The sequence below is a fragment of the Schistocerca serialis genome, unplaced genomic scaffold (assembly GCF_023864345.2).
Source record: "Schistocerca serialis cubense isolate TAMUIC-IGC-003099 unplaced genomic scaffold, iqSchSeri2.2 HiC_scaffold_1417, whole genome shotgun sequence".
NCBI classification, from domain to species: Eukaryota; Metazoa; Arthropoda; class Insecta; order Orthoptera; family Acrididae; genus Schistocerca; species Schistocerca serialis.
In genome coordinates this window covers 31,292,101-31,364,189 of record NW_026047644.1, presented here as the reverse complement: position 1 = coordinate 31,364,189, position 72,089 = coordinate 31,292,101, and positions in this window count along the sequence as shown.

Below are 72,089 nucleotides of genomic sequence, written 5' to 3'. Positions count from 1 at the left end.
TGAACCTGAAGTGAAGAATCGGATTCTAAAACTGGCCTCACAGGAGTGGTTTAAATCATAGAAAGTTAGAGTGTCAGTCCTCTTGTACTTAAGTCGGCATTGTGCATTTTGTATTAAATTCGAATGCAATTTCTGTGTTTCATCGTGAATAAGAAGTTCCAAGGGATACAGTAAACCTGAAGTGAAGCATCGGAATCTAGAACTGGACTCACAGGAGAGGTTCAAATCATAGAAAGTTAGAGTGTCAGTCCTCTCGTACTTAAGTCGGTATTGTGCATTTTGTATTAAATTCGGATGCAATTTCTGTGTTTCATCGTCAATAAGAAGGTCCAAGGGATACAGTAAACCTGAAGTGAAGCATCGGAATCTAAAACTGGAATCACAGGAGAGGTTCAAATCATAGAAAGTTTGAGTGTCAGTCCTCTTGTACTTAAGTCGGCATTGTGGCTTTTGTATTAAATTCAGATGCAAATTTTGTGTTTCATCGTCAATAAGGAGGTCCAAGGGATACAGTTAACCTGAATTGAAGCATCGGAATCTAAAACTGGACTCACAGGAGTGGTTCAAATCATAGAAAGCTAGAGTGTCAGTCCTCTTGTACTTAAGTCGGCATTGTGCCTGTTGTATTAAATTCCGATGCAATTTCTGTGTTTCATCGTCAATAAGATGGTCCAAGGGATACAGAAAACCTGAAGTGAAGCATCGGAATCTAAAACTGGAATCACAGGAGAGGTTCAAATCATAGAAAGTTAGAGTGTCAGTCCTCTTGTACTTAAGTCGGCACTGTGCCTTTTGTATTAAATTCCGATGCAATTTCTGTGTTTCATCGTCAATAAGAAGGTCCAAGGGATACAGTGAACCTGAAGTGAAGCCTCGGAATCTAACACTGGAATCACAGGAGAGGTTCAAATCATAGAAAGTTAGAGTGTCAGTCCTCTTGTACTTAAGCCGGCATTGTGCCTTTTGTATTAAATTCGGATGCAATTTCTGTGTTTCATCGTCAAAAAGAAGGTCCAAGGGATACAGTAAACCTGAAGTGAAGCATCGGAATTTAAAACTGGACTCACAGGAGAGGTTCAAATCATAGCAAGTTAGAGTTTCAGTCCTCTTGTACTTAAGTCGGCATTGTGCCTTTTGTATTAAATTCGGATGCAATTTCTGTGTTTCATCGTCAATAAGAAGGTCCAAGGGATACAGTAAACCTGAAGTGAAGCATCGGAATCTAAAACTGGACTCACAGGAGTGGTTCAAATCATAGAAAGTTAGAGTGTCAGTCCTCTTGTACTTAAGTCGGCATTGTGCCTTTTGTATTAAATTCGTATGCAATTTCTGTGTGTCATTGTCAATGAGAAGGTCCAAGGGATACAGTAAACCTAAAGTGAAGCATCGGAATCTACAACTGGACCCACAGGAGATGTTCAAATCATAGAAAGTTAGAGTGTCAGTCCTCTTGTACTTAAGTCGACATTGTGCCTTTTGTATTAAGTTCGGATGTAATTTCTGTGTTTCATCGTTTATAAGAAGGTCCAAGGGATACAGTAAACCTGAAGTGAAGCATCGGAATCTAAATCTGGCCTCAGAGGAGTGGTTCAAATCATAGAAAATTAGAGTGTCAGTCCTCTTGTACATAAGTCGGCATTGTGCATTTTGTATTAAATTCGTATGCAATTTCTAAGTTTCATCGTCAATAAGAAGGTCCAAGGGATACAGTAAACCTGAAGTGAAGCATCGGAATCTAAAACTGGTCTCACAGGAGAGGTTCAAATCATAGAACTTAGAGTGTCAGTCCTCTTGTACTTAAGTCGGCATTGTGCCTTTTGTATTAAATTCGGATGCAATTTCTGTGTTTCATCGTCAAAAAGAAGGCCCAAGAGATACAGTAAACCTGAAGTGAAGCATCGGAATTTAAAACTGGACTCACAGGAGAGGTTCAAATCATAGAAGGTTAGAGTGTCAGTCCTCTTGTACTTAAGTCGGCATTGTGCCTTTTGTATTAAATTCGGATGCAATTTCTGTGTTTCGTCGTCAATAAGAAGGTCCAAGGGATACAGTAAATCTGAAGTGAAGCATCGGAATCTAAAACTGGACTCACAGGAGTGGTTCAAATCATAGAATGTTAGAGTGTCAGTCCTCTTGTACTGAAGTCGCCATTGTGCCTTTTGTATTAAATTCGTATGCAATTTCTGTGTGTCATTGTCAATGAGAAGGTCCAAAGGATACAGTAAACCTAAAGTGAAGCATCGGAATCTATAACTGGACCCACAGGAGAGGTTCAAATCATAGAAAGTTAGAGTGCCAGTCCTCTTGTACTTAAGTCGCCGTTGTGCTATTTGTATTAAGTTCGGATGTAATTTCTGTGTATCATCGTTTATAAGAAGGTCCAAGGGATACAGTAAACCTGAAGTGAAGCATCGTAATCTAAATCTGGCCTCAGAGGAGTGGTTCAAATCATAGGAAATTAGAATGTCTGTCCTCTTGTACTTAAGTCGGCATTGTGCATTTTGTATTAAATTCGTATGCAATTTCTAAGTTTCATCGTCAATAAGAAGGTCCAAGAGATACAGTAAACCTGAAGTGAAGCATCGGAATCTGAAACTGGTCTCACAGGAGAGGTTCAAATCATTGCATCTTAGAGTGTCAGTCCTCTTGTACTTAAGTCGGCATTGTGCCTTTTGTATTAAATTCGGATTAAATTTCTGTGTTTCATCGTCAATAACAAGGTCCAAGGGATACAGTAAACCTGAAGTGAAGCATCGAAATCTAAATCTGGCTTCAGAGGAGTGGTTCAAATCATAGAAAATTAGAGTGTCAGTCCTCTTGTACTTATGTCGGCATTGTGCCTTTTGTATTAAATTCGGTTGCAATTTCTGTGTTTCATCGTCAATAAGAAAGTCCAAGGGATACAGTAAACCTGAAGTGAAGCATAGGAATCTAAAACTATACTCACAGGAGAGGTTCAAATCATAGCAACTTAGAGTGTCAGTCCTCTTGCACTTAAGTCGGCATTGTGTCTTTTGTATTAAATTCGGATTAAATATCTGTGTTTCATCGTCAATAAGAAGGTCCAAGGGATACAGTAAACCTGTAGTGAAGCATCGGCATCTAAGAATGGACTCACTGGAGAGGTTCAAATCATAGAAAGTTGGAGTGTCAGTCCTCTTGTACTTAAGTCGTCATTGTGCCTTTTGTATTAAATTCGGATGCAATTTCTGTGTTTCATCGTCAATAAGAAGGTCCAAGGGATACAGTGAACCTGAAGTGAAGAATCGGATTCTAAAACTGGCCTCACAGGAGTGGTTTAAATCATAGAAAGTTAGAGTGTCAGTCCTCTTGTACTTAAGTCGGCATTGTGCATTTTGTATTAAATTCGAATGCAATTTCTGTGTTTCATCGTGAATAAGAAGTTCCAAGGGATACAGTAAACCTGAAGTGAAGCATCGGAATCTAAAACTGGACTCACAGGAGAGGTTCAAATCATAGAAAGTTAGAGTGTCAGTCCTCTTGTACTTAAGTCGGTATTGTGCATTTTGTATTAAATTCGGATGCAATTTCTGTGTTTCATCGTCAATAAGAAGGTCCAAGGGATACAGTAAACCTGAAGTGAAGCATCGGAATCTAAAACTGGAATCACAGGAGAGGTTCAAATCATAGAAAGTTTGAGTGTCAGTCCTCTTGTACTTAAGTCGGCATTGTGGCTTTTGTATTAAATTCAGATGCAAATTTTGTGTTTCATCGTCAATAAGGAGGTCCAAGGGATACAGTTAACCTGAATTGAAGCATCGGAATCTAAAACTGGACTCACAGGAGTGGTTCAAATCATAGAAAGCTAGAGTGTCAGTCCTCTTGTACTTAAGTCGGCATTGTGCCTGTTGTATTAAATTCCGATGCAATTTCTGTGTTTCATCGTCAATAAGATGGTCCAAGGGATACAGAAAACCTGAAGTGAAGCATCGGAATCTAAAACTGGAATCACAGGAGAGGTTCAAATCATAGAAAGTTAGAGTGTCAGTCCTCTTGTACTTAAGTCGGCACTGTGCCTTTTGTATTAAATTCCGATGCAATTTCTGTGTTTCATCGTCAATAAGAAGGTCCAAGGGATACAGTGAACCTGAAGTGAAGCCTCGGAATCTAACACTGGAATCACAGGAGAGGTTCAAATCATAGAAAGTTAGAGTGTCAGTCCTCTTGTACTTAAGCTGGCATTGTGCCTTTTGTATTAAATTCGGATGCAATTTCTGTGTTTCATCGTCAAAAAGAAGGTCCAAGGGATACAGTAAACCTGAAGTGAAGCATCGGAATTTAAAACTGGACTCACAGGAGAGGTTCAAATCATAGCAAGTTAGAGTTTCAGTCCTCTTGTACTTAAGTCGGCATTGTGCCTTTTGTATTAAATTCGGATGCAATTTCTGTGTGTCATTGTCAATGAGAAGGTCCAAGGGATACAGTAAACCTAAAGTGAAGCATCGGAATCTACAACTGGACCCACAGGAGATGTTCAAATCATAGAAAGTTAGGGTGTCAGTCCTCTTGTACTTAAGTCGGCATTGTGCCTTTTGTATTAAGTTCGGATGTAATTTCCGTGTTTCATCGTTTATAAGAAGGTCCAAGGGATACAGTAAACCTGAAGTGAAGCATCGGAATCTAAATCTGGCCTCAGAGGAGTGGTTCAAATCATAGAAAATTAGAGTGTCAGTCCTCTTGTACATAAGTCGGCATTGTGCATTTTGTATTAAATTCGTATGCAATTTCTAAGTTTCATCGTCAATAAGAAGGTCCAAGGGATACAGTAAACCTGAAGTGAAGCATCGGAATCTAAAACTGGTCTCACAGGAGAGGTTCAAATCATAGAACTTAGAGTGTCATTCCTCTTGTACTTAAGTCGGCATTGTGCCTTTTGTATTAAATTCGGATGCAATTTCTGTGTTTCATCGTCAAAAAGAAGGCCCAAGAGATACAGTAAACCTGAAGTGAAGCATCGGAATTTAAAACTGGACTCACAGGAGAGGTTCAAATCATAGAAGGTTAGAGTGTCAGTCCTCTTGTACTTAAGTCGGCATTGTGCCTTTTGTATTAAATTCGGATGCAATTTCTGTGTCTCGTCGTCAATAAGAATGTCCAAGGGATACAGTAAACCTGAAGTGAAGCATCGGAATCTAAAACTGGACTCACAGGAGTGGTTCAAATCATAGAATGTTAGAGTGTCAGTCCTCTTGTACTGAAGTCGCCATTGTGCCTTTTGTATTAAATTCGTATGCAATTTCTGTGTGTCATTGTCAATGAGAAGGTCCAAAGGATACAGTAAACCTAAAGTGAAGCATCGGAATCTACAACTGGACCCACAGGAGAGGTTCAAATCATAGAAAGTTAGAGTGCCAGTCCTCTTGTACTTAAGTCGGTGTTGTGCTATTTGTATTAAGTTCGGATGTAATTTCTGTGTATCATCGTTTATAAGAAGATCCAAGGGATACAGTAAACCTGAAGTGAAGCATCGTAATCTAAATCTGGCCTCAGAGGAGTGGTTCAAATCATAGAAAATTAGAATGTCTGTCCTCTTGTACTTAAGTCGGCATTGTGCATTTTGTATTAAAATCGTATGCAATTTCTAAGTTTCATCGTCAATAAGAAGGTCCAAGAGATACAGTAAACCTGAAGTGAAGCATCGGAATCTAAAACTGGTCTCACAGGAGAGGTTCAAATCATAGAACTTAGAGTATCAGTCCTCTTGTACTTAAGTCGGCATTGTGCCTTTTGTATTAAATTCGGATGAAATTTCTGTGTTTCATCGTCAATAACAAGGTCCAAGGGATACAGTAAACCTGAAGTGAAGCATCGAAATCTAAATCTGGCCTCAGAGGAGTGGTTCAAATCATAGAAAGTTAGAGTGTCAGTCCTCTTGTACTTATGTCGGCATTGTGCATTTTGTATTAAATTCGGATGCAATTTCTGTGCTTCATCGTCAATAAGAAGGTCCAAGGGATACACTAAACCTGAAGTGAAGCATAGGAATCTAAAACTGGACTCACAGGAGAGGTTCAAATCATAGAAAATTAGAGTGTCAGACCTCTTGTACTTATGTCGGCATTGTGCCTTTTGCACTAAATTCGGATGAAATTTCTGTGTTTCATCGTCAATAACAAGGTCCAAGGGATACAGTAAACCTGAAGTGAAGCATCGGAATCTAAATCTGGACTCAGAGGAGTGGTTCCAATCATAGAAAGTTAGAGTGTCAGTCCTCTTGTACTTAAGTCGGCATTGTGCATTTTGTATTAAATTCGTATGCAATTTCTGTGTTTCATCGACAATAAGACGGTCCAAGGGATACAGTAAACCTGAAGTGAAGCTTCGGAAACTGAAACTGGACTCACAGGAGAGGTTCAAATCATAGCAACTTAGAGTGTCAGTCCTCTTGTACTTAAGTCGGCATTGTGCCTTTTGTATTAAATTCGGATGCCATATGTGTGTTTCATCGTCAATAAGAAGGTCCAAGGGATACAGTAAACCTGTAGTGAAGCATCGGCATCTAAGAATGGACTCACTGGAGAGGTTCAAATCATAGAAAGTAGGAGTGTCAGTCCTCTTGTACTTAAGTCGTCATTGTGCCTTTTGTATTAAATTCGGATGCAATTTCTGTGTTTCATCGTCAATAAGAAGGTCCAAGGGATACAGTGAACCTGAAGTGAAGAATCGGATTCTAAAACTGGCCTCACAGGAGTGGTTCAAATCATAGAAAGTTAGAGTGTCAGTCCTCTTGTACTTAAGTCATCATTGTGCATTTTGTATTTAATTCGAATGCAATTTCTGTGTTTCATCGTGAATAAGAAGGTCCAAGGGATACAGTAAACCTGAAGTGAAGCATAGGAATCTAAAACTAGACTCACAGGAGAGGTTCAAATCATAGAAAGTTAGAGTATCACTCCTCTTGTATTTATGTCGGCATTGTGCCTTTTGCCCTAAGTTCGGATGAAATTTCTGTGTTTCATCGTCAATAAGAAGGTCCTAGGGATACAGTAAACCTGAAGTGAAGCATCGGAATTTAAATCTGGCCTCAGAGGAGTGGTTCAAATTATAGAAAGTTAGAGTGTCAGTCCTCTTGTACTTAGGTCGGCATTGTGCATTTTGTATTAAATTCGTTTGCAATTTCTGTGTTTCATCGTCAATAAACGGTCCAAGGGATACAGTAAACCTGAAGTGAAGCTTCGGAAACTGAAACTGGACTCACAGGTGAGGTTCAAATCAAAGCAACTTAGAGTGTCAGTCCTCTTGTACTTAAGTCGGCATTGTGCCTTTTGTATTAAATTCGGATGCAATATCTGTGTTTCATCGTCAATAAGAACGTCCAAGGGATACAGTAAACCTGTAGTGAAGCATCGGCATGTAAGAATGGACTCACTGGAGAGGTTCAAATCATAGAAAGTTGGAGTGTCAGTCCTCTTGTACTTAAGTCGTCATTGTGCCTTTTGTATTAAATTCGGATGCAATTTCTGTGTTTCATCGTCAATAAGAAGGTCCAAGGGATACAGTGAACCTGAAGTGAAGAATCGGATTCTAAAACTGGCCTCACAGGAGTGGTTCAAATCATAGAAAGTTAGAGTGTCAGTTCTCGTGTACTTAAGTCGGCATTGTGACTTTTGTACTAAATTCGAATGAAATTTCTGTGTTTTATCGTCAATAAGAAGGTCCAAGCGATACAGTAAACCTGAAGTAAAGCATCGGAATCTAAATCTGGCCTCAGAGGAGTGGTTCAAATCATAGAAAGTTAGAGTGTCAGTCCTCTTGTACATAAGTCGGCATTGTGCATTTTGTATTAAATTCGTATGCAATCTCTAAGTTTCATCGTCAATAAGAAGGTCCAAGGGATACAGTAAACCTGAAGTGAAGCATCGGAATCTGAAACTGGTCTCACAGGAGAGGTTCAAATCATTGCCTCTTAGAGTGTCAGTCCTCTTGTACTTAAGTCGGCATTGTGCCTTTTGTATTAAATTCGGATTAAATTTCTGTGTTTCATCGTCAATAACAAGGTCCAAGTTATACAGTAAACCTGAAGTGAAGCATCGAAATCTAAATCTGGCTTCAGAGGAGTGGTTCAAATCATAGAAAATTAGAGTGTCAGTCCTCTTGTACTTATGTCGGCAATGTGCCTTTTGTATTAAATTCGGTTGCAATTTCTGTGTTTCATCGTCAATAAGAAAGTCCAAGGGATACAGTAAACCTGAAGTGAAGCATAGGAATCTAAAACTATACTCACAGGAGAGGTTCAAATCATAGCAACTTAGAGTGTCAGTCCTCTTGCACTTAAGTCGGCATTGTGTCTTTTGTATTAAATTCGGATTAAATTTCTGTGTTTCATCGTCAATAAGAAGGTCCGAGGGATACAGTAAACCTGTAGTGAAGCATCGGCATCTAAGAATGGACTCACTGGAGAGGTTCAAATCATAGAAAGTTGGAGTGTCAGTCCTCTTGTACTTAAGTCGTCATTGTGCCTTTTGTATTAAATTCGGATGCAATTTCTGTGTTTCATCGTCAATAAGAAGGTCCAAGGGATACAGTGAACCTGAAGTGAAGAATCGGATTCTAAAACTGGCCTCACAGGAGTGGTTTAAATCATAGAAAGTTAGAGTGTCAGTCCTCTTGTACTTAAGTCGGCATTGTGCATTTTGTATTAAATTCGAATGCAATTTCTGTGTTTCATCGTGAATAAGAAGGTCCAAGGGATACAGTAAACCTGAAGTGAAGCATCGGAATCTAAAACTGGACTCACAGGAGAGGTTCAAATCATAGAAAGTTAGAGTGTCAGTCCTCTTGTACTTAAGTCGGTATTGTGCATTTTGTATTAAATTCGGATGCAATTTCTGTGTTTCATCGTCAATAAGAAGGTCCAAGGGATACAGTAAACCTGAAGTGAAGCATCGGAATCTAAAACTGGAATCACAGGAGAGGTTCAAATCATAGAAAGTTTGAGTGTCAGTCCTCTTGTACTTAAGTCGGCATTGTGGCTTTTGTATTAAATTCAGATGCAAATTTTGTGTTTCATCGTCAATAAGGAGGTCCAAGGGATACAGTTAACTTGAATTGAAGCATCGGAATCTAAAACTGGACTCACAGGAGTGGTTCAAATCATAGAAAGCTAGAGTGTCAGTCCTCTTGTACTTAAGTCGGCATTGTGCCTGTTGTATTAAATTCCGATGCAACTTCTGTGTTTCATCGTCAATAAGATGGTCCAAGGGATACAGAAAACCTGAAGTGAAGCATCGGAATCTAAAACTGGAATCACAGGAGAGGTTCAATTCATAGAAAGTTAGAGTGTCAGTCCTCTTGTACTTAAGTCGGCACTGTGCCTTTTGTATTAAATTCCGATGCAATTTCTGTGTTTCATCGTCAATAAGAAGGTCCAAGGGATACAGTGAACCTGAAGTGAAGCCTCGGAATCTAACACTGGAATCACAGGAGAGGTTCAAATCATAGAAAGTTAGAGTGTCAGTCCTCTTGTACTTAAGCCGGCATTGTGCCTTTTGTATTAAATTCGGATGCAATTTCTGTGTTTCATCGTCAAAAAGAAGGTCCAAGGGATACAGTAAACCTGAAGTGAAGCATCGGAATTTAAAACTGGACTTACAGGAGAGGTTCAAATCATAGCAAGTTAGAGTTTCAGTCCTCTTGTACTTAAGTCGGCATTGTGCCTTTTGTATTAAATTCGGATGCAATTTCTGTGTTTCATCGTCAATAAGAAGGTCCAAGGGATACAGTAAACCTGAAGTGAAGCATCGGAATCTAAAACTGGACTCACAGGAGTGGTTCAAATCATAGAAAGTTAGAGTGTCAGTCCTCTTGTACTTAGGTCGGCATTGTGCCTTTTGTATTAAATTCGTATGCAATTTCTGTGTGTCATTGTCAATGAGAAGGTCCAAGGGATACAGTAAACCTAAAGTGAAGCATCGGAATCTACAACTGGACCCACAGGAGATGTTCAAATCATAGAAAGTTAGAGTGTCAGTTCTCTTGTACTTAAGTCGGCATTGTGCCTTTTGTATTAAGTTCGGATGTAATTTCTGTGTTTCATCGTTTATAAGAAGGTCCAAGGGATACAGTAAACCTGAAGTGAAGCATCGGAATCTAAATCTGGCCTCAGAGGAGTGGTTCAAATCATAGAAAATTAGAGTGTCAGTCCTCTTGTACATAAGACGGCATTGTGCATTTTGTATTAAATTCGTATGCAATTTCTAAGTTTCATCGTCAATAAGAAGGTCCAAGGGATACAGTAAACCTGAAGTGAAGCATCGGAATCTAAAACTGGTCTCACAGGAGAGGTTCGAATCATAGAACTTAGAGTGTCAGTCCTCTTGTACTTAAGTCGGCATTGTGCCTTTTGTATTAAATTCGGATGCAATTTCTGTGTTTCATCGTCAAAAAGAAGGCCCAAGAGATACAGTAAACCTGAAGTGAAGCATCGGAATTTAAAACTGGACTCACAGGAGAGGTTCAAATCATAGAAGGTTAGAGTGTCAGTCCTCTTGTACTTAAGTCGGCATTGTGCCTTTTGTATTAAATTCGGATGCAATTTCTGTGTTTCGTCGTCAATAAGAAGGTCCAAGGGATACAGTAAACCTGAAGTGAAGCATCGGAATCTAAAACTGGACTCACAGGAGTGGTTCAAATCATAGAATGTTAGAGTGTCAGTCCTCTTGTACTGAAGTCGCCATTGTGCCTTTTGTGTTAAATTCGTATGCAATTTCTGTGTGTCATTGTCAATGAGAAGGTCCAAAGGATACAGTAAACCTAAAGTGAAGCATCGGAATCTACAACTGGACCCACAGGAGAGGTTCAAATCATATAAAGTTAGAGTGCCAGTCCTCTTGTACTTAAGTCGGCGTTGTGCTATTTGTATTAAGTTCGGATGTAATTTCTGTGTATCATCGTTTATAAGAAGGTCCAAGGGATACAGTAAACCTGAAGTGAAGCATCGTAATCTAAATCTGGCCTCAGAGGAGTGGTTCAAATCATAGAAAATTAGAATGTCTGTCCTCTTGTACTTAAGTCGGCATTGTGCATTTTGTATTAAATTCGTATGCAATTTCTAAGTTTCATCGTCAATAAGAAGGTCCAAGAGATACAGTAAACCTGAAGTGAAGCATCGGAATCTGAAACTGGTCTCACAGGAGAGGTTCAAATCATTGCATCTTAGAGTGTCAGTCCTCTTGTACTTAAGTCGGCATTGTGCCTTTTGTATTAAATTCGGATTAAATTTCTGTGTTTCATCGTCAATAACAAGGTCCAAGGGATACAGTAAACCTGAAGTGAAGCATCGAAATCTAAATCTGGCTTCAGAGGAGTGGTTCAAATCATAGAAAATTAGAGTGTCAGTCCTCTTGTACTTATGTCGGCATTGTGCCTTTTGTATTAAATTCGGTTGCAATTTCTGTGTTTCATCGTCAATAAGAAAGTCCAAGGGATACAGTAAACCTGAAGTGAAGCATAGGAATCTAAAACTATACTCACAGGAGAGGTTCAAATCATAGCAACTTAGAGTGTCAGTCCTCTTGCACTTAAGTCGGCATTGTGTCTTTTGTATTAAATTCGGATTAAATTTCTGTGTTTCATCGTCAATAAGAAGGTCCGAGGGATACAGTAAACCTGTAGTGAAGCATCGGCATCTAAGAATGGACTCACTGGAGAGGTTCAAATCATAGAAAGTTGGAGTGTCAGTCCTCTTGTACTTAAGTCGTCATTGTGCCTTTTGTATTAAATTCGGATGCAATTTCTGTGTTTCATCGTCAATAAGAAGGTCCAAGGGATACAGTGAACCTGAAGTGAAGAATCGGATTCTAAAACTGGCCTCACAGGAGTGGTTTAAATCATAGAAAGTTAGAGTGTCAGTCCTCTTGTACTTAAGTCGGTATTGTGCATTTTGTATTAAATTCGGATGCAATTTCTGTGTTTCATCGTCAATAAGAAGGTCCAAGGGATACAGTAAACCTGAAGTGAAGCATCGGAATCTAAAACTGGAATCACAGGAGAGGTTCAAATCATAGAAAGTTTGAGTGTCAGTCCTCTTGTACTTAAGTCGGCATTGTGGCTTTTGTATTAAATTCCGATGCAATTTCTGTGTCTCATCGTCAATAAGATGGTCCAAGGGATACAGAAAACCTGAAGTGAGGCATCGGAATCTAAAACTGGAATCACAGGAGAGGTTCAAATCATAGAAAGTTAGAGTGTCAGTCCTCTTGTACTTAAGTCGGCACTGTGCCTTTTGTATTAAATTCCGATGCAATTTCTGTGTTTCATCGTCAATAAGAAGGTCCAAGGGATACAGTGAACCTGAAGTGAAGCCTCGGAATCTAACACTGGAATCACAGGAGAGGTTCAAATCATAGAAAGTTAGAGTGTCAGTCCTCTTGTACTTAAGCCGGCATTGTGCCTTTTGAATTAAATTCGGATGCAATTTCTGTGTTTCATCGTCAAAAAGAAGGTCCAAGGGATACAGTAAACCTGAAGTGAAGCATCGGAATTTAAAACTGGACTCACAGGAGAGGTTCAAATCATAGCAAGTTAGAGTTTCAGTCCTCTTGTACTTAAGTCGGCATTGTGCCTTTTGTATTAAATTCGGATGCAATTTCTGTGTTTCATCGTCAATAAGAAGGTCCAAGGGATACAGTAAACCTGAAGTGAAGCATCGGAATCTAAAACTGGACTCACAGGAGTGGTTCAAATCATAGAAAGTTAGAGTGTCAGTCCTCTTGTACTTAAGTCGGCATTGTGCCTTTTGTATTAAATTCGTATGCAATTTCTGTGTGTCATTGTCAATGAGAAGGTCCAAGGGATACAGTAAACCTAAAGTGAAGCATCGGAATCTACAACTGGACCCACAGGAGATGTTCAAATCATAGAAAGTTAGAGTGTCAGTCCTCTTGTACTTAAGTCGGCATTGTGCCTTTTGTATTAAGTTCGGATGTAATTTCTGTGTTTCATCGTTTATAAGAAGGTCCAAGGGATACAGTAAACCTGAAGTGAAGCATCGGAATCTAAATCTGGCCTCAGAGGAGTGGTTCAAATCATAGAAAATTAGAGTGTCAGTCCTCTTGTACATAAGTCGGCATTGTGCATTTTGTATTAAATTCGTATGCAATTTCTAAGTTTCATCGTCAATAAGAAGGTCCAAGGGATACAGTAAACCTGAAGTGAAGCATCGGAATCTAAAACTGGTCTCACAGGAGAGGTTCAAATCATAGAACTTAGAGTGTCAGTCCTCTTGTACTTAAGTCGGCATTGTGCCTTTTGTATTAAATTCGGATGCAATTTCTGTGTTTCATCGTCAAAAAGAAGGCCCAAGAGATACAGTAAACCTGAAGTGAAGCATCGGAATCTGAAACTGGTCTCACAGGAGAGGTTCAAATCATTGCATCTTAGAGTGTCAGTCCTCTTGTACTTAAGTCGGCATTGTGCCTTTTGTATTAAATTCGGATTAAATTTCTGTGTTTCATCGTCAATAACAAGGTCCAAGGGATACAGTAAACCTGAAGTGAAGCATCGAAATCTAAATCTGGCTTCAGAGGAGTGGTTCAAATCATAGTAAATTAGAGTGTCAGTCCTCTTGTACTTATGTCGGCATTGTGCCTTTTGTATTAAATTCGGTTGCAATTTCTGTGTTTCATCGTCAATAAGAAAGTCCAAGGGATACAGTAAACCTGAAGTGAAGCATAGGAATCTAAAACTATACTCACAGGAGAGGTTCAAATCATAGCAACTTAGAGTGTCAGTCCTCTTGCACTTAAGTCGGCATTGTGTCTTTTGTATTAAATTCGGATTAAATTTCTGTGTTTCATCGTCAATAAGAAGGTCCGAGGGATACAGTAAACCTGTAGTGAAGCATCGGCATCTAAGAATGGACTCACTGGAGAGGTTCAAATCATAGAAAGTTGGAGTGTCAGTCCTCTTGTACTTAAGTCGTCATTGTGCCTTTTGTATTAAATTCGGATGCAATTTCTGTGTTTCATCGTCAATAAGAAGGTCCAAGGGATACAGTGAACCTGAAGTGAAGAATCGGATTCTAAAACTGGACTCACAGGAGTGGTTCAAATCATAGAAAGCTAGAGTGTCAGTCCTCCTGTACTTAAGTCGGCATTGTGCCTGTTGTATTAAATTCCGATGCAATTTCTGTGTCTCATCGTCAATAAGATGGTCCAAGGGATACAGAAAACCTGAAGTGAGGCATCGGAATCTAAAACTGGAATCACAGGAGAGGTTCAAATCATAGAAAGTTAGAGTGTCAGTCCTCTTGTACTTAAGTCGGCACTGTGCCTTTTGTATTAAATTCCGATGCAATTTCTGTGTTTCATCGTCAATAAGAAGGTCCAAGGGATACAGTGAACCTGAAAACACTGGAATCACAGGAGAGGTTCAAATCATAGAAAGTTAGAGTGTCAGTCCTCTTGTACTTAAGCCGGCATTGTGCCTTTTGAATTAAATTCGGATGCAATTTCTGTGTTTCATCGTCAAAAAGAAGGTCCAAGGGATACAGTAAACCTGAAGTGAAGCATCGGAATTTAAAACTGGACTCACAGGAGAGGTTCAAATCATAGCAAGTTAGAGTTTCAGTCCTCTTGTACTTAAGTCGGCATTGTGCCTTTTGTATTAAATTCGGATGCAATTTCTGTGTTTCATCGTCAATAAGAAGGTCCAAGGGATACAGTAAACCTGAAGTGAAGCATCGGAATCTAAAACTGGACTCACAGGAGTGGTTCAAATCATAGAAAGTTAGAGTGTCAGTCCTCTTGTACTTAAGTCGGCATTGTGCCTTTTGTATTAAATTCGTATGCAATTTCTGTGTGTCATTGTCAATGAGAAGGTCCAAGGGATACAGTAAACCTAAAGTGAAGCATCGGAATCTACAACTGGACCCACAGGAGATGTTCAAATCATAGAAAGTTAGAGTGTCAGTCCTCTTGTACTTAAGTCGGCATTGTGCCTTTTGTATTAAGTTCGGATGTAATTTCTGTGTTTCATCGTTTATAAGAAGGTCCAAGGGATACAGTAAACCTGAAGTGAAGCATCGGAATCTAAATCTGGCCTCAGAGGAGTGGTTCAAATCATAGAAAATTAGAGTGTCAGTCCTCTTGTACATAAGTCGGCATTGTGCATTTTGTATTAAATTCGTATGCAATTTCTAAGTTTCATCGTCAATAAGAAGGTCCAAGGGATACAGTAAACCTGAAGTGAAGCATCGGAATCTAAAACTGGTCTCACAGGAGAGGTTCAAATCATAGAACTTAGAGTGTCAGTCCTCTTGTACTTAAGTCGGCATTGTGTCTTTTGTATTAAATTCGGATGCAATTTCTGTGTTTCATCGTCAAAAAGAAGGCCCAAGAGATACAGTAAACCTGAAGTGAAGCATCGGAATTTAAAACTGGACTCACAGGAGAGGTTCAAATCATAGAAGGTTAGAGTGTCAGTCCTCTTGTACTTAAGTCGGCATTGTGCCTTTTGTATTAAATTCGGATGCAATTTCTGTGTTTCGTCGTCAATAAGAAGGTCCAAGGGATACAGTAAACCTGAAGTGAAGCATCGGAATCTAAAACTGGACTCAGAGGAGTGGTTCAAATCATAGAAAGTTAGAGTGTCAGTCCTCTTGTACTTATGTCGGCATTGTGCATTTTGTATTAAATTCGGATGCAATTTCTGTGCTTCATCGTCAATAAGAAGGTCCAAGGGATACAGTAAACCTGAAGTGAAGCATAGGAATCTAAAACTGGACTCACAGGAGAGGTTCAAATCATAGAAAATTAGAGTGTCAGACCTCTTGTACTTATGTCGGCATTGTGCCTTTTGCACTAAATTCGGATGAAATTTCTGTGTTTCATCGTCAATAACAAGGTCCAAGGGATACAGTAAACCTGAAGTGAAGCATCGGAATCTAAATCTGGACTCAGAGGAGTGGTTCCAATCATAGAAAGTTAGAGTGTCAGTCCTCTTGTACTTAAGTCGGCATTGTGCATTTTGTATTAAATTCGTATGCAATTTCTGTGTTTCATCGACAATAAGACGGTCCAAGGGATACAGTAAACCTGAAGTGAAGCTTCGGAAACTGAAACTGGACTCACAGGAGAGGTTCAAATCATAGCAACTTAGAGTGTCAGTCCTCTTGTACTTAAGTCGGCATTGTGCCTTTTGTATTAAATTCGGATGCCATATGTGTGTTTCATCGTCAATAAGAAGGTCCAAGGGATACAGTAAACCTGTAGTGAAGCATCGGCATCTAAGAATGGACTCACTGGAGAGGTTCAAATCATAGAAAGTAGGAGTGTCAGTCCTCTTGTACTTAAGTCGTCATTGTGCCTTTTGTATTAAATTCGGATGCAATTTCTGTGTTTCATCGTCAATAAGAAGGTCCAAGGGATACAGTGAACCTGAAGTGAAGAATCGGATTCTAAAACTGGCCTCACAGGAGTGGTTCAAATCATAGAAAGTTAGAGTGTCAGTCCTCTTGTACTTAAGTCATCATTGTGCATTTTGTATTTAATTCGAATGCAATTTCTGTGTTTCATCGTGAATAAGAAGGTCCAAGGGATACAGTAAACCTGAAGTGAAGCATAGGAATCTAAAACAAGAACTCACAGGAGAGGTTCAAATCATAGAAAGTTAGAGTGTCAGTCCTCTTGTACTTAAGTCGGCATTGTGCATTTTGTATTAAATTCGAATGCAATTTCTGTGTTTCATCGTGAATAAGAAGTTCCAAGGGATACAGTAAACCTGAAGTGAAGCATCGGAATCTAAAACTGGACTCACAGGAGAGGTTCAAATCATAGAAAGTTAGAGTGTCAGTCCTCTTGTACTTAAGTCGGTATTGTGCATTTTGTATTAAATTCGGATGCAATTTCTGTGTTTCATCGTCAATAAGAAGGTCCAAGGGATACACTAAACCTGAAGTGAAGCATCGGAATCTAAAACTGGAATCACAGGAGAGGTTCAAATCATAGAAAGTTTGAGTGTCAGTCCTCTTGTACTTAAGTCGGCATTGTGGCTTTTGTATTAAATTCAGATGCAAATTTTGTGTTTCATCGTCAATAAGGAGGTCCAAGGGATACAGTTAACCTGAATTGAAGCATCGGAATCTAAAACTGGACTCACAGGAGTTGTTCAAATCATAGAAAGCTAGAGTGTCAGTCCTCTTGTACTTAAGTCGGCATTGTGCCTGTTGTATTAAATTCCGATGCAATTTCTGTGTTTCATCGTCAATAAGATGGTCCAAGGGATACAGAAAACCTGAAGTGAAGCATCGGAATCTAAAACTGGAATCACAGGAGAGGTTCAAATCATAGAAAGTTAGAGTGTCAGTCCTCTTGTACTTAAGTCGGCACTGTGCCTTTTGTATTAAATTCCGATGCAATTTCTGTGTTTCATCGTCAATAAGAAGGTCCAAGGGATACAGTGAACCTGAAGTGAAGCCTCGGAATCTAACACTGGACTCACAGGAGAGGTTCAAATCAAAGAAAGTTAGAGTGTCAGTCCTCTTGTACTTAAGCCGGCATTGTGCCTTTTGTATTAAATTCGGATGCAATTTCTGTGTTTCATCGTCAAAAAGAAGGTCCAAGGGATACAGTAAACCTGAAGTGAAGCATCGGAATTTAAAACTGGACTCACAGGAGAGGTTCATATCATAGAAAGTTAGAGTTTCAGTCCTCTTGTACTTAAGTCGGCATTGTGCCTTTTGTATTAAATTCGGATGCAATTTCTGTGTTTCATCGTCAACAAGAAGGTCCAAGGGATACAGTAAACCTGAAGTGAAGCATCGGAATCTAAAACTGGACTCACAGGAGTGGTTCAAATCATAGAAAGTTAGAGTGTCAGTCCTCTTGTACTTAAGTCGGCATTGTGCCTTTTGTATTACATTCGTATGCAATTTCTGTGTGTCATTGTCAATGAGAAGGTCCAAGGGATACAGTAAACCTAAAGTGAAGCATCGGAATCTACAACTGGACCCACAGGAGATGTTCAAATCATAGAAAGTTAGAGTGTCAGTCCTCTTGTACTTAAGTCGGCATTGTGCCTTTTGTATTAAGTTCGGATGTAATTTCTGTGTTTCATCGTTTATAAGAAGGTCCAAGGGATACAGTAAACCTGAAGTGAAGCATCGGAATCTAAATCTGGCCTCAGAGGAGTGGTTCAAATCATAGAAAATTAGAGTGTCAGTCCTCTTGTACATAAGTCGGCATTGTGCATTTTGTATTAAATTCGTATGCAATTTCTAAGTTTCATCGTCAATAAGAAGGTCCAAGGGATACAGTAGACCTGAAGTGAAGCATCGGAATCTAAAACTGGACTCACAGGAGAGGTTCAAATCATAGAACTTAGAGTGTCAGTCCTCTTGTACTTAAGTCGGCATTGTGCCTTTTGTATTAAATTCGGATGCAATTTCTGTGTTTCATCGTCAAAAAGAAGGCCCAAGAGATACAGTAAACCTGAAGTGAAGCATCGGAATTTAAAACTGGACTCACAGGAGAGGTTCAAATCATAGAAGGTTAGAGTGTCAGTCCTCTTGTACTTAAGTCGGCATTGTGCCTTTTGTATTAAATTCGGATGCAATTTCTGTGTTTCGTCGTCAATAAGAAGGTCCAAGGGATACAGTAAACCTGAAGTGAAGCATCGGAATCTAAAACTGGTCTCACAGGAGTGGTTCAAATCATAGAATGTTAGAGTGTCAGTCCTCTTGTACTGAAGTCGCCATTGTGCCTTTTGTATTAAATTCGTATGCAATTTCTGTGTGTCATTGTCAATGAGAAGGTCCAAGGATACAGTAAACCTAAAGTGAAGCATCGGAATCTACAACTGGACCCACAGGAGAGGTTCAAATCATAGAAAGTTAGAGTGCCAGTCCTCTTGTACTTAAGTCGGCGTTGTGCTATTTGTATTAAGTTCGGATGTAATTTCTGTGTATCATCGTTTATAAGAAGGTCCAAGGGATACAGTAAACCTGAAGTGAAGCATCGTAATCTAAATCTGGCCTCAGAGGAGTGGTTCAAATCATAGAAAATTAGAATGTCTGTCCTCTTGTACTTAAGTCGGCATTGTGCATTTTGTATTAAATTCGTATGCAATTTCTAAGTTTCATCGTCAATAAGAAGGTCCAAGAGATACAGTAAACCTGAAGTGAAGCATCGGAATCTAAAACTTGTCTCACAGGAGAGGTTCAAATCATAGAACTTAGAGTATCAGTCCTCTTGTACTTAAGTCGGCATTGTGCCTTTTGTATTAAATTCGGATGAAATTTCTGTGTTTCATCGTCAATAACAAGGTCCAAGGGTTACAGTAAACCTGAAGTGAAGCATCGAAATCTAAATCTGGCCTCAGAGGAGTGGTTCAAATCATAGAAAGTTAGAGTGTCAGTCCTCTTGTACTTACGTCGGCATTGTGCATTTTGTATTAAATTCGGATGCAATTTCTGTGCTTCATCGTCAATAAGAAGGTCCAAGGGATACAGTAAACCTGAAGTGAAGCATAGGAATCTAAAACTGGACTCACAGGAGAGGTTCAAATCATAGAAAATTAGAGTGTCAGACCTCTTGTACTTATGTCGGCATTGTGCCTTTTGCACTAAATTCGGATGAAATTTCTGTGTTTCATCGTCAATAACAAGGTCCAAGGGATACAGTAAACCTGAAGTGAAGCATCGGAATCTAAATCTGGACTCAGAGGAGTGGTTCAAATCATAGAAAGTTAGAGTGTCAGTCCTCTTGTACTTAAGTCGGCATTGTGCATTTTGTATTAAATTCGTATGCAATTTCTGTGTTTCATCGTCAATAAGACGGTCCAAGGGATACAGTAAACCTGAAGTGAAGCTTCGGAAACTGAAACTGGACTCACAGGAGAGGTTCAAATCATAGCAACTTAGAGTGTCAGTCCTCTTGTACTTAAGTCGGCATTGTGCCTTTTGTATTAAATTCGGATGCCATATGTGTGTTTCATCGTCAATAAGAAGGTCCAAGGGATACAGTAAACCTGTAGTGAAGCATCGGCATCTAAGAATGGACTCACTGGAGAGGTTCAAATCATAGAAAGTAGGAGTGTCAGTCCTCTTGTACTTAAGTCGTCATTGTGCCTTTTGTATTAAATTCGGATGCAATTTCTGTGTTTCATCGTCAATAAGAAGGTCCAAGGGATACGGTGAACCTGAAGTGAAGAATCGGATTCTAAAACTGGCCTCACAGGAGTGGTTCAAATCATAGAAAGTTAGAGTGTCAGTCCTCTTGTACTTAAGTCATCATTGTGCATTTTGTATTTAATTCGAATGCAATTTCTGTGTTTCATCGTGAATAAGAAGGTCCAAGGGATACAGTAAACCTGAAGTGAAGCATAGGAATCTAAAACTAGACTCACAGGAGAGGTTCAAATCATAGAAAGTTAGAGTGTCACTCCTCTTGTATTTATGTCGGCATTGTGCCTTTTGCCCTAAGTTCGGATGAAATTTCTGTGTTTCATCGTCAATAAGAAGGTCCTAGGGATACAGTAAACCTGAAGTGAAGCATCGGAATTTAAATCTGGCCTCAGAGGAGTGGTTCAAATTATAGAAAGTTAGAGTGTCAGTCCTCTTGTACTTAGGTCGGCATTGTGCATTTTGTATTAAATTCGTTTGCAATTTCTGTGTTTCATCGTCAATAAACGGTCCAAGGGATACAGTAAACCTGAAGTGAAGCTTCGGAAACTGAAACTGGACTCACAGGTGAGGTTCAAATCAAAGCAACTTAGAGTGTCAGTCCTCTTGTACTTAAGTCGGCATTGTGCCTTTTGTATTGAATTCTGATGCAATATCTGCGTTTCATCGTCAATAAGAAGGTCCAAGGGATACAGTAAACCTGTAGTGAAGCATCGGCATGTAAGAATGGACTCACTGGAGAGGTTCAAATCATAGAATGTTGGAGTGTCAGTCCTCTTGTACTTAAGTCGGCATTGTGCATTTTGTATTAAATTCGAATGCAATTTCTGTGTTTCATCGTGAATAAGGAGGTCCAAGGGATACAGTAAACCTGAAGTGAAGCATCGGAATCTAAAACTGGACTCACAGGAGTGGTTCAAATCATAGAAAGCTAGAGTGTCAGTCCTCTTGTACTTAAGTCGGCATTGTGCCTGTTGTATTAAATTCCGATGCAATTTCTGTGTTTCATCGTCAATAAGATGGTCCAAGGGATACAGAAAACCTGAAGTGAAGCATCGGAATCTAAAACTGGAATCACAGGAGAGGTTCAAATCATAGAAAGTTAGAGTGTCAGTCCTCTTGTACTTAAGTCGGCACTGTGCCTTTTGTATTAAATTCGGATGCAATTTCTGTGTTTCATCGTCAATAAGAAGGTCCAAGGGATACAGTGAACCTGAAGTGAAGCCTCGGAATCTAACACTGGACTCACAGGAGAGATTCAAATCATAGAAAGTTAGAGTGTCAGTCCTCTTGTACTTAAGCCGGCATTGTGCCTTTTGTATTAAATTCGGATGCAATTTCTGTGTTTCATCGTCAATAAGAAGGTCCAAGGGATACAGTAAACCTAAAGTGAAGCATCGGAATCTAAAACTGGACTCACAGGAAAGGTTCAAATCAGAGAAAGTTAGAGTGTCAGTCCTCTTGTACTTAAGTCGGCATTGTGCCTTTTGTATTAAATTCGAATGCAATTTCTGTGTTTCATCGTCAATAAGAAGGTCCAAGGGATACAGTAAACGTGAAGTGAAGCATCGGAATCTAAAACCGGACTCACAGGAGAGGTTCAAATCATAGAAAGTTAGAGTGTCAGTCCTCTTGTACTTAAGTCGGCATTGTGCCTTTTGTATTAAATTCGGATGCAATTTCTGTGTTTCATCGTCAAAAAGAAGGTCCAAGGGATACAGTAATCCTGAAGTAAAGCATCGGAATTTAAAACTGGACTCACAGGAGAGGTTCAAATCATAGAAAGTTAGAGTTTCAGTCCTCTTGTACTTAAGTCGGCATTGTGCCTTTTGTATTAAATTCGGATGCAATTTCTGTGTTTCATCGTCAATAAGAAGGTCCAAGGGATACAGAAAACCTGAAGTGAAGCATCGGAATCTAAAACTGGACTCACAGGAGTGGTTCAAATCATAGAAAGTTAGAGTGCCAGTCCTCTTGTACTTAAGTCGGCATTGTGCCTTTTGTATTAAATTCGTATGCAATTTCTGTGTGTCATTGTCAATAAGAATGTCCAAGGGATACAGTAAACCTGAAGTGAAGCATCGAAATCTAAATCTGGCTTCAGAGGAGTGGTTCAAATCATAGTAAATTTGAGTTTCAGTCCTCTTGTACTTATGTCGGCATTGTGCCTTTTGAATTAAACTCGGTTGCAATTTCTGTGTTTCATCGTCAATACGAAGGTCCAAGGGATACAGTAAACCTGAAGAGAAGCATAGGAATCTAAAACTAGACTCACAGGAGAGGTTTAAATCATAGAAAGTTAGAGTGTCAGTCCTCTTGTATTTATGTCGGCATTGTGCCTTTTGCCCTAAGTTCGGATGAAATTTCTGTGTTTCATCGTCAATAAGAAGGTCCAAGGGATACAGTAAACCTGAAGTGAAGCATCGGAATTTAAATCTGGCCTCAGAGGAGTGGTTCAAATCATAGAAAGTTAGAGTGTCAGTCCTCTTGTACTTAGGTCGGCATTGTGCATTTTGTATTAAATTCGTTTGCAATTTCTGTGTTTCATCGTCAATAAGACGGTCCAAGGGATACAGTAAACCTGAAGTGAAGCTTCGGAAACTGAAACTGGACTCACAGGTGAGGTTCAAATCATAGCAACTTAGAGTGTCAGTCCTCTTGTACTTAAGTCGGCATTGTGCCTTTTGTATTAAATTCGGATGCAATATCTGTGTTTCATCGTCAATAAGAAGGTCCAAGGGATACAGTAAACCTGTAGTGAAGCATCGGCATCTAAGAATGGACTCACTGGAGAGATTCAAATCATAGGAAGTTGGAGTGTCAGTCCTCTTGTACTTAAGTCGTCATTGTGCCTTTTGTATTAAATTCGGATGCAATTTCTGTGTTTCATCGTCAATAAGAGGGTCCAAGGGATACAGTGAACCTGAAGTGAAGAATCGGATTCTAAAACTGGCCTCACAGGAGTGGTTTAAATCATAGAAAGTTAGAGTGTCAGTCCTCTTGTACTTAAGTCGGCATTGTGCATTTTGTATTAAATTCGAATGCAATTTCTGTGTTTCATCGTGAATAAGAAGTTCCAAGGGATACAGTAAACCTGAAGTGAAGCATCGGAATCTAAAACTGGACTCACAGGAGAGGTTCAAATCATAGAAAGTTAGAGTGTCAGTCCTCTTGTACTTAAGTCGGTATTGTGCATTTTGTATTAAATTCGGATGCAATTTCTGTGTTTCATCGTCAACAAGAAGGTCCAAGGGATACAGTAAACCTGAAGTGAAGCATCGGAATCTAAAACTGGAATCACAGGAGAGGTTCAAATCATAGAAAGTTAGAGTGTCAGTCCTCTTGTACTTAAGTCGGCATTGTGCCTTTTGTATTAAATTCAGATGCAAATTTTGTGTTTCATCGTCAATAAGGAGGTCCAAGGGATACAGTAAACCTGAAGTGAAGCATCGGAATCTAAAACTGGACTCACAGGAGTGGTTCAAATCATAGAAAGCTAGAGTGTCAGTCCTCTTGTACTTAAGTCGGCATTGTGCCTGTTGTATTAAATTCCGATGCAATTTCTGTGTTTCATCGTCAATAAGATGGTCCAAGGGATACAGAAAACCTGAAGTGAAGCATCGGAATCTAAAACTGGAATCACAGGAGAGGTTCAAATCATAGAAAGTTAGAGTGTCAGTCCTCTTGTACTTAAGTCGGCACTGTGCCTTTTGTATTAAATTCGGATGCAATTTCTGTGTTTCATCGTCAATAAGAAGGTCCAAGGGATACAGTGAACCTGAAGTGAAGCCTCGGAATCTAACACTGGACCCACAGGAGAGGTTCAAATCATAGAAAGTTAGAGTGTCAGTCCTCTTGTACTTAAGCCGGCATTGTGCCTTTTGTATTAAATTCGGATGCAATTTCTGTGTTTCATCGTCAATAAGAAGGTCCAAGGGATACAGTAAACCTAAAGTGAAGCATCGGAATCTAAAACTGGACTCACAGGAAAGGTTCAAATCAGAGAAAGTTAGAGTGTCAGTCCTCTTGTACTTAAGTCGGCATTGTGCCTTTTGTATTAAATTCGGATGCAATTTCTGTGTTTCATCGTCAATAAGAAGGTCCAAGGGATGCAGTAAACGTGAAGTGAAGCATCGGAATCTAAAACCGGACTCACAGGAGAGGTTCAAATCATAGAAAGTTAGAGTGTCAGTCCTATTGTACTTAAGTCGGCATTGTGCCTTTTGTATTAAATTCGGATGCAATTTCTGTGTTTCATCGTCAAAAAGAAGGTCCAAGGGATACAGTAAACCTGAAGTGAAGCATCGGAATTTAAAACTGGACTCACAGGAGAGGTTCAAATCATAGAAAGTTAGAGTTTCAGTCCTCTTGTACTTAAGTCGGCATTGTGCCTTTTGTATTAAATTCGTATGCAATTTCTGTGTGTCATTGTCAATGAGAAGGTCCAAGGGATACAGTAAACCTAAAGTGAAGCATCGGAATCTACAACTGGACCCACAGGAGATGTTCAAATCATAGAAAGTTAGAGTGTCAGTCCTCTTGTACTTAAGTCGGCATTGTGCCTTTTGTATTAAGTTCGGATGTAATTTCTGTGTTTCATCGTTTATAAGAAGGTCCAAGGGATACAGTAAACGTGAAGTGAAGCATCGGATACTAAAACTGGTCTCACAGGAGAGGTTCAAATCATAGAACTTAGAGTGTCAGTCCTCTTGTACTTAAGTCGGCATTGTGCCTTTTGTATTAAATTCGGATGCAACTTCTGTGTTTCATCGTCAAAAAGAAGGCCCAAGAGATACAGTAAACCTGAAGTGAAGCATCGGAATTTAAAACTGGACTCACAGGAGAGGTTAAAATCATAGAAGGTTAGAGTGTCAGTCCTCTTGTACTTAAGTCGGCATTGTGCCTTTTGTATTAAATTCGGATGCCATATGTGTGTTTCATCGTCAATAAGAAGGTCCAAGGGATACAGTAAACCTGTAGTGAAGCATCGGCATCTAAGAATGGACTCACTGGAGAGGTTCAAATCATAGAAAGTTGGAGTGTCAGTCCTCTTGTACTTAAGTCGGCATTGTGCCTTTTGTATTAAATTCGGATGCAATTTCTGTGTTTCATCGTCAATAAGAAGGTCCAAGGGATACAGTAAACCTGAAGTGAAGCATCGGAATCTAAAACTGGACTCACAGGAGTGGTTCAAATCATAGAATGTTAGAGTGTCAGTCCTCTTGTACTGAAGTCGCCATTGTGCCTTTTGTATTAAATTCGTATGCAATTTCTGTGTGTCATTGTCAATGAGAAGGTCCAAGGGATACAGTAAACCTAAAGTGAAGCATCGGAATCTGCAACTGGACCCACAGGGGAGGTTCAAATCATAGAAAGTTAGAGTGCCAGTCCTCTTGTACTTAAGTCGGCGTTGTGCCATTTGTATTAAGTTCGGATGTAATTTCTGTGTATCATCGTTTATAAGAAGGTCCAAGGGATACAGTAAACCTGAAGTGAGGCATCGTAATCTAAATCTGGCCTCAGAGGAGTGGTTCAAATCATAGAATATTAGAATGTCAGTCCTCTTGTACTTAAGTCGGCATTGTGCATTTTGTATTAAATTCGTATGCAATTTCTAAGTTTCATCGTCAATAAGAAGGTCCAAGAGATACAGTAAACCTGAAGTGAAGCATCGGAATCTAAAACTGGTCTCACAGGAGAGGTTCAAATCATAAAACTTAGAGTGTCAGTCCTCTTGTACTTAAGTCGTCATTGTGCCTTTTGTATTAAATTCGGATGAAATTTCTGTGTTTCATCGTCAATAACAAGGTCCAAGGGATACAGTAAACCTGAAGTGAAGCATCGAAATCTAAAACTGGCCTCAGAGGAGTGGTTCAAATCATAGAAAGTTAGAGTGTCAGTCCTCTTGTACTTATGTCGGCATTGTGCCTTTTGTATTAAATTCTAATGCAATTTCTGTGCTTCATCGTCAATAAGAAGGTCCAAGGGATACAGTAAACCTGAAGTGAAGCATAGGAATCTAAAACTGGACTCAAAGGAGAGGTTCAAATCATAGAAAATTAGAGTGTCAGACCTCTTGTACTTATGTCGGCATTGTGCCTTCTGCACTAAATTCGGATGAAATTTCTGTGTTTCATCGTCAATAAGAAGGTCCAAGGGATACAGTAAACCTGAAGTGAAGCATCGGAATCTAAATCTGGACTCAGAGGAGTGGTTCAAATCATAGAAAGTTAGAGTGTCAGTCCTCTTGTACTTAAGTCGGCATTGTGCATTTTGTATTAAATTCGTATGCAATTTCTGTGTTTCATCGTCAATAAGACGGTCCAAGGGATACAGTAAACCTGAAGTGAAGCTTCGGAAACTGAAACTGGACTCACAGGAGAGGTTTAAATCATAGCAACTTAGAGTGTCAGTCCTCTTGTACTTAAGTCGGCATTGTGCCTTTTGTATTAAATTCGGATGCCATATGTGTGTTTCATCGTCAATAAGAAGGTCCAAGGGATACAGTAAACCTGTAGTGAAGCATCGGCATCTAAGAATGGACTCACTGGAGAGGTTCAAATCATAGAAAGTTGGAGTGTCAGTCCTCTTGTACTTAAGTCGTCATTGTGCCTTTTGTATTAAATTCGGATGCAATTTCTGTGTTTCATCGTCAATAAGAAGGTCCAAGGGATACAGTGAACCTGAAGTGAAGAATCGGATTCTAAAACTGGCCTCACAGGAGTGGTTCAAATCATAGAAAGTTAGAGTGTCAGTCCTCTTGTACTTAAGTCATCATTGTGCATTTTGTATTTAATTCGAATGCAATTTCTGTGTTTCATCATGAATAAGAAGTTCCAAGGGATACAGTAAACCTGAAGTGAAGCATCGGAATCTAAAACTGGACTCACTGGAGAGGTTCAAATCATAGAAAGTTAGAGTGTCAGTCCTCTTGTACTTAAGTCGGCATAGTGCATTTTGTATTAAATTCGGATGCAATTTCTGTGTTTCGTGGTCAATAAGAGGGTCCAAGGGATACAGTAAACCTGAAGTGAAGCATCGGATTCTAAAACTGGAATCACAGGAGAGGTTCAAATCACAGAAAGTTAGAGTGTCAGTCCTCTTGTACTTAAGCCGGCATTGTGCCTTTTGTATTAAATTCGGATGCAATTTCTGTGTTTCATCGTCAATAAGAAGGTCCAAGGGATACAGTAATCCTGAAGTGAAGCATCGGAGTCCAAAACTGGACTCACAGGAGAGGTTCAAATCGTAGAAAGTTAGAGTGTCAGTCCTCTTGTACTTAAGTCGGCATTGTGCCTTTTGTATTAAATTCCGATGCAATTTCTGTGTTTCATCGTCAATAAGATGGTCCAAGGGATACAGAAAACCTGAAGTGAGGCATCGGAATCTAAAACTGGAATCACAGGAGAGGTTCAAATCATAGAAAGTTAGAGTGTCAGTCCTCTTGTACTTATGTCGGCATTGTGCCTTTTGTATTAAATTCGGATGCAATTTCTGTGTTTCATCGTCAATAAGAAGGTCCAAGGGATACAGTAAACATGAATTGAAGCATCGGAATCCAAAACTGGACTCACAGGAGTGGTTCAAATCATAGAAAGTTAGAGTGTCAGTCCTCTTGTACTTAAGTCGGCATTGTGCCTTTTGTATTAAATTCGTATGCAATTTCTGTGTGTCATTGTCAATGAGAAGGTCCAAGGGATACAGTAAACCTAAAGTGAAGCATCGGAATCTACAACTGGATCCACAGGAGAGTTTCAAATCATAGAAAGTTAGAGTGTCAGTCCTCTTGTACTTAAGTCGGCACTGTGCCTTTTGTATTAAGTTCGGATCTAATTTCTGTGTTTCATCGTTTATAAGAAGGTCCAAGGGATACAGTAAACCTGAAGTGAAGCATCGGAATCTAAAAGGGGACTCACAGGAGTGGTTCAAATCATAGAAAATTAGAGTGTCAGTCCTCTTGTACTTAAGTCGGCATTGTGCCTTTTGTATTAAATTCGGATGCAATTTCAGTGTTTCATCGTCAATAAGAAGGTCCAAGGGATGCAGCAAACCTGAAGTGAAGCCTCCGAATCTCACACTGGACTCAAAGGAGAGGTTCAAATCATAGAAAGTTAGAGTGTCAGTCCTCTTGTACTTAAGCCGGCATTGTGCCTTTTGTATTAAATTCGGATGCAATTTCTGTGTTTCATCGTCAATAAGAAGGTCCAAGGGATACAGTAATCCTGAAGTGAAGCATCGGAATCCAAAACTGGACGAACAGGAGAGGTTCAAATCGTAGAAAGTTAGAGTGACAGTCCTGTTGTACTTAAGTCGGCATTGTGCCTTTTGTATTAAATTCGGATGCAAATTTTGTGTTTCATCGTCAATAAGAAGGTCCAAGGGATACAGTAAACCTGAAGTGAAGCATCGGAATCTAAAACTGGACTCACAGGAGTGGTTCAAATCATAGAAAGTTAGAGTGTCAGTCCTCTTGTACTTAAGTCGGCATTGGGCCTTTTGTATTAAATTCCGATGCAATTTCTGTGTTTCATCGTCAATAAGATGGTCCAAGGGATACAGAAAACCTGAAGTTAAGCATCGGAATCTAAAACTGGAATCACAGGAGAGGTTCAAATCATAGAAAGTTAGAGTGTCAGTCCTCTTGTACTTAAGTCGGCACTGTGCCTTTTGTATTAAATTCGGATGCAATTTCTGTGTTTCATCGTCAATAAGAAGGTCCAAGGGATACAGTAAACCTGAAGTGAAGCATCGGAATTTAAAACTGGACTCACAGGAGAGGTTCAAATCATAGAAAGTTAGAGTGTCAGTCCTCTTGTACTTATGTCGGCATTGTGCCTTTTGTATTAAATTCGGATGCAATTTCTGTGTTTCATCGTCAATAAGAAGTTCAAAGGCATACAGTAAACCTGAAGTGAAGCATCGGAATCTAAAACTGGACTCACAGGAGTGGTTCAAATCATAGAAAGTTAGAGTGTCAGTCCTCTTGTACTTAAGTCGGCTTTGTGCCTTTTGTATTAAATTCGGATGCAATTTCTGTGTTTCATCGTCAATAAGTAGGTCCAAGGGATACAGTAAACCTGAAGTGAAGCCTCGGAATCTAACACTGGACTCACAGGAGAGGTTCAAATCATAGAAAGTTAGAGTGTCAGTCCTCTTGTACTTAAGCCGGCGTTGTGGCTTTTGTAGTAAATTCGGATGCAATTTCTGTGTTTCATCGTCAATAAGAAGGTCCAAGGGATACAGTAAACCTAAAGTGAAGCATCGGAATCTAAAACTGGACTCACAGGAAAGGTTCAAATCAGAGAAAGTTAGAGTGTCAGTCCTCTTGTACTTAAGTCGGCAATGTGCCTTTTGTATTAAATTCGGATGCAATTTCTGTGTTTCATCGTCAATAAGAAGGTCCAAGGGATACAGTAAACGTTAAGTGAAGCATCGGAATCTAAAACCGGACTCACAGGAGAGGTTTAAATCATAGAAAGTTAGAGTGTCAGTCCTCTTGTACTTAAGTCGGCATTGTGCCTTTTGTATTAAATTCGGATGCAATTTCTGTGTTTCATCGTCAATAAGAAGGTCCAAGGGATACAGTGACCCTGAAGTGAAGAATCGGATTCTAAAACTGGCCTCTCAGGAGTGGTTCAAATCATAGAAAGTTAGAGTGTCAGTCCTCTTGTACTTAAGTCATCATTGTGCATTTTGTATTTAATTCGAATGCAATTTCTGTGTTTCATCGTGAATAAGAAGTTCCAAGGGATACAGTAAACCTGAAGTGAAGCATCGGAATCTAAAACTGGACTCACTGGAGAGGTTCAAATCATAGAAAGTTAGAGTGTCAGTCCTCTTGTACTTAAGTCGGCATTGTGCATTTTGTATTAAATTCGGATGCAATTTCTGTGTTTCGTGGTCAATAAGAGGGTCGAAGGGATACAGTAAACCTGAAGTGAAGCATCGGATTCTAAAACTGGAATCACAGGAGAGGTTCAAATCATAGAAAGTTAGAGTGTCAGTCCTCTTGTACTTAAGCCGGCATTGTGCCTTTTGTGTTAAATTCGGATGCAATTTCTGTGTTTCATCGTCAATAAGAAGGTCCAAGGGATACAGTAATCCTGAAGTGAAGCATCGGAGTCCAAAACTGGACTCACAGGAGAGGTTCAAATCGTAGAAAGTTAGAGTGTCAGTCCTCTTGTACTTAAGTCGGCATTGTGCCTTTTGTATTAAATTCCGTTGCAATTTCTGTGTTTCATCGTCAATAAGATGGTCCAAGGGATACAGAAAACCTGAAGTGAGGCATCGGAATCTAAAACTGGAATCACAGGAGAGGTTCAAATCATAGAAAGTTAGAGTGTCAGTCCTCTTGTACTTATGTCGACATTGTGCCTTTTGTATTAAATTCGGATGCAATTTCTGTGTTTCATCGTCAATAAGAAGGTCCAAGGGATACAGTAAACCTGAATTGAAGCATCGGAATCCAAAACTGGACTCACAGGAGTGGTTCAAATCATAGAAAGTTAGAGTGTCAGTCCTCTTGTACTTAAGTCGGCATTGTGCCTTTTGTATTAAATTCGTATGCAATTTCTGTGTGTCATTGTCAATGAGAAGGTCCAGGGGATACAGTAAACCTAAAGTGAAGCATCGGAATCTACAACTGGATCCACAGGAGAGGTTCAAATCATAGAAAGTTAGAGTGTCAGTCCTCTTGTACTTAAGTCGGCACTGTGCCTTTTGTATTAAGTTCGGATCTAATTTCTGTGTTTCATCGTTTATAAGAAGGTCCAAGGGATACAGTAAACCTGAAGTGAAGCATCGGAATCTAAAAGGGGACTCACAGGAGTGGTTCAAATCATAGAAAATTAGAGTGTCAGTCCTCTTGTACTTAAGTCGGCATTGTGCCTTTTGTATTAAAATCGGATGAAATTTCAGTGTTTCATCGTCAATAAGAAGGTCCAAGGGATGCAGTAAACCTGAAGTGAAGCCTCCGAATCTCACACTGGACTCAAAGGAGAGGTTCAAATCATAGAAAGTTAGAGTGTCAGTCCTCTTGTACTTAAGCCGGCATTGTGCCTTTTGTATTAAATTCGGATGCAATTTCTGTGTTTCATCGTCAATAAGAAGGTCCAAGGGATACAGTAATCCTGAAGTGAAGCATCGGAATCCAAAACTGGACGAACAGGAGAGGTTCAAATCGTAGTAAGTTAGAGTGACAGTCCTGTTGTACTTAAGTCGGCATTGTGCCTTTTGTATTAAATTCGGATGCAAATTTTGTGTTTCATCGTCAATAAGATGGTCCAAGGGATACAGTAAACCTGAAGTGAAGCATCGGAATCTAAAACTGGACTCACAGGAGTGGTTCAAATCATAGAAAGTTAGAGTGTCAGTCCTCTTGTACTTAAGTCGGCATTGGGCCTTTTGTATTAAATTCCGATGCAATTTCTGTGTTTCATCGTCAATAAGATGGTGCAAGGGATACAGAAAACCTGAAGTTAAGCATCGGAATCTAAAACTGGAATCACAGGAGAGGTTCAAATCATAGAAAGTTAGAGTGTCAGTCCTCTTGTACTTAAGTCGGCACTGTGCCTTTTGTATTAAATTCTGATGCAATTTCTGTGTTTCATCGTCAATAAGAAGGTCCAAGGGATACAGTAAACCTGAAGTGAAGCATCGGAATTTAAAACTGGACTCACAGGAGAGGTTCAAATCATAGAAAGTTAGAGTGTCAGTCCTCTTGTACTTATGTCGGCATTGTGCCTTTTGTATTAAACTCGGATGCAATTTCTGTGTTTCATCGTCAATAAGAATTTCAAAGGGATACAGTAAACCTGAAGTGAAGCATCGGAATCTAAAACTGGACTCACAGGAGAGGTTCAAATCATAGAAAGTTAGAGTGTCAGTCCTCTTGTACTTAAGTCGGCTTTGTGCCTTTTGTATTAAATTCGGATGCAATTTCTGTGTTTCATCGTCAATAAGTAGGTCCAAGGGATACAGTAAACCTGAAGTGAAGCCTCGGAATCTAACACTGGACTCACAGGAGAGGTTCAAATCATAGAAAGTTAGAGTGTCAGTCCTCTTGTACTTAAGCCGGCGTTGTGCCTTTTGTAGTAAATTCGGATGCAATTTCTGTGTTTCATCGTCAATAAGAAGGTCCAAGGGATACAGTAAACCTAAAGTGAAGCATCGGAATCTAAAACTGGACTCACAGGAAAGGTTCAAATCAGAGAAAGTTAGAGTGTCAGTCCTCTTGTACTTAAGTCGGCAATGTGCCTTTTGTATTAAATTCGGATGCAATTTCTGTGTTTCATCGTCAATAAGAAGGTCCAAGGGATACAGTAAACGTTAAGTGAAGCATCGGAATCTAAAACCGGACTCACAGGAGAGGTTCAAATCATAGAAAGTTAGAGTGTCAGTCCTCTTGTACTTAAGTCGGCATTGTGCCTTTTGTATTAAATTCGTATGCAATTTCTGTGTGTCATTGTCAATGAGAAGGTCCAGGGGATACAGTAAACCTAAAGTGAAGCATCGGAATCTACAACTGGATCCACAGGAGAGGTTCAAATCATAGAAAGTTAGAGTGTCAGTCCTCTTGTACTTAAGTCGGCACTGTGCCTTTTGTATTAAGTTCGGATCTAATTTCTGTGTTTCATCGTTTATAAGAAGGTCAAAGGGATACAGTAAACCTGAAGTGAAGCATCGGAATCTAAAAGGGGACTCACAGGAGTGGTTCAAATCATAGAAAATTAGAGTGTCAGTCCTCTTGTACTTAAGTCGGCATTGTGCCTTTTGTATTAAAATCGGATGAAATTTCAGTGTTTCATCGTCAATAAGAAGGTCCAAGGGATGCAGTAAACCTGAAGTGAAGCCTCCGAATCTCACACTGGACTCAAAGGAGAGGTTCAAATCATAGAAAGTTAGAGTGTCAGTCCTCTTGTACTTAAGCCGGCATTGTGCCTTTTGTATTAAATTCGGATGCAATTTCTGTGTTTCATCGTCAATAAGAAGGTCCAAGGGATACAGTAATCCTGAAGTGAAGCATCGGAATCCAAAACCGGATGAACAGGAGAGGTTCAAATCGTAGTAAGTTAGAGTGACAGTCCTGTTGTACTTAAGTCGGCATTGTGCCTTTTGTATTAAATTCGGATGCAAATTTTGTGTTTCATTGTCAATAAGATGGTCCAAGGGATACAGTAAACCTGAAGTGAAGCATCGGAATCTAAAACTGGACTCACAGGAGTGGTTCAAATCATAGAAAGTTAGAGTGTCAGTCCTCTCGTACTTAAGTCGGCATTGGGCCTTTTGTATTAAATTCCGATGCAATTTCTATGTTTCATCGTCAATAAGATGGTCCAAGGGATACAGAAAACCTGAAGTTAAGCATCGGAATCTAAAACTGGAATCACAGGAGAGGTTCAAATCATAGAAAGTTAGAGTGTCAGTCCTCTTGTACTTAAGTCGGCACTGTGCCTTTTGTATTAAATTCGGATGCAATTTCTGTGTTTCATCGTCAATAAGAAGGTCCAAGGGATACAGTAAACCTGAAGTAAAGCATCGGAATTTAAAACTGGACTCACAGGAGAGGTTCAAATCATAGAAATTTAGAGTGTCAGTCCTCTTGTACTTATGTCGGCATTGTGCCTTTTGTATTAAATTCGGATGCAATTTCTGTGTTTCATCGTCAATAAGAAGCTCAAAGGCATACAGTAAACCTGAAGTGAAGCATCGGAATCTAAAACTGGACTCACAGGAGTGGTTCAAATCATAGAAAGTTAGAGTGCCAGTCCTCTTGTACTTAAGTCGGCTTTGTGCCTTTTGTATTAAATTCGGATGCAATTTCTGTGTTTCATCGTCAATAAGTAGGTCCAAGGGATACAGTAAACCTGAAGTGAAGCCTCGGAATCTAACACTGGACTCACAGGAGAGGTTCAAATCATAGAAAGTTAGAGTGTCAGTCCTCTTGTACTTAAGCCGGCGTTGTGCCTTTTGTAGTAAATTCGGATGCAATTTCTGTGTTTCATCGTCAATAAGAAGGTCCAAGGGATACAGTAAACCTAAAGTGAAGCATCGGAATCTAAAACTGGACTCACAGGAAAGGTTCAAATCAGAGAAAGTTAGAGTGTCAGTCCTCTTGTACTTAAGTCGGCAATGTGCCTTTTGTATTAAATTCGGATGCAATTTCTGTGTTTCATCGTCAATAAGAAGGTCCAAGGGATACAGTAAACGTTAAGTGAAGCATCGGAATCTGAAACCGGACTCACAGGAGAGGTTCAAATCATAGAAAGTTAGAGTGTCAGTCCTCTTGTACTTAAGTCGGCATTGTGCCTTTTGTATTAAATTCGGATGCAATTTCTGTGTTTCATCGTCAATAAGAAGGTCCAAGGGATACAGTGAACCTGAAGTGAAGAATCGGATTCTAAAACTGGCCTCACAGGAGTGGTTCAAATCATAGAAAGTTAGAGTGTCAGTCCTCTTGTACTTAAGTCATCATTGTGCATTTTGTATTTAATTCGAATGCAATTTCTGTGTTTCATCGTGAATAAGAAGTTCCAAGGGATACAGTAAACCTGAAGTGAAGCATCGGATTCTAAAACTGGAATCACAGGAGAGGTTCAAATCATAGAAAGTTAGAGTGTCAGTCCTCTTGTACTTAAGCCGGCATTGTGCCTTTTGTATTAAATTCGGATGCAATTTCTGTGTTTCATCGTCAATAAGAAGGTCCAAGGGATACAGTAATCCTGAAGTGAAGCATCGGAGTCCAAAACTGGACTCACAGGAGAGGTTCAAATCGTAGAAAGTTAGAGTGTCAGTCCTCTTGTACTTAAGTCGGCATTGTGCCTTTTGTATTAAATTCCGATGCAATTTCTGTGTTTCATCGTCAATAAGATGGTCCAAGGGATACAGAAAACCTGAAGTGAGGCATCGGAATCTAAAACTGGAATCACAGGAGAGGTTCAAATCATAGAAAGTTAGAGTGTCAGTCCTCTTGTACTTATGTCGACATTGTGCCTTTTGTATTAAATTCGGATGCAATTTCTGTGTTTCATCGTAAATAAGAAGGTCCAAGGGATACAGTAAACCTGAATTGAAGCATCGGAATCCAAAACTGGACTCACAGGAGTGGTTCAAATCATAGAAAGTTAGAGTGTCAGTCCTCTTGTACTAGTCGGCATTGTGCCTTTTGTATTAAATTCGTATGCAATTTCTGTGTGTCATTGTCAATGAGAAGGTCCAGGGGATACAGTAAACCTAAAGTGAAGCATCGGAATCTACAACTGGATCCACAGGAGAGGTTCAAATCATAGAAAGTTAGAGTGTCAGTCCTCTTGTACTTAAGTCGGCACTGTGCCTTTTGTATTAAGTTCGGATCTAATTTCTGTGTTTCATCGTTTATAAGAAGGTCCAAGGGATACAGTAAACCTGAAGTGAAGCATCGGAATCTAAAAGGGGACTCACAGGAGTGGTTCAAATCATAGAAAATTAGAGTGTCAGTCCTCTTGTACTTAAGTCGGCATTGTGCCTTTTGTATTAAAATCGGATGAAATTTCAGTGTTTCATCGTCAATAAGAAGGTCCAAGGGATGCAGTAAACCTGAAGTGAAGCCACCGAATCTCACACTGGACTCAAAGGAGAGGTTCAAATCATAGAAAGTTAGAGTGTCAGTCCTCTTGTACCCTAGCCGGCATTGTGCCTTTTGTATTAAATTCGGATGCAATTTCTGTGTTTCATCGTCAATAAGAAGGTCCAAGGGATACAGTAATCCTGAAGTGAAGCATCGGAATCCAAAACTGGACGAACAGGAGAGGTTCAAATCGTAGTAAGTTAGAGTGACAGTCCTGTTGTACTTAAGTCGGCATTGTGCCTTTTGTATTAAATTCGGATGCAAATTTTGTGTTTCATCGTCAATAAGATGGTCCAAGGGATACAGTAAACCTGAAGTGAAGCATCGGAATCTAAAACTGGACTCACAGGAGTGGTTCAAATCATAGAAAGTTAGAGTGTCAGTCCTCTTGTACTTAAGTCGGCATTGGGCCTTTTGTATTAAATTCCGATGCAATTTCTGTGTTTCATCGTCAATAAGATGGTCCAAGGGATACAGAAAACCTGAAGTTAAGCATCGGAATCTAAAACTGGAATCACAGGAGAGGTTCAAATCATAGAAAGTTAGAGTGTCAGTCCTCTTGTACTTATGTCGGCTTTGTGCCTTTTGTATTAAATTCGGATGCAATTTCTGTGTTTCATCGTCAATAAGTAGGTCCAAGGGATACAGTAAACCTGAAGTGAAGCCTCGGAATCTAACACTGGACTCACAGGAGAGGTTCAAATCATAGAAAGTTAGAGTGTCAGTCCTCTTGTACTTAAGCCGGCGTTGTGCCTTTTGTAGTAAATTCGGATGCAATTTCTGTGTTTCATCGTCAATAAGAAGGTCCAAGGGATACAGTAAACCTAAAGTGAAGCATCGGAATCTAAAACTGGACTCACAGGAAAGGTTCAAATCAGAGAAAGTTAGAGTGTCAGTCCTCTTGTACTTAAGTCGGCAATGTGCCTTTTGTATTAAATTCGGATGCAATTTCTGTGTTTCATCGTCAATAAGAAGGTCCAAGGGATACAGTAAACGTTAAGTGAAGCATCGGAATCTAAAACCGGACTCACAGGAGAGGTTCAAATCATAGAAAGTTAGAGTGTCAGTCCTCTTGTACTTAAGTCGGCATTGTGCCTTTTGTATTAAATTCGGATGCAATTTCTGTGTTTCATCGTCAATAAGAAGGTCCAAGGGATACAGTGAACCTGAAGTGAAGAATCGGATTCTAAAACTGGCCTCACAGGAGTGGTTCAAATCATAGAAAGTTAGAGTGTCAGTCCTCTTGTACTTAAGTCATCATTGTGCACTTTGTATTTAATTCGAATGCAATTTCTGTGTTTCACCGTGAATAAGAAGTTCCAAGGGATACAGTAAACCTGAAGCGAAGCATCGGAATCTAAAACTGGACTCACTGGAGAGGTTCAAATCATAGAAAGTTAGAGTGTCAGTCCTCTTGTACTTAAGTCGGCATTGTGCATTTTGTATTAAATTCGGATGCAATTTCTGTGTTTCGTGGTCAATAAGAGGGTCCAAGGGATACAGTAAACCTGGAGTGAAGCATCAGATTCTAAAACTGGAATCACAGGAGAGGTTCAAATCATAGAAAGTTAGACTGTCAGTCCTCTTGTACTTAAGCCGGCATTGTGCCTTTTGTGTTAAATTCGGATGCAATTTCTGTGTTTCATCGTCAATAAGAAGGTCCAAGGGATACAGTAATCCTGAAGTGAAGCATCGGAGTCCAAAACTGGACTAACAGGAGAGGTTCAAATCGTAGAAAGTTAGAGTGTCAGTCCTCTTGTACTTAAGTCGGCATTGTGCCTTTTGTATTAAATTCCGATGCAATTTCTGTGTTTCATTGTCAATAAGATGGTCCAAGGGATACAGTAAACCTGTAGTGAAGCAACGGCATCTAAGAATGGACTCACTGGAGAGGTTCAAATCATAGAAAGTTGGAGTGTCAGTCCTCTTGTACTTAAGTCGTCATTGTGCCTTTTGTATTAAATTCGGATGCAATTTCTGTGTTTCATCGTCAATAAGAAGGTCCAAGGGATACAGTGAACCTGAAGTGAAGCATCGGAATCTAAAACTGGACTCACAGGAGAGGTTCAAGTCATAGAAAGTTAGAGTGTCAGTCCTCTTGTACTTAAGTCGGCATTGTGCATTTTGTATTAAATTCGGATGCAATTTCTGTGTTTCATGGTCAATAAGAGGGTCCAAGGGATACAGTAAACCTGAAGTGAAGCATCGGATTCTAAAACTGGAATCACAGGAGAGGTTCAAATCAGAGAAAGTTAGAGTGTCAGTCCTCTTGTACTTAAGCCGGCATTGTGCCTTTTGTATTAAATTCGGATGCAATTTCTGTATTTCATCGTCAATAAGAAGGTCCAATTGATACAGTAATCCTGAAGTGAAGCATCGGAATCCAAAACTGGACTCACAGGAGAGGTTCAAATCGTAGAAAGTTAGAGTGTCAGTCCTCTTGTACTTAAGTGGGCACTGTGCCTTTTGTATTAAATTCGGTTGCAATTTCTGTGTTTCATCGTCAATAAGATGTTCCAAGGGATACAGTAAACCTGAAGTGAAGCATCGGAATTTAAAACTGGACGCACAGGAGAGGTTCAAATCATAGAAAGTTAGAGTGTCAGTCCTCTTGTACTTATGTCGGCATTGTGCCTTTTGTATTAAATTCGGATGCAATTTCTGTGTTTCATCGTCAATAAGAAGGTCCAAGGGATACAGTAAACCTGAAGTGAAGCATCGGAATCCAAAACTGGACTCACAGGAGTGGTTCAAATCATAGAAAGTTAGAGTGTCAGTCCTCTTGTACTTAAGTTGGCATTGTGCCTTTTGTATTAAATTCGGATGCAATTTCTGTGTTTCATCGTCAATAAGAAGGTCCAAGGGATACAGTAAACCTGAAGTGGAGCCTCGGAATCTAACACTGGACTCACAGGAGAGATTCAAATCATAGAAAGTTAGAGTGTCAGTCCTCTTGTACTTAAGCCGGCGTTGTGCCTTTTGTATTAAATTCGGATGCAATTTCTGTGTTTCATCGTCAATAAGAAGTTCCAAGGGATACAGTAAACCTAAAGTGAAGCATCGGAATCTAAAACTGGACTCACAGGGAAGGTTCAAATCAGAGAAAGTTAGAGTGTCCATCCTCTTGTACTTAAGTCGGCATTGTGCCTTTTGTATTAAATTCGAATGCAATTTCTGTGTTTCATCGTCAATAAGAAGGTCCAAGGGATACAGTAAACCTGAAGTGAAGCATCGGAATTTAAAACTGGACTCACAGGATAGGTTCAAATCATAGAAAGTTAGAGTGTCAGTTATCTTGTACTTAAGTCGGCATTGTGCCTTTTGTATTAAATTCGTATTCAATTTCTGTGTGTCATTGTCAATGAGAAGGTCCAAGGGATACAGTAAACCTAAAGTGAAGCATCGGAATCTACAACTGGACCCACAGGAGAGGTTCAAATCATAGAAAGTTAGAGTGTCAGTCCTCTTGTACTGAAGTCGGCACTGTGCCTTTTGTATTAAGTTCGGATGTAATTTCTGTGTTTCATCGTTTATAAGAAGGTCCAAGGGATACAGTAAACCTGGAGTGAAGCATCGGAATCTAAAAGGGGACTCACAGGAGTGGTTCAAATCATAGAAAATTAGAGTGTCAGTCCTCTTGTACTTAAGTCGGCAATGTGCCTTTTGTATTAAATTCGGGTGCAATTTCTGTGTTTCATCGTCAATAAGAAGGTCCAAGGGATACAGTAAACGTTAAGTGAAGCATCGGAATCTAAAACCGGACTCACAGGAGAGGTTCAAATCATAGAAAGTTAGAGTGTCAGTCCTCTTGTACTTAAGTCGGCATTGTGCCTTTTGTATTAAATTCGGATGCAATTTCTGTGTTTCATCGTCAATAAGAAGGTCCAAGGGATACAGTGAACCTGAAGTGAAGAATCGGATTCTAAAACTGGCCTCACAGGAGTGGTTCAAATCATAGAAAGTTAGAGTGTCAGTCCTCTTGTACTTAAGTCATCATTGTGCATTTTGTATTTAATTCGAATGCAATTTCTGTGTTTCACCGTGAATAAGAAGTTCCAAGGGATACAGTAAACCTGAAGTAAAGCATCGGAATCTAAAACTGGACTCACTGGAGAGGTTCAAATCATAGAAAGTTAGAGTGTCAGTCCTCTTGTACTTAAGTCGGCATTGTGCATTTTGTATTAAATTCGGATGCAATTTCTGTGTTTCGTGGTCAATAAGAGGGTCCAAGGGATACAGTAAACCTGGAGTGAAGCATCGGATTCTAAAACAGGAATCACAGGAGAGGTCCAAATCATAGAAAGTTAGAGTGTCAGTCCTCTTGTACTTAAGTCGGCATTGTGCCTTTTGTGTTAAATTCGGATGCAATTTCTGTGTTTCATCGTCAATAAGAATGTCCAAGGGATACAGTAATCCTGAAGTGAAGCATCGGAGTCCAAAACTGGACTCACAGGAGAGGTTCAAATCGTAGAAAGTTAGAGTGTCAGTCCTCTTGTACTTAAGTCGGCATTGTGCCTTTTGTATTAAATTCCGATGCAATTTCTGTGTTTCATTGTCAATAAGATGGTCCAAGGGATACAGTAAACCTGTAGTGAAGCAACGGCATCTAAGAATGGACTCACTGGAGAGGTTCAAATCATAGAAAGTTGGAGTGTCAGTCCTCTTGTACTTAAGTCGTCATTGTGCCTTTTGTATTAAATTCGGATGCAATTTCTGTGTTTCATCGTCAATAAGAAGGTCCAAGGGATACAGTGAACCTGAAGTGAAGCATCGGAATCTAAAACGGGACTCACAGGAGAGGTTCAAGTCATAGAAAGCTAGAGTGTCAGTCCTCTTGTACTTAAGTCAGCATTGTGCATTTTGTATTAAATTCGGATGCAATTTCTGTGTTTCATGGTCAATAAGAGGGTCCAAGGGATACAGTAAACCTGAAGTGAAGCATCGGATTCTAAAACTGGAATCACAGGAGAGGTTCAAATCAGAGAAAGTTGGAGTGTCAGTCCTCTTGTACTTAAGCCGGCATTGTGCCTTTTGTATTAAATTCGGATGCAATTTCTGTATTTCATCGTCAATAAGAAGGTCCAAGGGATACAGTAATCCTGAAGTGAAGCATTGGAATCCAAAACTGGACTCACAGGAGAGGTTCAAATCGTAGAAAGTTAGAGTGTCAGTCCTCTTGTACTTAAGTGGGCACTGTGCCTTTTGTATTAAAGTCGGATGCAATTTCTGTGTTTCATCGTCAATAAGATGTTCCAAGGGATACAGTAAACCTGAAGTGAAGCATCGGAATTTAAAACTGGACGCACAGGAGAGGTTCAAATCATAGAAAGTTAGAGTGTCAGTCCTCTTGTACTTATGTCGGCATTGTGCCTTTTGTATTAAATTCGGATGCAATTTCTGTGTTTCATCGTCAATAAGAAGGTCCAAGGGATACAGTAAACCTGAAGTGAAGCATCGGAATCCAAAACTGGACTCACAGGAGTGGTTCAAATCATAGAAAGTTAGAGTGTCAGTCCTCTTGTACTTAAGTTGGCATTGTGCCTTTTGTATTAAATTCGGATGCAATTTCTGTGTTTCATCGTCAATAAGAAGGTCCAAGGGATACAGTAAACCTGAAGTGGAGCCTCGGAATCTAACACTGGACTCACAGGAGAGATTCAAATCATAGAAAGTTAGAGTGTCAGTCCTCTTGTACTTAAGCCGGCGTTGTGCCTTTTGTATTAAATTCGGATGCAATTTCTGTGTTTCATCGTCAATAAGAAGTTCCAAGGGATACAGTAAACCTAAAGTGAAGCATCGGAATCTAAAACTGGACTCACAGGAAAGGTTCAAATCAGAGAAAGTTAGAGTGTCCATCCTCTTGTACTTAAGTCGGCATTGTGCCTTTTGTATTAAATTCGAATGCAATTTCTGTGTTTCATCGTCAATAAGAAGGTCCAAGGGATACAGTAAACCTGAAGTGAAGCATCGGAATTTAAAACTGGACTCACAGGATAGGTTCAAATCATAGAAAGTTAGAGTGTCAGTTATCTTGTACTTAAGTCGGCATTGTGCCTTTTGTATTAAATTCGTATTCAATTTCTGTGTGTCATTGTCAATGAGAAGGTCCAAGGGATACAGTAAACCTAAAGTGATGCATCGGAATCTACAACTGGACCCACAGGAGAGGTTCAAATCATAGAAAGTTAGAGTGTCAGTCCTCTTGTACTTAAGTCGGCACTGTGCCTTTTGTATTAAGTTCGGATGTAATTTCTGTGTTTCATCGTTTATAAGAAGGTCCAAGGGATACAGTAAACCTGAAGTGAAGCATCGGAATCTAAAAGGGGACTCACAGGAGTGGTTCAAATCATAGAAAAATAGAGTGTCAGTCCTCTTGTACTTATGTCGGCATTGTGCCTTTTGTATTAAATTCGGATGCAATTTCTGTGTTTCATCGTCAATAAGAAGGTCCAAGGGATGCAGTAAACCTGAAGTGAAGCCTCCGTATCTCACACTGGACTCAAAGGAGAGGTTCAAATCATAGAAAGTTAGAGTGTCAGTCCTCTTAAACTTAAGCCGGCATTGTGCCTTTTGTATTAAATTCGGATGCAATTTCTGTGTTTCATCGTCAATAAGAAGGTCCAAGGGATACAGTAATCCTGAAGTGAAGCATCGGAATCCAAAACTGGACTCACAGGAGAGGTTCAAATCGTAGAAAGTTAGAGTGACAGTCCTCTTGTATTTATGTCGGCATTGTGCCTTTTGTATTAAATTCGGATGCAAATTTTGTATTTCATCGTCAATAAGAAGGTCCAAGGGATACAGTAAACCTGAAGTCAAGCATCGGAATCTAAAACTGGACTCACAGGAGTGGTTCAAGTCATAGAAAGTTAGAGTGTCAGTCCTCTTGTACTTAAGTCGGTATTGGGCCCTTTGTATTAAATTCCGATGCAATTTCTGTGTTTCATCGTCAACAAGATGGTCCAAGGGATACAGAAAACCTGAAGTCAAGCATCGGAATCTAAAACTGGACTCACAGGAGTGGTTCAAATCATAGAAAGTTAGAGTGTCAGTCCTCTTGTACTTAAGTCGGCTTTGTGCCTTTTGTATTAAATTCGGATGCAATTTCTGTGTTTCATCGTCAATAAGTAGGTCCAAGGGATACAGTAAACCTGAAGTGAAGCCTCGGAATCTAACACTGGACTCACAGGAGAGGTTCAAATCATAGAAAGTTAGAGTGTCAGTCCTCTTGTACTTAAGCCGGCGTTGTGCCTTTTGTATTAAATTCGGATGCAATTTCTGTGTTTCATCGTCAATAAGAAGGTCCAAGGGATACAGTAAACCTAAAGTGAAGCATCGGAATCTAAAACTGGACTCACAGGAAAGGTTCAAATCAGAGAAAGTTAGAGTGTCAGTCCTCCTGTACTTAAGTCGGCATTGTGCCTTTTGTATTAAATTCGGATGCAATTTCTGTGTTTCATCGTCAATAAGAAGGTCCAAGGGATACAGCAAACCTAAAGTGAAGCATCGGAATCTAAAACTGGACTCACAGGAAAGGTTCAAATCAGAGAAAGTTAGAGTGTCAGTCCTCTTGTACTTAAGTCGGCATTGTGCCTTTTGTATTAAATTCGGATGCAATTTCTGTGTTTCATCGTCAATTAGAAGGTCCAAGGAATACAGTAAACCTGAAGTGAAGCCTCGGAATCTCACACTGGACTCACAGCAGAGGTTCAATTCATAGAAAGTTAGAGTGTCAGTCCTCTTGTACTTAATCCGGCATTGTGCATTTAGTATTAAATTCGAATGCAATTTCTGTGTTTCATCGTCAATAAGAATGTCCAAGGGATACAGTAAAACTGAAGTAAAGCATCGGAATCTAAACTGGACTCACAGGAGAGGTTGAAATCAGAGAAAGTTAGAGTGTTAGTCCTCTTGTACTCAAGCCGTCATTGTGCCTTTTGTATTAAATTCGGATGCAATTTCTGTGTTTCATCGTCAATAAGAAAGTCCAAGGGACACAGTAAACCTGAAGTGAAGCATCGGAATCTAAATCTGGCCTCAAAGGAGTGGTTCAAATCGTAGAAAGTTAGAGTGTCAGTCCTCTTGTACTTAAGTCGGCATTGTGCATTTTTTATTAAATTCGTATGCAATTTCTAAGTTTCATCGTCAATAAGAAGGTCCAAGGGATACAGTAAACCTGAAGTGAAGCATCGGAATCTAAAACTGGACTCACAGGAGAGGTTCAAACCATAGAAAGTTTGAGTGTCAGTCCTCTTGTACTTAAGTCGGCATTGTGCCTTTTGCACTAAATTCGGATGAAATTTCTGTGTTTCATCGTCAATAAGAAGGTCCAAGGAATACAGTAAACCTGAAGTGAAGCATCGGAATCTAAATCTGGCCTCAGAGGAGTGGTTCAAATCATAGAAAGTCAGAGTGTCAGTCCTCTTGTACTTAAGTCGGCATTGTGCATTTTGTATTAAATTCGTATGCAATTTCTGTGTTTCATCGTCAATAAGAAGGTCCAGGGGATACAGTAAACCTGAAGTGAAGCATCGGAAACTGAAACTGGACTAACAGGAGAGGTTCAAATCATAGCAACTTAGAGTGTCAGTCCTCTTGTACTTAAGTCGGCATTGTGCCTTTTGTATTAAATTCGGATGCAATATCTGTGTTTTATCGTCATTAAGAAGGTCCAAGGAATACAGTAAACCTGTAGTGAAGCATCGGCATCTAAGGAAGGGCTCACTGGAGAGGTTCAAATCATAGAATGTTGGAGTGTCAGTCCTCTTGTACTTAAGTCGGCATTGTGACTTTTGTATTTAATTCGGATGCAATTTCTGTGTTTCATCGTCCATAAGAAGGTCCAAGGGATACAGTAAACCTGAAGTGAAGAATCGGAATCTAAAACTGACCTCACAGGAGAGGTTCAAATCATAGAAAGTTAGAGTGTCAGTCCTCTTGTACTTAAGTCGGCATTGTGCCTTTTGTATTAAATTCGGATGCAATTTCTGTGTTTCATCGTCAATAAGAGGGTCGAAGGGATACAGTAAACCTAAAGTGAAGCCTCGGAATCTAACACTGGACTCACAGGAGAGGTTCAAATCATAGAAAGTTAGAGTGTCAGTCCTCTTGTACTTAAGCCGGCGTTGTGCCTTTTGTATTAAATTCGGATGCAATTTCTGTGTTTCATCGTCAATAAGAAGGTCCAAGGGATACAGTAAACCTAAAGTGAAGCATCGGAATCTATAATTGGACTCACAGGAAAGGTTCAAATCAGAGAAAGTTAGGGTGTCAGTCCTCTTGTACTTAAGTCGGCATTGTGCCTTTTGTATTAAATTCGGATGCAATTTCTGTGTTTCATCGTCAATAAGAAGGTCCAAGGGATACAGTGAACGTGAAGTGAAGCATCGGAATCTAAAACCGGTCACAGGAGAGGTTCAAATCATAGAAAGTTAGAGTGTCAGTCCTCTTGTACTTAAGTCGGCATTGTGCCTTTTGTATTAAATTCGGATGCAATTTCTGTGTTTCATCGTCAATAAGAAGGTCCAAGGGATACAGTAAACCTGAAGTGAAGCATCGGAATTCAAAACTGGACTCACAGGATAGGTTCAAATCACAGAAAGTTAGAGTGTCAGTCCTCTTGTACTTAAGTCGGCATTGTGCCTTTTGTATTAAATTCGTATGCATTTTCTGTGTGTCATTGTCAATGAGAAGGTCCAAGGGATACAGTAAACCTAAAGTGAAGCATCGGAATCTACAACTGGACCCACAGGAGAGGTTCAAATCATAGAGAGTTAGAGTTTCAGTCCTCTTGTACTTAAGTCGGCACTGTGCCTTTTGTATTACATTCGGATGCAATTTCTGTGTTTTATCGTCAATAAGAAGGTCCAAGGGATACGGTAAACCTGAAGGGAAGCATCGGAATTTAAAACTGGACTCACAGGAGAGGTTCAAACCATAGAAAGTTAGAGTGTCAGTCCTCTTGTACTTATGTCGGCATTGTGCCTTTTGTATTAAATTCGGATGCAATTTCTGTGTTTCATCGTCAATAAGAAGTTCAATGGGATACAGTAACCCTGAAGTGAAGCATCGGAATCTAAAACTGGACTCACAGGAGTGGTTCAAATCATAGAAAGTTAGAGTGTCAGTCCTCTTGTACTTAAGTCGGCTTTGTGCCTTTTGTATTAAATTCGGATGCAATTTCTGTGTTTCATCGTCAATAAGTAGGTCCAAGGGATACAGTAAACCTGAAGTGAAGCCTCGGAATCTAACACTGGACTCACAGAAGATGTTCAAATCTTAGAAAGTTAGAGTGTCAGTCCTCTTGTACTTAAGCCGGCGTTGTGCCTTTTGAATTAAATTCGGATGCAATTTCTGTGTTTCATCGTCAATAAGAAGGTCCAAGGGATACAGTAAACCTAAAGTGAAGCATCGGAATCTAAAACTGGACTCACAGGAAAGGTTCAAATCAGAGAAAGTTAGAGTGTAGGTCCTCCTGTACTTAAGTCGGCATTGTGCCTTTTGTATTAAATTCGGATGCAATTTCTGTGTTTCATTGTCAATAAGAAGGTCCAAGGGATACAGTAAACCTAAAGTGAAGCATCGGAATCTAAAACTGGACTCACAGGAAAGGTTCAAATCAGAGAAAGTTAGAGTGTCAGTCCTCTTGTACTTAAGTCGGCATTGTGCCTTTTGTATTAAATTCGGATGCAATTTCTGTGTTTCATCGTCAATAAGAAGGTCCAAGGGATACAGTAAACCTGAAGTGAAGCATCGGAATTTAAAACTGGACTCACAGGATAGGTTCAAATCATAGAAAGTTAGAGTGTCAGTTATCTTGTACTTAAGTCGGCATTGTGCCTTTTGTATTAAATTCGTATGCAATTTCTGTGTGTCATTGTCAATGAGAAGGTCCAAGGGATACAGTAAACCTAAAGTGAAGCATCGGAATCTACAACTGGACCCACAGGAGAGGTTCAAATCATAGAAAGTTAGAGTGTCAGTCCTCTTGTACTTAAGTAGGCATTGTGCCTTTTGTATTAAATTCGTATGCAATTTCTGTGTGTCATTGTCAATGAGAAGGTCCAAGGGATACAGTAAACCTAAAGTGAAGCATCGGAATCTACAACTGGACCCACAGGAGAGGTTCAAATCATAGAAAGTTAGAGTGTCAGTACTCTTGTACTTAAGTCGGCATTGTGCCTTTTGTATTAAGTTCGGATGTAATTTCTGTGTTTCATCGTTTATAAGAAGGTCCAAGCGATACAGTAAACCTGAAGTGAAGCATCGGAATCTAAAACGGTACTCACAGGAGTGGTTCAATTCATAGAAAATTAGAGTGTCAGTGCTCTTGTACTTAAGTCGGCATTGTGCCTTTTGTATTAAATTCGGATGCAATTTCTGTGTTTCATCGTCAATAAGAAGGTCCAAGGGATGCAGTAAACCTGAAGTGAAGAATCGGAATCTCACACTGGACTCACAGGAGAGGTTCAAATCATAGAATATTAGAGTGTCAGTTCTCTTGTACTTAATCCGGCATTGTGCATTTTGTATTAAATTCGAATGCAATTTCTGTGTTTCATCGTCAATAAGAATGTCCAAGGGATACAGTAAACCTGAAGTGAAGCATCGGAATCTAAACTGGACTCACAGGAGAGGTTCAAATCAGAGAAAGTTAGAGTGTCAGTCCTCTTGTACTTAAGCCGTCATTGTGCCTTTTGTATTAAATTCGGATGCAATTTCTGTGTTTCATCGTCAATAAGAATGTCCAAGGGATACAGTAAACCTGAAGTGAAGCATCGGAATCTAAAACTGGACTCACAGGAGAGGTTCAAATCATAGAAAATTAGAGTGTCAGTCCACGTGTACTTAAGTCGGCATTGTGCCTTTTGCACTAAATTCGGATGAAATTTCTGTGTATCATCGTCAATAAGAGGGTCCAAGCGATACAGTAAACCTGAAGTAAAGCATCGGAATCTAAATCTGGCCTCAAAGGAGTGGTTCAAATCGTAGAAAGTTAGAGTGTCAGTCCTCTTGTACTTAAGTCGGCATTGTGCATTTTGTATTAAATTCGTATGCAATTTCTGTGTTTCATCGTCAATAAGAAGGTCCAAGGGATACAGTAAACCTGAAGTGAAGCATCGGAATCTAAAACTGGACTAACAGGAGAGGTTCAAACCATAGAAAGTTAGAGTGTCAGTCCTCTTGTACTTAAGTCGGCATTGTGCCTTTTGCACTAAATTCGGATGAAATTTCTGTGTTTCATCGTCAATAAGAAGGTCGAAGGAATACAGTAAACCTGAAGTGAAGCATCGGAATCTAAATCTGACCTCAGAGGAGTGGTTCAAATCATAGAAAGTGAGAGTGTCAGTCCTCTTTTACCTAAGTCGGCATTGTGCATTTTGTATTAAATTCGTATGCAATTTCTGTGTTTCATCGTCAATATGAAGGTCCAGGGGATACATTAAACCTGAAGTGAAGCATCGGAAACTGAAACTGGACTAACAGGAGAGGTTCAAATCATAGCAACTTAGAGTGTCAGTCCTCTTGAACTTAAGTCGGCATTGTGCCTTTTGTATTAAATTCGGATGCAATATTTGTGTTTCACCGTCAATAAGAAGGTCCAAGGGATACAGTAAACCTGTAGTGAAGCATCGGCATCTAAGGAAGGACTCACTGGAGAGGTTCAAATCATAGAATGTTGGAGTGTCAGTCCTCTTGTACTTAAGTCGGCATTGTGCCTTTTGTATTAAGTTCGGATGCAATATCTGTGTTTCATCGTTTATAAGAAGGTCCAAGGGATACAGTAAACCTGAAGTGAAGCATCGGAATTTAAAACTGGACTCACAGGATAGGTTCAAATCATAGAAAGTTAGAGTGTCAGTCCACTTGTACTTAAGTCGGCATTGTGCCTTTTGTATTAAATTCGTATGCAATTTCTGTGTGTCATTGTCAATGAGAAGGTCCAAGGAATACAGAAAACCTAAAGTGAAGCATCGGAATCTACAACTGGACCCACAGGAGAGGTTCAAATCATAGAAAGTTAGAGTGTCAGTCCTCTTGTACTTAAGTCGGCATTGTGCCTTTTGTATTAAGTTCGGATGTAATTTGTGTGTTTCATCGTTTATAAGAAAGTCCAAGGGATACAGGAAACCTGAAGTGAAGCATCGGAATCTAAAAGGGGACTCACAGGAGTGGTTCAAATCATAGAGAATTAGAGTGTCAGTCCTCTTGTACTCAAGTCGGCATTGTGCCTTTTGTATTAAATTCGGATGCAATTTCTGTGTTGCATCGTCAATAAGAAGGTCCAAGGGATGCAGTAAACCTGAAGTGAAGCCTCCGAATCTCACACTGGACTCACAGGAGAGGTTCAAATCATAGAAAGTTAGAGTGTCAGTCCTCTTGTACTTAAGCTGGCATTGTGCCTTTTGTATTAAATTCGGATGCAATTTCTGTGTTTCATCGTCAATTAGAAGGTCCAAGGGATACAGAAATCCTGAAGTGAAGCATCGGAATCCAAAACTGGACTCACAGGAGAGGTTCAAATCGTAGAAAGTTAGAGTGACAGTCCTCTTGTACTTAAGTCGGCATTGTGCCTTTTGTATTAAATTCGGATGCAATTTCTGTGTTTCATCGTCAATAAGAAGGTCCAAGGGATACAGTAAACCTGAAGTGAAGCATCGGAATTTAAAACTGGACTCACAGGAAAGGTTCAAATCATAGAAAGTTAGAGTGTCAGTCCTCTTGTACTTATGTCGGCATTGTGCTTTTTGTATTAAATTCGGAAGCAATTTCTGTGTTTCATCGTCAATAAGAAGTTCAAAGGGATACAGTAAACCTGAAGTGAAGCATCGGAATCTAAAACTGGACTCACAGGAGTGGTTCAAATCATAGAAAGTTAGAGTGTCAGTCCTCTTGTACTTAAGTCGGCTTTGTGCCTTTTGTATTAAATTCGGATGCAATTTCTGTGTTTCATCGTCAATAAGTAGGTCCAAGTGATACAGTAAACCTGAAGTGAAGCCTCGGAATCTAACACTGGACTCACAGGACGGGTTCAAATCATAGAAAGTTAGAGTGTCAGTCCTCTTGTACTTATGTCAGCATTGCGCCTTTTGTATTATATTCGGATGCAATTTCTGTGTTTCATCGTCAATAAGAAGGTCCAAGGGATACAGTAAACCTGAAGTGAAGCATCGGAATTTAAAACTGGACTCACAGGAGAGGTTCAAATCATAGAATGTTAGAGTGTCAGTCCTCTTGTACTTAAGTCGGCATTGTGCCTTTTGTATTAAATTCAGATGCAATTTCTGTGTTTCATCGTCAATAAGAAAGTCCAAGGGATACAGTAAAACTGAAGTGAAGCATCGGAATCTAAAACTGGACTCACAGGAGTGGTTCAAATCATAGAAAGTTAGAGTGTCAGTCCTCTTGTACTTAAGTCGGCATTGTGCCTATTTGTATTAAATTCGTATGCAATTTCTGTGTGTCATTGTCAATGAGAAGGTCCAAGGGATACAGTAAACCTAAAGTGAAGCATCGGAATCTACAACTGGACCCAATGGAGAGGTTCAAATCATAGAAAGTTAGTGTGTCAGTACTCTTGTACTTAAGTCGGCATTGTGCCTTTTGTATTAAGTTCGGATGTAATTTCTGTGTTTCATCGTCAATAAGAATTTGCAAGGGATGCAGTAAACCTGAGGTGAAGCCTCGGAATCTCACACTGGACTCACAGGAGTGGTTCAAATCAGAGAAAGTTAGAGTGTCAGTCCTCTTGTACTTAAGTCGGCATTGTGCCGTTTGTATTAAATTCGGATGCAATTTCTGTGTTTCATCGTCAATAAGAATTTCCAAGGGATGCAGTAAACCTGAGGTGAAGCCTCGGAATCTCACACTGGACTCACAGGAGAGGTTCAAATCATAGAAAGTTAGAGTGTCAGTCCTCTTGTACTTAAGCCGGCATTGTGCATTTTGTATTAAATTCGAATGCAATTTCTGTGTTTCATCGTCAATAAGAATGTCCAAGGGATACAGTAAACCTGAAGTGAAGCATCGGAATCTAAAACTGGACTCACAGGAGAGGTTCAAATCAGAGAAATTTGGAGTGTCAGTCCTCTTGTACTTAAGTCGGCATTGTGCCGTTTGTATTAAATTCGGATGCAATTTCTGTGTTTCATCGTCAATAAGAAGGTCCAAGGGATACAGTAAACCTGAAGTGAAGCATCGGAATGTAAAACTGGCCTCACAGGAGTGGTTCAAATCATAGAAAGTTGGAGTGTCAGTCTTCTTGTACTTAAGTCGGCATTGCGCCTTTTGTATTAAATTCGGATGCAATTTCTGTGTTTCATCGTCATTAAGAAGGCCCAAGGGATACAGTAAACCTGAAGTGAAGCATCGGAATCTAAAACTGGGATCACAGGAGGGGTTCATATCATAGAAAGTTAGAGTGTCAGTCCTCTTGTACTTAAGCCGGCATTGTGCATTTTGTATTAAATTCGGATGTAATTTCTGTGTTTCATCGTCAATAAGAAGGTCGAAGGGATACAGTAAACCTGAGGTGAAGCATTGGAATCTAAAACTGGACTCACAGGTGAGGTTGAAATCATAGAAATTTAGAGTGTCAGTCCTCTTGTACTTAAGCCGGCATTGTGCCTTTTGTATTAAATTCGGATGCAATTTCTGTGTTTCATCGTCAATAAGAAGGTCCAAGGGATACAGTAAACCTGAAGTGAAGCATCGGAATCTAAAACTGGCCTCACAGGGGTGGTTCAAATCATAGAAAGTTAGAGTGTCAGTCCTCTTGTACTTATTCGGCATCGTGCCTTTGGTATTAAGTTCGGATGTAATTTCTGTGTTTCATCGTTTATAAAAAGGTCCAAGTGATACAGTAAACCTGAAGTGAAGCATCGGAATCTAAAACGGGACTCACAGGAGTGGTTCAAATCATAGGAAGGTAGAGTGTCAGTCCTCTTGTACTTAAGTCGGCATTGTGCTTTTTGTATTAAATTCGGAAGCAATTTCTGTGTTTCATCGTCAATAAGAAGTTCAAAGGGATACAGTAAACCTGAAGTGAAGCATCGGAATCTAAAACTGGACTCACAGGAGTGGTTCAAATCATAGAAAGTTACAGTGTCAGTCCTCTTGTACTTAAGTCGGCTTTGTGCCTTTTGTATTAAATTCGGATGCAATTTCTGTGTTTCATCGTCAATAAGTAGGTCCAAGTGATACAGTAAACCTGAAGTGAAGCCTCGGAATCTAACACTGGACTCACAGGAGAGGTTCAAATCATAGAAAGTTAGAGTGTCAGTCCTCTTGTACTTATGTCAGCATTGCGCCTTTTGTATTATATTCGGATGCAATTTCTGTGTTTCATCGTCAATAAGAAGGTCCAATGGATACAGTAAACCTGAAGTGAAGCATCGGAATTTAAAACTGGACTCACAGGAGAGGTTCAAATCATAGAATGTTAGAGTGTCAGTCCTCTTGTACTTAAGTCGGCATTGTGCCTTTTGTATTAAATTCAGATGCAATTTCTGTGTTTCATCGTCAATAAGAAAGTCCAAGGGATACAGTAAAACTGAAGTGAAGCATCGGAATCTAAAACTGGACTCACAGGAGTGGTTCAAATCATAGAAAGTTAGAGTGTCAGTCCTCTTGTACTTAAGTCGGCATTGTGCCTATTTGTATTAAATTCGTATGCAATTTCTGTGTGTCATTGTCAATGAGAAGGTCCAAGGGATACAGTAAACCTAAAGTGAAGCATCGGAATCTACAACTGGACCCAATGGAGAGGTTCAAATCATAGAAAGTTAGTGTGTCAGTACTCTTGTACTTAAGTCGGCATTGTGCCTTTTGTATTAAGTTCGGATGTAATTTCTGTGTTTCATCGTCAATAAGAATTTCCAAGGGATGCAGTAAACCTGAGGTGAAGCCTCGGAATCTCACACTGGACTCACAGGAGAGGTTCAAATCAGAGAAAGTTAGAGTGTCAGTCCTCTTGTACTTAAGTCGGCATTGTGCCGTTTGTATTAAATTCGGATGCAATTTCTGTGTTTCATCGTCAATAAGAATTTCCAAGGGATGCAGTAAACCTGAGGTGAAGCCTCGGAATCTCACACTGGACTCACAGGAGAGGTTCAAATCATAGAAAGTTAGAGTGTCAGTCCTCTTGTACTTAAGCCGGCATTGTGCATTTTGTATTAAATTCGAATGCAATTTCTGTGTTTCATCGTCAATAAGAATGTCCAAGGGATACAGTAAACCTGAAGTGAAGCATCGGAATCTAAAACTGGACTCACAGGAGAGGTTCAAATCAGAGAAAGTTGGAGTGTCAGTCCTCTTGTACTTAAGTCGGCATTGTGCCGTTTGTATTAAATTCGGATGCAATTTCTGTGTTTCATCGTCAATAAGAAGGTCCAAGGGATACAGTAAACCTGAAGTGAAGCATCGGAATGTAAAACTGGCCTCACAGGAGTGGTTCAAATCATAGAAAGTTGGAGTGTCAGTCCTCTTGTACTTAAGCCGGCATTGTGCATTTTGTATTAAATTCGGATGTAATTTCTGTGTTTCATCGTCAATAAGAAGGTCGAAGGGATACAGTAAACCTGAGGTGAAGCATTGGAATCTAAAACTGGACTCACAGGTGAGGTTGAAATCATAGAAATTTAGAGTGTCAGTCCTCTTGTACTTAAGCCGGCATTGTGCCTTTTGTATTAAATTCGGATGCAATTTCTGTGTTTCATCGTGAATAAGAAGGTCCAAGGGATACAGTAAACCTGAAGTGAAGCATCGGAATCTAAAACTGGCCTCACAGGGGTGGTTCAAATCATAGAAAGTTAGAGTGTCAGTCCTCTTGTACTTAGTCGGCATCGTGCCTTTGGTATTAAGTTCGGATGTAATTTCTGTGTTTCATCGTTTATAAAAAGGTCCAAGTGATACAGTAAACCTGAAGTGAAGCATCGGAATCTAAAACGGGACTCACAGGAGTGGTTCAAATCATAGGAAGGTAGAGTGTCAGTCCTCTTGTACTTAAGTCGGCATTGCGCCTTTTGTATTAAATTCGGATGCAATTTCTGTGTTTCATCGTCAATAAGAACGCCCAAGGGATACAGTAAACCTGAAGTGAAGCATCGGAATCAGAAACTGGACTTACAGGAGAGGTTCAAATCAGAGAATGTTAGAGTGTCAGTCCTCTTGTACTTAAGTCGGCATTGTGCCTATTGTATTAAATTCGGATGCAATTTCTATGTTTCATCGTCAATAAGAAGGTCCAAGGGATACAGTAAACCTGAAGTGAAGCCTCGGAATCTAACACTATACTCACAGGCGAGCTTCAAATCATGGAAATTTTGAGTGTCAGTCCTCTTGTACTTAAGTCGGCATTGTGCCTTTTGTATTAAAATCGGATGCAATTTCTGTGCTTCATCGTGAATAAGAAGGTGCAAGGGATACAGTAAACCTGAAGTGAAGCATCGGAATCTAAAACGGGACTCACAGGAGTGGTTCAAATCATAGAAAGTTAGAGTGTCAGTCCTCTTGTACTTAAGTCGGCATTGTGCCTTTTGTATTAAGTTCGGATGTAATTTCTGGGTTTCATCGTTTATAAGAAGGTCCAAGGGATGCAGTAAACCTGAAGTGAAGCATCGGAATCTAAAACGGGACTCACAGGAGTGGTTCAAATCATAGAAAATTAGAGTGTCAGTCCTCTTGTACTTAAGTCGGCATTGTGCCTTTTGTATTAAATTCGGATGCAATTTCTGTGTTTCATCGTCAATAAGAAGGTCCAAGGGATACAGTAGACCTGAACTGAAGCCTCGGAATCTAACACTGGACTCACAGGAGAGGTTCAAATCATAGAAAGTTAGAGTGTCAGTCCTCTTGTACGTAAGCCGTCATTGTGCCTTTTGTATTAAATACGGATGCAATTTCTGTGTTTCATCGTCAATAAGAAGGTCCAGCGGATACAGTAAACCTAAAGTGAAGCATCGGAATCTAAAAGTGGACTCACATGAAAGGTTCAAATCAGAGTAAGTTAGACTGTCAGTCCTCTTGTACTTAGTCGGCATTGTGCCTTTTGTATTAAGTTCGGATGTAATTTCTGTGTATCATCATTTATGAGAAGGTCTAAGGGATACAGTAAACCTGAAGTGCAGCATCGGAATCTAAAACGGGACTCACAGGAGTGGTTCAAATCATAGAAAATTAGAGTGTCAGTCCTCTTGTACTTAAGTCGGCATTGTGCCTTTTGTATTAAATTCGGATGCAATTTCTGTGTTTGATCGTCAATAAGAAGGTCCAAGGGATTCAGTAAACCTGAAGTGAAGCCTCGTAATCTAACACCGGACTCACAGGAGAGGTTCAAATCATAGAACGTTAGAGTGTCAGTCCTCTTGTGCTTAAGTCGGCATTGTGCATGTTGTATTAAATTCGGATGCAATTTCTGTGTTTCATCGTCAATAAGAAGGTCCAAGGGATACAGCAAACCTGAAGTGAAGCCTCGGAATGTAACACTGGACTCACAGGAGAGGTTCAAATCACAGAAAGTTAGAGTGTCAGTCCTCTTGTACTTAAGTCGGCATTGTGCATTTTGTATTAAAATCGGATGCAATTTCTGTGCTTCATCGTGAATAAGAAGGTCCAAGGGATACTGTAAAACCGAAGTGAAGCATCTCAATCTAAAACTGGAATCACAGGGGACGTTCATATCATAGAAAGATAGAGTGTCAGTCCTCTTGTCCTTAAGCCGGCATTGTGCCTTTTGTATTAAATTCAGATGTAATTTCTGTGTTTCATCGTTAATAAAAAGGCCCATGGGATACAGTAAACATGAAGTGAAGCATCGGAATCTAAAACTGGACTCACAGGAGAGGTTCACATCATAGCAACTTAGAGTGTCAGTCCTCTTGTACTTAAGTCGGCATTGTGCCTTTTGTATTAAATTCGGATACAATTTCTGTGTTTCATCGTCAATAAGAAGGTCCAAGGGATACAGTAAACCTGAAGTGAAGCATCGGAATCTCAAACTGGACTCACAGGAGAGGTTCAAATCAGAGAAAGTTAGAGTGTCAGTCGTCTTGTACTTTAGTCAGCATTGTGCCTTTTGTATTAAATTCGGATGCAATTTCTGTGTTTCATCGTCAATAAGAAGTTCCAAGGGATACAGTAAACCTTAAGTGAAGCATCGGAATCTAAAACTGGACTCACAGGAGAGGTTCAAATCATAGATAGTTAGAGTGTCAGTCCTCTTGTACTTAAGTCGGCATTGCGCCTTTTGTATTAAATTCGGTAGCAATTTCTGTGTTTCATCGTAAATAAGAAGGCCCAAGGGATACAGTAAACCTGAAGTGAAGCATCGGAATCTAAAACTGGCCTCACAGGAGTGGTTCAAATCATAGAATGTTAGAGTGTCAGTCGTTTTGTACTTAAGTCGTCATTGTGCCTTTTGTATTAAGTTCGGTTGTAATTTCTGTGTTTCATCGTCAATAAGAAGGTCCAAGGGATACAGTAAACCTGAAGTAAAGCATCGGAATCTAAAACTGGCCTCACAGGGGTGGTTCCAATCAGAGAAACTTAGAGTGTCAGTCCTCTTGTACTTAAGTCGTCATTGTGCCTTTTGTATTAAGTTCGGTTGTAATTTCTGTGTTTCATCGTCAATAAGAAGGTCCAAGGGATACAGTAAACCTGAAGTGAAGCATCGGAATCTAAAACTGGACTCACAGGAGAGGTTCACATCATAGAAAGTTAGAGTGTCAGTCCTCTTGTACTTAAGCCGGCATTGTGCATTTTGTATTAAATTCGGATGTAATTTCTGTGTTTCATCGTCAATAAGTAGGTCCAAGGGATACAGTAAACCTGAGGTGAAGCATCGGAATCTAAAACGGGACTCACAGGTGAGGTTGAAATCATAGAGGTTTAAAGTGTCTGTCCTCTTGTACTTAAGTCGGCATTGTGCCTTTTGTATTAAATTCGGATGCAATTTCTGTGTTTCATCGTCAATAAGAAGGTCCAAGGGATACAGTAAGACTGAAGTGAAGCATCGGAATCTAAAACTGGCCTCACAGGGGTGGTTCAAATCATAGAACGTTAGAGTGTCAGTCCTCTTGTGCTTAAGTCGGCATTGTGCATGTTGTATTAAATTCGGATGCAATTTCTGTGTGTCATCGTCAATAAGAAGGTCCAAGGGATAAAGTAAACCTGAAGTGAAGCCTCGGAATGTAACACTGGACTCACAGAAGAAGTTCAAATCACAGAAAGTTAGAGTGTCAGTCCTCTTGTGCTTAAGTCGGCATTGTGCCTTTTGTATTAAAATCGGATGCAATTTCTGTGCTTCATCGTGAATAAGAAGGTCCAAGGGATACAGTAAAACCGTAGTGAAGCATCTGAATCTAAAACTGGAATCACAGGGGACGTTCATATCATAGAAAGTTAGAGTGTCAGTCCTCTTGTACTTAAGCCGGCATTGTGCCTTTTGTATTAAATTCAGATGTAATTTCTGTGCTTCATCGTTAATAAAAAGGCCCAAGGGATACAGTAAACATGAAGTGAACCATCGGAATCTAAAACTGGACTCACAGGAGAGGTTCACATCATAGCAACTTAGAGTGTCAGTCCTCTTGTACTTAATTCGGCATTGTGCCTTTTGTATTAGTTTCGGATGCAATTTCTGTGTTTCATCGTCAATAAGAAGGTCCAAGGGATACAGTAAACCTGAAGTGAAGCATCGGAATCTCAAACTGGACTCACAGGAGAGGTTCAAATCAGAGAAAGTTAGAGTGTCAGTCCTCTTGTACTTAAGTCGGCAATGTTCCTTTTGTATTAAATTCGGATGCAATTTCTGTGTTTCATCGTCAATAAGAAGGTCCAAGGGATACAGTATACCTGAAGTGAAGCATCGGAATCTAAAACTGGACTCACAGGAGAGGTCCAAATCATAGAACGTTAGAGTGTCAGTCCTCTTGTGCTTAAGTCGGCATTGTGCATGTTATATTAAGTTCGGATGCTATTTCTGTGTTTCATCGTCAATAAGAAGGTCCAAAGGGATACAGTAAACCTGAAGTGAAGCCTCGGAATGTAACACTGGACTCACAGAAGAGGTTCAAATCACAGAAAGTAAGAGTGTCAGTCCTCTTGTGCTTAAGTCGGCATTGTGCCTTTGTATTAAAATCGGATGCAATTTCTGTGCTTCATCGTGAATAAGAAGGTCCAAGGGATACAGTAAAACCGAAGTGAAGCATCTGAATCTAAAACTGGAATTACAGGGGACGTCCATATCATAGAAAGTTAGAGTGTCAGTCCTCTTGTACTTAAGCCGGCATTGTGCCTTTTGTATTAAATTCAGATGTAATTTCTGTGTTTAATCGTTAATAAAAATGCCCAAGAGATACAGTAAACATGAAGTGAAGCATCGGAATCTAAAACTGGACTCACAGGAGAGGTTCACATCATAGCAACTTAGAGTGTCAGTCCTCTTGTACTTATGTCGGCATTGTGCCTTTTGTATTAAATTCGGATGCAATTTCTGTGTTTCATCGTCAATAAGAAGGTCCAAGGGATACAGTAAACCTGAAGGGAAGCATCGGAATCTCAAACTGGACTCACAGGAGAGGTTCAAATCAGAGAAAGTTAGAGTGTCAGTCCTCTTGTACTTAAGTCGGCATTGTTCCTTTTGTATTAAATTCGGATGCAATTTCTGTGTTTCATCGACAATAAGAAGGTCCAAGGGATAAAGTAAACCTGAAGTGAAGCATCGGAATCTAAAACTGGACTCACAGGAGAGGTTCAAATCATAGATAGTTAGAGTGTCAGTCCTCTTGTACTTAAGTCGGCATAGCGCCTTTTGTATTAAATTCGGATGCAATTTCGGTGTTTCATCGTAAATAAGAAGGCCCAAGGGATACAGTAAACCTGAAGTGAAGCATCGGAATCTAAAACTGGAATCACAGGAGAGGTTCATCACATAGAAAGTTAGAGTGTCAGTCCCCTTGTACTTAAGGCGGCATTGTGCCTTTTGTATTAAATTTGGATGTAATTTCTGTGTTTCATCGTCAATAAGAAGGTCCAAGGGATACACTAAACCCGAAGTGAAACATCGGAATCTAAATCTGGACTCACAGGAGGGGTTCAAATCATAGAAAGTTAGAGTGTCAGTCCTCTTGTACTTAAGTCGGCATTGTGCCTTTTGTATTAAATTCGGATGCAATTTCTGTGTTTCATCGTCAATAAGAAGGTCCAAGAGATACAGTAAACCTGAAGTGAAGCATCGGAATCTAAAACTGGCCTCACAGGAGTGGTTCAATTCATAGAATATTAGAGTGTCAGTCCTATTGTACTTAAGTCGGCATTGTGCCTTTTGTATTAAGTTCGATTGTAATTTCTGTGTTTCATCGTCAATAAGAAGGTCCAAGGGATACAGTAAACCTGAAGTGAAGCCTCGGAATCTAACGCTGGACTCACAGGAGATGTTCAAATCAGAGAAAGTTAGAGTGTCAGTCCTCTTGTACTTAAGTCGGCATTGTGCCTATTGTATTAAATTCGGATGCAATTTCTGTGTTTCATCGTCAATAAGATGGTTCAAGGGATACAGTAAACTTGAAGTGAAGCCTCGGAATCTTACACTGGACTCTCAGGAGAGGTTCAAATCATAGAAAGTTAGAGTGTCAGTCCTCTTGTTCTTAAGTCGGCATTCTGCCTATTGTATTAAATTCGGATGCAATTTCTGTGTTTCATCGTCAATAAGAAGGTCCTATGGATACAGTAAACCTGAAGTGAAGCCTCGAAATCTAACACTGGACTCACAGGAGAGGTTCAAATCATAGAAAGTTAGAGTGTCAGTCCTCTTGTACTTAGGTCGGCATTGTGCCTTTTGTATTAAATTCGGATGCAATTTCTGTGCTTCATCGTGAATAAGCAGGTCCAAGGGATACAGTAAACCTGAAGTAAGGCATCGAAATCTAAATTTGGAATCACAGGAGAGGTTCATATCATAGAAAGTTAGAGTGTCAGCCCTCTTGTACTTAAGCCGGCATTGTGCCTTTTGTATTAAATTCGGATGTAATTTCTGTGTTTCATCGTCAATAAGAAGGGCCAAGGGATACAGTAAACCTGAAGTGAAGCATCGGAATCTAAAACTGGACTCACAGGAGAGGTTCAAAACATAGAAAGTTAGAGTGTCAGTCCTCTTGTACTTAAGTCGGCATTGTGCCTTTTGTATTAAATTCGGATGCAATTTCTGTGTTTCATCGTCAATAAGAAGGTCCAAGGGATACAGTAAACCTGAAGTGAAGCATCGGAATCTAAAACTGGCCTCACAGGAGTGGTTCAAATCATAGAAAGTTGGAGTGTCAGTCTTCTTGTACTTAAGTCGGCATTGTGCCTTTTGTATTAAGTTCGGATGTAATTTCTGTGTTTCATCGTTTATAAAAAGGTCCAAGTGATACAGTAAACCTTAAGTGAAGCATCGGAATCTAAAACGGGACTCACAGGAGTGGTTCAAATCATAGAAAATTAGAGCGTCAGTCCTCTTGTACTTAAGTCGGCATTGTGCCTTTTGTATTAAATTCGGATGCAAATTCTGTGTTTCATCGTCAATAAGAAGGTCCAAGGGATACAGTAAATCTGAAGTGAAGCCTCGGAATCTAACACTGGACTCACAGGAGAGGTTCAAATCATAGAAAGTTAGAGTGTCAGTCCTCTTGTACGTAAGTCGTCATTGTGCCTTTTGTATTAAATACGGATCCAATTTCTGTGTTTCATCGTCAGTAAGAAGGTCCAGCGGTTACAGTAAACCTAAAGTGAAGCATCGGAATTTAAAAGTGGACTCACATTAGAGGTTCAAATCAGAGAAAGTTAGAGTGTCAGTCCTCCTTTATTTAGTCGGCATTGTGCCTTTTGTATTAAGTTCGGATGTAATTTCTTTGTTTCATCGATTATGAGAAGGTCTAAGGGATACAGTAAACCTGAAGTGCAGCATCGGAATCTAAAACGGGACTCACAGGAGTGGTTCAAATCATAGAAAGGTAGAGTGTCAGTCCTCTTGTACTTAAGTCGGCATTGCGCCTTTTGTATTAAATTCGGATGCAATTTCTGTGTTTCATCGTCAATAAGAACGCCCAAGGGATACAGTAGACCTGAAGTGAAGCATCGGAATCAGAAACTGGACTTACAGGAGAGGTTCAAATCAGAGAAAGTTAGAGAGTCAGTCCTCTTGTACTTAAGTCGGGATTGTGCCTATTGTATTAAATTCGGATGCAATTTCTGTGTTTCATCGTCAATAAGAAGGTCCAAGGGATACAGTAAACCTGAAGTGAAGCCTCGGAATCTAACACTATACTCACAGGAGAGTTTCAAATCATGGAAAATTTAGAGTGTCAGTCCTCTTGTACTTAAGTCGGCATTGTGCCTTTTGTATTAAAATCGGATGCAATTTCTGTGCTTCATCGTGAATAAGAAAGTCCAAGGGATACAGTAAACCTGAAGTGAAATATCGGAATCTAAAACGGGACTCACAGGAGTGGTTCAAATCATAGAAAGTTAGAGTGTCAGTCCTCTTGTACTTAAGTCGGCATTGTGCCTTTTGTATTAAATTCGGATGCAATTTCTGTGTTTCATCGTCAATAAGAAGGTCCAAGGGATACAGTAAACCTGAAGTGAAGCATCGGAATCTAAAACTGGACTCACAGGAGTGGTTCAAATCATAGAAAGTTAGAGTGTCAGTCCTCTTGTACTTAAGTCGGCATTGTGCCTTTTGTATTAAGTTCGGATGTAATTTCTGGGTTTCATCGTTTATAAGAAGGTCCAAGGGATACAGTAAACCTGAAGTGAAGAATCGGAATCTAAAACGGGACTCACAGGAGTGGTTCAAATCATAGAAAATTACAGCGTCAGTCCTCTTGTACTTAAGTCGGCATTGTGCCTTTTGTATTAATTTCGGATGCAATTTCTGTGTTTCATCGTCAATAAGAAGGTCCAAGGGATACAGTAAACCTGAAGTGAAGCCTCGGAATCTAACACTGGACTCACAGGAGAGGTTCAAATCATACAAAGTTAAAGTGTCAGTCCTCTTGTACGTAAGTCGTCATTGTGCCTTTTGTATTAAATACGGATCCAATTTCTGTGTTTCATCGTCAATAAGAAGGTCCAGCGGATACAGTAAACCTAAAGTGAAGCATCGGAATCTAAAAGTGGACTCACATGAGAGGTTCAAATCAGAGAAAGTTAGAGTGTCAGTCCTCTTGTATTTAGTCGGCATTGTGCCTTTTGTATTAAGTTCGGATGTAATTTCTTTGGTTCATCGATCATCAGAAGGTCTAAGGGATACAGTAAACCTGAAGTGCAGCATCGGAATCTAAAACGGGACACACAGGAGTGGTTCAAATCATAGAAAGTTAGAGTGTCAGTCCTCTTGTACTTAAGTCGGCATTGTGCCTTTTGTATTAAATTCGTATGCAATTTCTGTGTTTGATCGTCAATAAGAAGGTCCAAGGGATACAGTAAACCTGAAGTGAAGCCTCGGAATCTAACACTGGACTCACAGGAGAGGTTCAAATCATAGAACGTTAGAGTGTCAGTCCTCTTGTGCTTAAGTCGGCATTGTGCATGTTGTATTAAATTCGGATGCAATTTCTGTGTTTCATCGTCAATAAGAAGGTCCAAGGGATACAGTAAACCTGAAGTGAAGCCTCGGAATGCAACACTGGACTCACAGGGGAGGTTCAAATCACAGAAAGTTAGTGTCAGTCCTCTTGTACTTAAGTCGGCATTGTGCCTTTTGTATTAAAATCGGATGCAATTTCTGTGCTTCATCGTGAATAAGAAGGTCCAAGGGATACTGAAAAACCGAAGTGAAGCATCTCAATCTAAAACTGGAATCACAGGGGACGTTCATATCATAGAAAGATAGAGTGTCAGTCCTCTTGTCCTTAAGCCGGCATTGTGCCTTTTGTATTAAATTCAGATGTAATTTCTGTGTTTCATCGTTAATAAAAAGGCCCAAGGGATACAGTAAACCTGAAGTGAAGCATCGGAATCTAAAACTGGACTCACAGGAGAGGTTCACATCATAGCAACTTAGTGTGTCAGTCCTCTTGTACTTAAGTCGGCATTGTGCCTTTTGTATTAAATTCGGATGCAATTTCTGTGTTTCATCGTTAATAAGAAGGTCCAAGGGATACAGTAAACCTGAAGTGAAGCATCGGAATCTCAAACTGGACTCACAGGAGAGGTTCAAATCAGAGAAAGTTAGAGTGTCAGTCCTCTTGTACTTTAGTCGGCATTGTGCCTTTTGTATTTAATTCGGATGCAATTTCTGTGTTTCATCGTCAATAAGAAGGTCCAAGGGATACAGTAAACCTGAAGCGAAGCATCGGAATCTAAAACTGGACTCACAGGAGAGATTCAAATCATAGAAAGTTAGAGTGTCAGTCCTCTTGTACCTAAGTCGGCAAAATTGTGCCTTTTGTATTAAATTCGGATGCAATTTCTGTGTTTCATCGTCAATAAGAAGGTCCAAGGGATACAGTAAACCTGAAGTGAAGCATCGGAATCTAAAACTGGCCTCACAGGAGTGGTTCAAATCATAGAATGTTAGAGTGTCAGTCGTTTTGTACTTAAGTCGGCATTGTTCCTTTTGTATTAAGTTCGGTTGTGATTTCTGTGTTTCATCGTCAATAAGAAGGTCCAAGCGATACAGTAAACCTGAAGTGAAGCCTCGGAATCTAACACTGGACTCACAGGAGAGGTTCAAATCATAGAAAGTTAGAGTGTCAGTCCTCTTGTACTTAAGTCGGCATTGTGCCTATTGTATTAAATTCGGATGCAATTTCTGTGTTTCATCGTCAATAAGAAGGTTCAAGGGATACAGTAAACTTGAAGTGAAGCCTCGGAATATAACACTGGACTCACAGGAGAGGTTCAAATCATAGAAAGTTAAAGTGTCAGTCCTCTTGTACTTAGGTCGGCATTGTGCCTATTGTATTAAATTCGGATGCAATTTCTGTGTTTCATCGTCAGTAAGAAGGTCCAAGGGATACAGTGAACCTGAAGTGAAGCCTCGGAATCAAACACTGGACTCACGGGAGAGGTTCAAATAATAGAAAGTTAGAGTGTCAGTCCTCTTGTACTTAGGTCGGCATTGTGCCTTTTGTATTAAAATCGATTGCAATTTCTGTGCTTCATCGTGAATAAGCAGGTCCAAGGGATACAGTAAACCTGAAGTGAAGCATCGAAATCTAAAACTGGAATCACAGGAGAGTTTCATATCATAGAAAGTTAGAGTGTCAGTCCTCTTGTACTTATGCCGGCATTGTGCCTTTTGTATTAAATTCGTATGTAATTTCTGTGTTTCATCGTCAATAAGAAGGTCCAAGGGATACAGTAAAGCTGAAGTGAAGCATCGGAATCTAAAACTGGACTCACAGGAGAGGTTCAAATCAGAGAAAGTTAGTGTGTCAGTCCTCTTATATTTAAGTCAAGATTGTGCCTTTTGTATTAAGTTCGGATGCAATTTCTGTGTTTCATCGTCAATAAGAAGGTCCAAGGCATACAGTAAACCTGAAGTGAAGCATCGGAATCTAAAACTGGACTCACAGGAGAGGTTCAAATCATAGAAAGTTAGAGTGTCAGTCCTCTTGCACTTAAGTCGGCATTGCGCCTTTTGTATTAAATTCGGATGCAATTTCTGTGTTTCATCGTTTATAAGAAGGCCCAAGGGATACAGTAAACCTGAAGTGCAGCATCGGAATCTAAAACTGGACTCACAGGAGAGGTTCAAATCAGAGAAAGTTAGAGTGTCAGTCCTCTTGTACTTAAGTCGGCATTGTGCCTATTGTATTAAATTCGGATGCAATTTCTGTGTTTCATCGTCAATAAGTAGGTCCAAGGGATACAGTAAACCTGAAGTGAAGCCTCGGAATCTAATACTATACTCACAGGAGGGGTTCAAATCATGGAAAGTTAGAGTGTCAGTCCCCTTGTACTTAAGTCGGCATTGTGCCTTTTGTATTAAAATCGGATGCAATTTCTGTGCTTCATCGTGAATAAGAAGGTCCAAGGGATACAGTAAACCTGAAGTGAAGCATCGGATTCTAAAACTGGCCTCACAGGAGTGGTTCAAATCATAGAAAGTTAGAGTGTCAGTCCTCTTGTACTTAGTCGGCATTGTGCCTTTTGTATTAAGTTCGGATGTAATTTCTGTGTTTCATCGTTTATAAGAAGGTCCAAGGGATACAGTAAACCTGTAGTGAAGCCTCGGAATCTAACAGTGGACTCACAGGAGAGGTTCAAATCAGAGAAAGTTAGTGTGTCAATCCTCTTGTATTTAAGTTGAGATTGTGCCTTTTGTATGAAATTCGGATGCAATTTCTGTGTTTCATCGTCAATAAGAAGGTCCAAGGGATGCAGTAAACCTGAAGTGAAGCCTCGGAATCTAACACTGGACTCACAGGAGAGGTTCAAATCATAGAAAGTTAGAGTGTCACTCCTCTTGTACTTACGTCGGCATTGTGCCTTTTGTATTAAAATCGGTGGCAATTTCTGTGCTTCATCGTGAATAGGAAGGTCCACGGGATACAGTAAACCTGAAGTGAAGCATCGGAATCTAAAACTGGTCTCACAGGAGAGGTTCAAATCAGAGAAAGTTAGTGTGTCAGTCCACTTGTACTTAAGTCGGCATTGTGGCTTTTGTATTACATTCGGATGCAATTTCTGTGTTTCATCGTCAATAAGAAGGTCCAAGGGATACAGTAAACCTGAAGTGAAGCATCGGAGTCTAAAACTGGACTCACAGGAGAGGCTCAAATCATAGATCGTTAGAGTGTCAGTACTCTTGTACTTAAGTCGGCATTGCGACTTTTGTATTAAATTCGGATGCAATTTCTGTGTTTCATCGTCAATAAGAAGGCCCAAGGGAAACAGTAAACCTGAAGTGAAGCATCGGAATCTAAAACTGGAATCACAGGAGAGGTTCAAATCATAGTGAGTTAGAGTGTCAGTCCTCTTGTACTTAAGCGGCATTGCGCCTTTTGTATTAAATTCGGATGCAATTTCTGTGTTTCATCGTCAATAAGAAGGTCCAAAAGATACAGAAAACCTGAAGTGAAGCATCGGAATCTAAAACTGGACTCACAGGAGAGGTTCAAATCATAGAAAGTTAGAGTGTCAGTCCTCTTGTACTTAAGTCGGCATTGTGCCTTTTGTATTAAAATCGGATGCAATTTCTGTGTTTCATCGCCAATAAGAAGGTCCAAGGGATACAGTAAACCTGAAGTGAAGCATCGGAATCTAAAACTGGACTCACAGGAGAGGTTCAAATCCTTTAAAGTTAGAGTGTCAGTAATCTTGTACTTAAGTCGGCATTGTGCCTTTTGTATTACATTCGGATGCAATTTCTGTGTTTCATCGTCAATAAGAAGGTCCAAGGGATACAGTAAACCTGAAGGGAAGCATCGGAATCTAAAACTGGCCTCACAGGAGTGGTTCAAATCATAGAAAGTTAGAGTGTCAGTCCTCTTGTACTTAAGTCGGCATTGTGTCTTTTGTATTAAACTCGTATGCAATTTCTGTGTTTCATCGTCAGTAAGAAGGTCCAAGGGATACAGTGAACCTGAAGTGAAGCCTCGGAATCAAACACTGGACTCACAGGAGAGGTTCAAATCATAGAAAGTTAGAGTGTCAGTCCTCTTGTACTTAGGTCGGCATTGTGCCTTTTGTATTAAAATCGGATGCAATTTCTGTGCTTCATCGTGAATAAGCAGGTCCAAGGGATACAGTTAACCTGAAGTGAAGCATCGAAATCTAAAACTTGAATCACAGGAGAGTTTCATATCATAGAAAGTTAGAGTGTCAGTCCTCTTGTACTTATGCCGGCATTGTGCCTTTTGTACTAAATTCGGATGTAATTTCTGTGTTTCATCGTCAATAAGAAGGTCCAAGGGATACAGTAAACCTGAAGTGAAGCATCGGAATCTAAAACTGGACTCACAGGAGAGGTTCAAATCAGAGAAAGTTAGTGTGTCAGTCCTCTTGTATTTAAGTCAAGATTGTGCCTTTTGTATTAAGTTCGGATGCAATTTCTGTGTTTCACCGTCAATAAGAAGGTCCAAGGCATACAGTAAACCTGAAGTGAAGCATCGGGATCTAAAACTGGACTCACAGGAGAGGTTCAAATCATAGAAAGTTAGAGTGTCAGTCCTCTTGCACTTAAGTCGGCATTGCGCCTTTTGTATTAAATTCGGATGCAATTTCTGTGTTTCATCGTTTATAAGAAGGCCCAAGGGATACAGTAAACCTGAAGTGCAGCATCGGAATCTAAAACTGGACTCACAGGAGAGGTTCAAATCAGAGAAAGTTAGAGTGTCAGTCCTCTTGTACTTAAGTCGGCATTGTGCCTATTGTATTAAATTCGGATGCAATTTCTGTGTTTCATCGTCAATAAGAAGGTCCAAGGGATACAGTAAACCTGAAGTAAAGCCTCGGAATCTAACACTATACTCACAGGAGAGGTTCAAATCATGGAAAGTTAGAGTGTCAGTCCCCTTGTACTTAAGTCGGCATTGTGCCTTTTGTATTAAAATCGGATGCAATTTCTGTGCTTCATCGTGAATATGAAGGTCCAAGGCATACAGTAAACCTGAAGTGAAGCATCGGAATCTAAAACTGGCCTCACAGGAGTGGTTCAAATCATAGAAAATCAGAGTGTCAGTCCTCTTGTACTTAGTCGGCATTGTGCCTTTTGTATTAAGTTCGGATGTAATTTCTGTGTTTCATCGTTTATAAGAAGGTCCAAGGGATACAGTAAACCTGTAGTGAAGCCTCGGAATCTAACACTGGACTCACAGGAGAGGTTCAAATCAGAGAAAGTTAGTGTGTCAATCCTCTTGTATTTAAGTCGAGATTGTGCCTTTTGTATGAAATTCGGATGCAATTTCTGTGTTTCATCGTCAATAAGAAGGTCCAAGGGATGCAGTAAACCTGAAGTGAAGCCTCGGAATCTAACACTGGACTCACAGGAGAGGTTCAAATCATAGAAAGTTAGAGTGTCACTCCTCTTGTACTTACGTCGGCATTGTGCCTTTTGTATTAAAATCGGTTGCAATTTCTGTGCTTCATCGTGAATAGGAAGGTCCACGGGATACAGTAAACCTGAAGTGAAGCATCGGAATCTAAAACTGGTCTCACAGGAGAGGTTCAAATCAGAGAAAGTTAGTGTGTCAGTCCACTTGTACTTAAGTCGGCATTGTGGCTTTTGTATTACATTCGGATGCAATTTCTGTGTTTCATCGTCAATAAGAAGGTCCAAGGGATACAGTAAACCTGAAGTGAAGCATCGGAGTCTAAAACTGGACTCACAGGAGAGGCTCAAATCATAGATCGTTAGAGTGTCAGTACTCTTGTACTTAAGTCGGCATTGCGACTTTTGTATTAAATTCGGATGCAATTTCTGTGTTTCATCGTCAATAAGAAGGCCCAAGGGAAACAGTAAACCTGAAGTGAAGCATCGGAATCTAAAACTGGAATCACAGGAGAGGTTCAAATCATAGAGAGTTTGAGTGTCAGTCCTCTTGTACTTAAGTCGGCATTGCGCCTTTTGCATTAAATTCGGATGCAATTTCTGTGTTTCATCGTCAATAAGAAGGTCCAAAAGATACAGAAAACCTGAAGTGAAGCATCGGAATCTAAAACTGGACTCACAGGAGAGGTTCAAATCATAGAAAGTTAGAGTGTCAGTCCTCTTGTACTTAAGTCGGCATTGTGCCTTTTGTATTAAAATCGGGTGCAATTTCTGTGTTTCATCGCCAATAAGAAGGTCCAAGGGATACAGTAAACCTGAAGTGAAGCATCGGAATCTAAAACTGGACTCACAGGAGAGGTTCAAATCCTTTAAAGTTAGAGTGTCAGTCCTCTTGTACTTAAGTCGGCATTGTGCCTTTTGTATTACATTCGGATGCAATTTCTGTGTTTCATCGTCAATAAGAAGGTCCAAGGGATACAGTAAACCTGAAGTGAAGCATCGGAATCTAAAACTGGCCTCACAGGAGTGGTTCAAATCAAGAAAGTTAGAGTGTCAGTCCTCTTGTACTTAAGTTGGCATTGTGTCTTTTGTATTAAACTCGTATGCAATTTCTGTGTGCCATCGTCAATAAGAAGGTCCAAGGGATACAGTTAACCTGAAGTGAAGCATCGGAATCTAAAACTAGGCTCACAGGAGAGGTTCAAATCTTAGAAAGTTAGAGTGTCAGTCCTCTTAAAATTAAGTCGGCATTGTGCATTTTGTATTAAATTCGGATGAAATTTCTGTGTCTCATCGTCAATAAGAAGGTCCTAGGGATACAGTAAACCTGAAGTGAAGCATCTGAAACTAAAACTGGACTCACAGGAGAGGTTCAAATCATAGAAAGTTAGAGTGTCAGTCCTCTTGTGCTAAAGTCGGCATTGTTCCTTTTGCATTAAATTCCAATGCAATTTCTGTGTTTCATCGTCAATAAGAAGGTCCAAAAGATACAGAAAAACTGAAGTGAAGCATCGGAATCTATAACTGGAATCACAGGAGTGGTTGAAATCAAAGAAAGTTAGAGTGTCAGTCCTCTTGTACTTAAGTCGGCATTGTGCCTTTTGTATTAAAATCGGATGCAATTTCTGTGCTTCATCGTGAATAAGCAGGTCCAAAGGATACAGTAAACCTGAAGTGAAGCATCGAAATCTAAAACTGGAATTACAGGAGAGGTTCATATCATAGAAAGTTAGAGTGTCAGTCCTCTTGTACTTAAGCCGGCATTGTGCCTTTTGTATTAAATTCGGATGTAATTTCTGTGTTTCACCGTCAATAAGAAGGTCCAAGGGATACAGTAAACCTGTAGTGAAGCATCGGAATCTAAAACTGGACTCACAGGAGAGGTTCAAATCATAGAAATTTTGAGTGTCAGTCCTCTTGTACTTAAGTCGGCATTGTGCCTTTTGTATAAAATTCGGATGCAATATCTGTGTTTCATCGTCAATAAGAAGGTCCAAGGGATACAGTAAACCTGAAGTGAAGCATTGGAATCTAAAACTGGCCTCACGGGAGAGGTTCCAATCATAGAAAGTTAGAGTGTCAGTCCTCTTGTACTTAAGTCGGCATTGTGCCTTTTGTATTAACTTCGGATGTAATTTCTGTGTTTCATCGTTTATAAGAAGGTCCAAGTGATACAGTAAACCTGAAGTGAAGCATCGGAATCTAAAACGGGACTCACAGGAGTGGTTCAAATCATAGAAAGTTAGAGTGTCAGTCCTCTTGTACTTAAGTCGGCATTGTGCCTTTTGTATTATAATTGGATGCAATTTCTGTGCTTCATCGTGAATAAGCAGGTCCAAAAGATACAGAAAAACTGAAGTGAAGCATCGGAATCTATAACTGGAATCACAGGAGTGGTTGAAATCAAAGAAAGTTAGAATGTCAGTCCTCTTGTACTTAAGTCGGCATTGTGCCTTTTGTATTAAATTCGGATGCAATTTCTGTGTTTCATCGTCAATAAGAAGGTCCAAGGGATACAGTAAACCTGAAGTGAAGCCTCGGAATCTAACACTGGACTCACAGGAGAGGTTCAAATCATAGAAAGTTAGAGTGTCAGTCCTCTTGTACTTAAGTCGGCATTGCGACTTTTGTATTAAATTCGGATGCAATTTCTGTGTTTCATCGTCAATAAGAAGGCCCAAGGGATACAGAAAACCTGAAGTGAAGCATCGGAATCTAAAACTGGAATCACAGGAGAGGTTCAAATCATAGAGAGTTAGAGTGTCAGTCCTCTTGTACTTAAGTCGGCATTGCGCCTTTTGTATTAAATTCGGATGCAATTTCTGTGTTTCATCGTCAATAAGAAGGTCCAAAAGATACAGAAAACCTGAAGTGAAGCATCGGAATCTAAAACTGGACTCACAGGAGAGGTTCAAATCATAGAAAGTTAGAGTGTCAGTACTCTTGTACTTAAGTCGGCATTGTGCCTTTTGTATTAAATTCGGATGCAATTTCTGTGTTTCATCGCCAATAAGAAGGTCCAAGCGATACAGTAAACCTGAAGTGAAGCATCGGAATCTAAAACTGGACTCACAGGAGAGGTTCAAATCCTTTAAAGTTAGAGTGTCAGTCCTCTTGTACTTAAGTCGGGATTGTGCCTTTTGTATTACATTCGGATGCAATTTCTGTGTTTCATCGTCATTAAGAAGGTCCAAGGGATACAGTAAACCTGAAGTGAAGCATCGGAATCTAAAACTGGCCTCACAGGAGTGGTTCAAATCATAGAAAGTTAGAGTATCAGTCCTCTTGTACTTAAGTCGGCATTGTGTCTTTTGTATTAAACTCGTATGCAATTTCTGTGTGTCATCGTCAATAAGAAGGTCCTAGGGATACAGTAAACCTGAAGTGAAGCATCTGAAACTAAAACTGGACTCACAGGAGAGGTTCAAATCATAGAAAGTTAGAGTGTCAGTCCTCTTGTACTAAAGTCGGCATTGTTCCTTTTGTATTAAATTTCGATGCATATTCTGTGTTTCATCGTCAATAAGAAGGTCCAAAAGATACAGAAAAACTGAAGTGAAGCATCGGAATCTATAACTGGAATCACAGGAGAGGTTGAAATCAAAGAAAGTTAGAGTGTCAGTCCTCTTGTACTTAAGTCGGCATTGTGCCTTTTGTATTAAAATCGGATGCAATTTCTGTGCTTCATCGTGAATAAGCAGGTCCAAAGGATACAGTAAACCTGAAGTGAAGCATCGAAATCTAAAACTGGAATTACAGGAGAGGTTCATATCATAGAAAGTTAGAGTGTCAGTCCTCTTGTACTTAAGCCGGCATTGTGCCTTTTGTATTAAATTCGGATGTAATTTCTGTGTTTCACCGTCAATAAGAAGGTCCAAGGGATACAGTAAACCTGAAGTGAAGCATCGGAATCTAAAACTGGAATCACAGGAGAGGTTCAAATCATAGAGAGTTAGAGTGTCAGTCCTCTTGTACTTAAGTCGGCATTGTGCCTTTTGTATTAACTTCGGATGTAATTTCTGTGTTTCATCGTTTATAAGAAGGTCCAAGTGATACAGTAAACCTGAAGTGAAGCATCGGAATCTAAAACGGGACTCACAGGAGTGGTTCAAATCATAGAAAGTTAGAGTGTCAGTCCTCTTGTACTTAAGTCGGCATTGTGCCTTTTGTATTATAATTGGATGCAATTTCTGTGCTTCATCGTGAATAAGCAGGTCCAAAAGATACAGAAAAACTGAAGTGAAGCATCGGAATCTATAACTGGAATCACAGGAGAGGTTGAAATCAAAGAAAGTTAGAATGTCAGTCCTCTTGTACTTAAGTCGGCATTGTGCCTTTTGTATTAAATTCGGATGCAATTTCTGTGT